The 60,948-nt window shown below is 39.0% G+C and overlaps 3 protein-coding genes across 3 annotated transcripts in view; 2 read left to right on the top strand and 1 right to left on the bottom strand.

Moving 5' to 3' along the window:
- Positions 1 to 2,752: 2,752 nt before the first annotated feature.
- On the bottom strand, positions 2,753 to 26,571 carry LOC139729823 (uncharacterized). Its single transcript, XM_071640749.1, has 6 exons — positions 26,099 to 26,571; positions 16,314 to 16,610; positions 13,168 to 13,230; positions 10,426 to 10,692; positions 6,086 to 6,314; positions 2,753 to 4,674 (listed from the first exon to the last, which is right to left on the bottom strand). The coding sequence occupies exons 1-6, from the start codon at positions 26,172 to 26,174 to the stop codon at positions 4,608 to 4,610; spliced, it is 999 nt and encodes a 332-aa protein (XP_071496850.1). The 5' UTR covers positions 26,175 to 26,571; the 3' UTR covers positions 2,753 to 4,607.
- Positions 26,572 to 38,482: 11,911 nt separating this feature from the next.
- LOC139729817 (S-methyl-5'-thioadenosine phosphorylase-like) lies at positions 38,483 to 49,575 on the top strand. Its single transcript, XM_071640744.1, has 7 exons — positions 38,483 to 38,535; positions 42,319 to 42,405; positions 43,026 to 43,084; positions 43,930 to 44,200; positions 45,344 to 45,583; positions 46,939 to 47,061; positions 47,418 to 49,575. Exons 1-7 carry the CDS (start codon positions 38,521 to 38,523, stop codon positions 47,448 to 47,450), a joined length of 828 nt encoding a protein of 275 aa, XP_071496845.1. The 5' UTR covers positions 38,483 to 38,520; the 3' UTR covers positions 47,451 to 49,575.
- A 5,913-nt stretch (positions 49,576 to 55,488) lies between these two features.
- Positions 55,489 to 60,948, top strand: part of LOC139729816 (uncharacterized) — a 9,870-nt gene continuing 4,410 nt past the window's right edge. Inside the window, exons 1-4 of the mRNA XM_071640743.1 lie at positions 55,489 to 55,758; positions 57,251 to 57,404; positions 58,115 to 58,183; positions 59,252 to 59,314. Of these exons, the coding sequence (XP_071496844.1) occupies positions 55,701 to 55,758; positions 57,251 to 57,404; positions 58,115 to 58,183; positions 59,252 to 59,314 (344 nt within the window). The 5' untranslated portion in view covers positions 55,489 to 55,700. The remainder of the gene's footprint in view (positions 55,759 to 57,250; positions 57,405 to 58,114; positions 58,184 to 59,251; positions 59,315 to 60,948) is intronic.

Here is a 60,948-nt window from a genome sequence, read left to right as displayed (position 1 = left end):
ATATAGATACACTGTACATACTAAATATAAAAAGTGTTGCTGTTAAAAAGAAAAAAAAAAGAAATACATGTATATAGGAGTAACAGGTAATTGAAAAATGGGGTGGGTACAGCTTTTGTTTTTGTTTTTGTTTTTGTTTTTTTTAAATGGGGCATGTATGTGTTATATAAGGGTATCACTGAGTAGAATATGTAGCAATATGGACATGGTTATTGCCACAACAATAGCATCACTGGGCATGTTCATTGAAAAAACAACAACACAAAATTACAACAACAAAAAAAACTTTGCTGTAACAAGAGTTTTGTTATAACTGTGTTCATTATAATGGGAGAGAAGTCATGCACTACATGATATGTAGGGTAGAGGAGGCAGTTTGAGTGAGGTGGCCAGTGTAGAGGATATTGCTATTGTTTTCTGTGGGGCTGCAGGCTGACACTGCTACTGTATAGATACGCTGTGCTGATGACTTTAACATGGAGAATGTCGTGACCTTCAGATCAAGACAGGAACAGACATCTGTACACAAATCAACTTGACAGGTGGCAAAGGGTGTTGATGAGGCCTTGCTCCAGATACTGTAGGTTAGAGGATATCTAAGCACTACCAATTTCACAGTCACAGGGATGGCACATGCTATGGTGCATGAATGTAAAACCATAAAACGTGACAAGCCACTTTTTCTGTTTTAAGTTAAAATAAACAAAGAAAAAAAAACATCAAATTAATCAGGGAGTGTCTGTGTATGTGACTTCTAATGAAACAAATGCAGATCTACAGGAATTTAAATGCAGACACATAAGCGTGTTAAGACTGACATAGTAACTTCAAAAATTAAAAATTATATCATAGACATCAGGTTTTCATATCTTAAAGGACACAGCACGTCAATTTCCACCAGAAAAAAAAAAAAATACAGATGAAACTGAAAGAAAAAGTGCTTATACTACATGGATAATGACAAACATTTCACAAGCCACCCATACAGTGAGGCTCTAGCTGAAGAAAACCTACCAGAGTTCAAGCTCATTACCTTGTTCCTAATTGATTATGGCAAATGATAGCAGACATGATTGTCAAGATTTTCTCTTACTTCGCAATTTCCACCCCTCACCCTGGCCAAGACATTAAATAGACCTTTTTTTTTCGCAAAACACAATGAAACAACCATATTAAAGTTACACATAAACAACAAAGGAACAACCATCATGGAAGACTTTAAATATATTAACCTGACACATTTTGTGGGGCAGTCATGGGCAACTACCTTTAATAGTACTTCAATAGAAAATATGCTCACTTTTCCAAAAAGGATGAATACAGAACAATTGTCCCATGGTTACATTCAATGGCAGATTAAATGCATATACTTGCTACTAATGACAATTATTGTTTCCAATTATTGATGCATATTATAATTCTTTTATATGAGTTTCACTGCATACAAGGTTTGTTCATCATTGAAAGACCAATACCAAACCGTAAATGTTTGATTCATTCTGATGTCCTTTAAAGGACAAGTTCACCTTCATAAACATAAGGATTGAGAGAATGTAGCAATATTAGTAGAACACATCATTGAAAGTTTGAGGAAAATCAGACAATCCGTTCAAAAGTTATGAATTTTTGAAGTTTTTGTGCAGTACCCGCTGGATGAGAAGACTACTGCAGTGTATGAATAACTTAGATGTCACATGCGTACAACAATATAAGGAAAATATAAAGAGAATTTCACAAAATTCCATCTTTTGAAAAAAGTACACATTCCCCTGACTCGTTACCGACAAATGTTATGGGTAATATCATTCCCCCTGCCTTTAGAAAGAGGCAAGTCAAGTGCTCTTTTATTATGCGAAAAAAGTGAAAATATGTTGAATTTTCTTTTACATTTTCTTCATACTGTTGTACGCATATGACTCACAAGCTGTAGTAGTCTCCTCATCCAGCGGTTCCAACACAAAACTTTAAAAAATTCATAACTTTTGCATCGATTGTCCAATTTTCCTCAAACTTTCTCTGATGTGTTCTACTAATATTGTTGCATTTTCTCAATCCTTATGTTTATGAAGGTGAACTTGTCCTTTAAAGGCATCACACTAGTATATGTGATGCAAAATTTGCATTTATGTCAATGTTAAAGGAGTGAATCTGAATATACACTATCTATCTGAATAATACTGATGCGTAATTGGAATATACTCACTATATATGGATTTTTCATGTCGGTAATATGAGAATGCAGTATAATATGTCCTCCTATTTTGCATTTTCATTTCACACGATATGCCCATACCATATACTTTTATATATCTAATAATGGTTCTCTGTAGTTTTCAGAACATGAAACCATGACACCTTTTACATTAGCATGGCATTTCAACAGAGACGACCAGAATCAACTAAAATAAGCTAGTGCAGACAATCTCTCATACATACTTTGCACAGAGTTATCCAAAAGAGAGAGAGAGAGATGATTTCAGTAGATATAGAGACAAAATTGTCAAATAAAAAAATCATTTGGGACTTTGAGCAGAAGCCAAGAACGGACAAGAAAAATATGACCACTTGATAACTGATGCCTCATCCAAATGTAGGGACTTTTCAAAGACATTGCACAAAGCTGTCCTGGTCACATGACTATCTTTTGGGCTAAGATATCATAATTTGCTTTGCACACAAGACAATCCTCCCTCCCCCCCCCCCCCCAAAAAAAAAAGAAAAGAAAAAAATGTATGTATTATATTTTCTCGGTTTTTTTCCCCATGAATATTTACAAACAATGTTTATGGCCTTTCTCTAGAAAGATAAAAGCATCTTTGTCATAGGGTGTGTTCGAGTGCTCTCCTTAAGTGTACCATATCGTACTACATATGATATCTGCACTAGAGGAGCACTTGAACACTTCAGTTCTTCAATTTCTTTCTTGTGGGCACTGGTTCATTTGAAAAAGGAAAGGCAAGTTTCTAAATATCAAACTTTAATCAACCTATATGCAAGGTCAAGTGCTGACTTTTTAAAATATCTTAATAACCCTTATCCCATTCAACAGTAAAGATGCATGTCTAAAGATGGTAACATCATGAATATTGCAAAATCTCATGTATCTACATTCCTACAATCTAAAAGCATGAATGGAATGGATATGCATCAACTACAGTAACTTACATTGTATGCAGGGCTCCACACTAACTTTTTTGTTTGGTGGCCCGATGGGGCCACCAAAATCCTCAATTTCAAATTTTTGGTGGCCCGAGAGAAAAATTTGGTGGCCCCGAAAAAAAACACAGTAAAAAACATTAAAAGTCCTGTTTTTTTAATGAGTCAAATATCTAAGTTTTATCACAGTAAGAATTTGAAGTTGAATGTAGAACCTACTCATAAATAAACCTCAACAAACTCGCAACATTCACTCTCAGGCACTCATTCAGTCCTTATCATCCATCCTTTAAACAAATTTAACTGCTAATTTCCGGCGAAAAAAGTTACGAATAAATTGACACACTTTTCCCAAAATTTAGGTGGCCCGCCTCGGGCCACCAAATATGCCCTTTTTTTTTTAAATTTGATTCACCATTAGTGTCGAGCCCTGTTGTATGTGTAAGTATCATTCTGGGGAAAAACAAACATTGATACCCTGAAACAAAGTACGAAATAATATGTGGCGCTTTTTAATACCTCATTTCTTAATTTGGCTATAAAGCTAAAGACCTGGTAAGGTGGGGTGACTAGGTAATGGAAAGGTTTGTCTGACTTGGATATACTCAGGAATTCCCATAATGAATTGTGTACAGCTTTATATGCAGCACACATGCAGCCAAAGAATCTATTAAAACAAAGAATCTTGTATGCTTTGGTGCATGCATTCCCTGATAAGCAATTCTATTCTAGCAGGCCTGTACTTGTTGTGGTTTTTCAATGTACCCTGTTGGGTGGCGAATGAGGATTGATTCAATCAGGCTATCCTTCCATCACATAGTGTCACCATGATACTGGGTCATTAAAGAAACTTTTTAAGACTATACATCTGAGAGCAAGGACCCTTTCTCTGGAATCATCTATCTGCGCAGAAACTCACTTAATTTTACAACAACGAATTAACAGAGTGGCAGACTCCTCCAAATGGGAAGAAATTCAAGAGCTAAGGCCAAACAGCACACAATAATCAAATCACTGCTTCTCACATGGTCAATAATCATGCCTTCTACTGCCATGAGAGAGGTGATTCTCTTTTTTTCCCCCTACATGAATTAGATCTTTTACGTAAGAACAATATTCATAAAACATTTTAATTACCATCTTCAAGGATATATCCAAACTCTTCAAATCACTGAAAAGCAATTTTCACTTTCAATATTTGTACATAATACAGAAACTAAATAAAAACCGAAGTAAAAAGCAATTTGAAAATTATCACATGATGATGACTGTGACAGTGACCGTTCAAATGACTGTGGTTCATGTTGTTCCCACTGGGCATATATTTCACCATTTAGAAAACAAGAAGGTTTGATATTTCTGTATCAACTCCGTCCACAGTTCCTTTTGACTGACAGTGACTAGGAGTTAACAGATCCCGTTCTTCCTGCAGATGCACATTGACAGTCAGCTCACATCATTTGTTGGAATTCCTCCATTGCACTTTGGTCTGATGCCGGCTCCCCATGCCTCAGCAACCTGCATGCAAAAAGAGATGATTACTGGATGAGCGTATATACAGGAAAGCATGCTTCAAGAGTCTTCCTGCAAGAAAGCTGTTAAAAGCCCTAGCATGGATGCCAACCCTGTAAACAACACTGCAGTACACTGAGGACTGAAGGCATAGTTCATGGTGGAAGAAGAAGAGTATTCCCCCATAAAAACCTGTGGTGGTTTTGGCAAAAATAAAACAAAACATAACAAATCAAAGCAAAACAACATCAAAAGAGTACAAAACACTGCTAAAAGTATCAGTTGGCATCTCTGCTCTGGCAGTCCATCACTTTTTTCCCTTACTGTAACATTCTGTGCTGAATAAAAAACAAACTTAGCATGCTATACAGCTGCATCTGGGGAAATGTTACTTTTGCTATGTCTGTTTGTTCTTTTTTCATATATTGTTCAAAGAAATTCATTGCAGTTTGAAAGTACTACAGAAATCACCTCTTGGATGCAGAGGCACTGAAAGAAATCAATCAAATGCACGAACTACATTTTGCATGTCTGTACCTCTTCAAAGCAAACAAAATGCATTACATCTGTGGTTTCTTTTTGTCTTCAAAACAGAGTTGTGAACAGTGCAGACATTGGCAACATTATACAAATAGTTGATATCTGTTCAAACAAATTAATAACATCACATATTTAAACACAAGGTGAGATGAAAACCAGAATGGTATACACACAAAGTACTGACCCTACCAAGTTGACGCTATTTTCACAAACTCAGCAATCATCTCTTTGGATGAGGGCTTTGTGGTAGCCTGGGACTTGGTATTACACAGACAGGGTGCTACACAAGCACTTGCCCGGGGGCAAGTGAAAATCAAATTTGGGCAAGTGTTTTTGAACAATGAGAACAAATGCTTGCCCGAATTGGGCAAGCAAAAAATTTTGAAGCCACCTTTTTTCCCTTAAATTCCCTCAACAAACTCACAAAGTTAACCACACAGAAGTCTAAAGATAATGGCTGTTAAGTGATGCAACACACTTAATATTTCATTTCAGCAACTTTCCAACACTTTCGTGAAGAAGTCCCAATGCAATGCAAAAGCAACACTTGATCTGACCAAGTTTGTTACTCCATTCTGTTTAAGCTTGCGAATCAATGTGTGCTGTTTATTCAAATGATTGTGTTTTATTAAGCCCTTGACTTACACAAAGTCATGATTTTCTATATTATTTCCTAATATTTTGGGCTTTCTTTTTGGGCAAGTCAAACTGATACTTGGGCGAGTATTTTGCATCAAATTTGAAAATCCGCTTGCCCGATCGGGCAAGTGGTAAAAGAAAGTTATGTAGCACCCTGCATGGAGACAGGACCATCAAGCTATGCACCAGCATGCTAGTGTGGGTGCCCTAGAACTAGATTTTTTTTTTTCCTTCTGACCTTTCTCTCCTCCTCCTCTGTTGCCATCTCAACCAGCGGATGAAGCCTGCACTGAGGATGACACCAGCAATGAGTATCCCGGCAGCCAGGGATAGTCCCATGGCCATATTGCTGATCAGGATATGGCTGTGAGTAGGTATCTTGGTGGGGTTGTCGTCAGAGATGTACGGTGGGGTAGGCGGCAACGGAGACTGGCTGGCCACATGCTCTGAACAGACACTGCTTGCGCCTACAGATGGTTTAAAAAAAAAAAATGAGATGAGCATGGAGGTGGGTATAGAGAGACAGACAGACGGACACAAAGAAGTGATGGTTAATATGCCTGAAACCATAAAGCAAAATGTATGCATGGTACAATTGTGTGTATATGTATGGCTGTATGTATGTTTCTTTGCGCTTGTTTGTTTGTTTGTTTGTTTGTTTGTTTTCTTTCTTCTTTTTTTTTTTTTTTTGGGGGGGGGGGGTCGAACATTCCATTTGTTTCCAATGACAACCTTTATGTGGATTCCAACCACCCATGTGGAGGTAAAGACATGCACAAATAACAGCCAAAGAATCAGTCCTATCCTCCCCTACGCCAATGTACGTAGATTGGTGGATAGTACATTTGCCTACTGCACGATAAAGACATGAAAGTGTTACCTTTCTGCATCACACAATGAGGCAGGACATGCGCCATGCATTTGTGAGCATGTAATGTGTACAAGACATGCACCTTGTGATTCTTCAAGTATGTATTGAGAAATTGCATATCCCCTCCCCCTTTTTCTTTTTTATTTCATTTATTTATCTTTTATTTATTCATTTATTTGTTTGTTTATTTATTGATTTATTCAATTATTATTATTATATATATATATATTTTTTTTTTTTTTTTTTGGGGGGGGGCTTTTTTTATCTTGTTGTAACAAACAATGCAAGTAAGGGAAATAATTATAGTTTCACCTCTCATAATAAGGAAATACAATGTATATATTTCTGAATTAGATTGTTCCCATGAGTGAGTTTGGTCAATGACATACAAGTACAAGCAATGTATACATATCTCAGAATATACACTGCCATATTGGTGTTCATTATCACAGGGTTTGCCTGTACACAATTTATTACCATCACTACCATTATTTCTATTTCATTATGACCATAATTGTGACTATGATCATAATTCTTATCATTGTATTTATAAGAATAACCACACCATTCCTATATCAGTATCATGATAATGTTGTTGTTGCTGTTGTTGTTGTTGCTGCTGCTGCTGCTGCTGTTGCTGTTGCTGTTGTTGTTGTTGCTGTTGATACCATCATTAGGTGATACGCTATCAGCGTATCACCTATTGTGATTGTCAAAATCTCTCTTTATTTCTTTTTATTCTTCTTTCTTTCTGGACAATTTTGTGTCATCAATATCTCAAGAATGACATTACGGAATAACATGACATTTTCAGGGAACATGTCTCATGACAATATCTAGCCACAATAAGGTTTTCATGACAGTAACATATCTATGACGTCGTCTAGGCGCCATTTTGTGATTTTTGGACCATGTTACATGATCGATCATAACTTCATAACTAAAGGTCATTTCTGTATCATTTTTTGTGGACATAAAGTTCAGGTCACGTTCTATCTTACTTCTTTTGATGCTAATTACCTAGGACATCATTAAGTGCGCGTAAGCGCGCGTCAAAATTTTAAAAGGCTCAAAACAACTTTCCAATGGGAAATCTCGAAGTTTCAGACAATTTTATGCGTTTCAAACAATTTTGCGCGTGCGCGTCCGTCCGCGCATTTTCGCGCGCACAGCGCGTCAGCAACATGAAAATACACTTTTTTTGACAGATTTGGATTCCTGATACTTTGAGCAACAATATCCATTGATTTCTAATCGATTCCTACAAATAACAAAGCAATGCACTTGCGTCAAAGTTCAAATTTCGCGTGCGCGTCTATGTGCAAATATAGTGAAAAAACATGTCTTTGTTTATTTCGCCATAGCTCTTTAAAACGTCAGGTGACCCTATGTTTTTATTGCATATTACAAAAGCATATAAATTGGACATGACGTTTCAAGTATCATTATTTCCATAATTACATTATGACGTCATCATATCGTCATCTGAAATCAAAAAAGTGGAATTAATTTTTTTGAGGTACTGTTTCTGACATTCATTTGCTCGTATCTCTGTTGTTTAAGCTCAATATTATCCCAAATTCAGATATGTTGTACTTTGAACATTTGCCTTTCAAGTCCATGTCATGGTTTTGAAATTTGATGACGTCATCATGCTTTAAATTGTGTTTAAAGGTAAAGACGCAAAATCGGACAAGTTTACGTGTTATGTCTATGGGAGGTGATTTTTTTAGAAACCATGCATTGACTTGACAACGTTTAAGCACCTTTATCTCAGCTGATTTTGCTTCATTTCCTCTGAAACTTATTTATGTTGTAGCTGTGACAATAAGCTGCAGTAATCATGCATTTTATTCTTTGAAATCTCCTCATGAGGTTGACAATTTTGCAATTTAAAACTGAAAATGAGAATGGAATGCGGACCAAACGATTCCTGATTCATCTTTCACGTACATAAGCTTACGTTCCTCTAATTTTCTCGTCGAGACGTATGGTCGAGTGGTTAGAGGCGTCGTCTTAGAAACGTGAGGTTGCACACGTACGGGTTCGATCCTCACAAGAGCACGAAAGAAAATAATATATTTTTTTTACTTTTTTTCTTCAATAGAGTACTACACCTTCGTCCATGTAGAAATCACGTTTGCATGTAAACACACCTATACGCACACACTCACACAGTATACCTTTGTTTTGCGTTGGAGACTGCATTACTTCGACTGCTGCAAAATTATAGTTTTGCAGGTTGGGCTTTTCAAACTGATATAGTATACTGTCACAACATGAAATTTGTTCATATTAATTCAGTAACACAATGTAGTCGTGGTTACTTTGTGCTGATTTATACATGTAACAAGCTATACATTGTAAAAAAGGTATTCAGTCTTCTGTATTGATGATTATTTGTCAATTAGTGGTTTTTGTGGAGTTTCAGATAGTGATAAAAAGTATGGATGATAAGTGCAGCGATAATTCCTATAGTTAGTTCAAAGCTGTGTTACAGATGTTTGATACATACATTTAGCATTGTGTGTGTGTATATACGTGTGTATACAGGTTGGCCATATGACACATGCTAGACAATTACTCTTAATTGATTAGCAAACGTGATCAGCTATGGAACTGAATATGGTACTAATGTATGATGTTAATGATTCTGATTAAACTGTGACGAGTTTAAAGGGATAGCATAACTGTGTGTAAAAATAAGGCAATTATAAGGATATTTTAGGGCAATTTGATAACCATGCCTATAATAATTTCATACAGGTACTAATGCCTGCCTCATATTCAAATGATAGATCGTCATGTCAATAGCAAACTGACAACGTACGATGAATGTGTTATATATTGAACAACTGTCTTTCAAGTCCATAACGTTCCCCATATTTTCCCGTCGAGACGTGTCGCCGAGTGGTTAAAGGCGACGTCTCAGAGACGTGAGGTTGCGGGTTCGAACCCCACAAGATCACGAAACAAAATAATTAGCTACTTTACTGTTTTTTTTTCTTCAATTTTGTATTACATATTCGTCCATGTAGAAATCACGTTCGTATATAAACGCACCTATACACACACACAGACACACACACACGCCATATCCCTCTTTTTTGTGTGTTGGAGACCACATTGCTTCGACTGCAGCAACATTTTGCAGGTTGACTTTGTCAAACCGATCATAGTATGTAATGACGACGACTGAGGTGTTGTACTTTGAACAATTTTCTTTCAAGACCATGTCATTGTTTTGTAATTTGATGACGTCATTACACTGAAAATTGTGATTAAAGGCAAGGTATCAAAACCAGCCGATTATAGGTTTTATGTCTGCGGGACGTATTTTTCCCAAGTTGCCAGAAATGGCATAGCGACCTCAGTCGTTACAAGGCCGCTTTTCCGTCTAGCAATGCAATAGATGTTCACACGGCCACGTTAGTTGAGTGGGCATTGACTTTCCCCCCGTTATATCTATACATTGTTGTTGTTTTTTTGTCTTACCATTTCCGTGGATGACCCGTGGTCGAGTGGTTACAGATACGGTTTCGCATGCACGCTCAATATAACTTCAAGGTGCCTATATCACATTCTTTTCTTTGTCGATCACAGATGACTGTCATCTCATGACCACAAGCGTATCACCTAACTCGTCCTCAATGTGACGAGTTTTCATGTCTCGTTGACATTTGATATTGAAAATGTTGGATACATACCATGTGTATATTCAGCCCTTGAAGAATTCCAGGACTGTCCCTGCTGATCCATACACGTCACCCAGGCTGACAAATTGTCCTCATTTAAGGTAATAAACTGCATATCGTCGCTTGGAAGACCTACGGTGTGTTTGAAAACCTGACCTCTGACAGCATAGTGAAGCACGCAATCCATTTTTGATGACATCAATATGGTGGGCTGCCATCGTACTATCACATAATTCTTCTGCGCCTCTGGCCTCCATACGCACAGCACCAGAGGAACATCTGTAGAGAAGAAATATACAACAAACTACACGTGAATGAAATGCCGCAAGCTCTATACAACTGCATATTCTTAGTACAGAGTAGCAGACAAGGGCTATTGGTCAGAACTAACTTCAAAACAAATATTCACCTAATCGCTAATTTCTCTTTCACCAAACATCATCAAATCCATTCATGGTGGCCATATTCTGACAAGTTTCAAGATCGTATCTTAATAACGGACAAGGTATGTAAGTTTTCTACAATTGAATATACACTGCAAGGTGCACAAGAGCACAGGATATGAAATGCTGATAATTACTGACAAGTTTTCACAGATATAACTTTTTGCTATTTTTCCAAGGAAATAACTTTTTGCTTATTTGAAATAATTGATTTCTTTGAATTAAAAAAAAAGTCTGCAAAGTCTTACCACAAGTACACTAGCACACTTTTAAAAAGTCTAAAAGTGAGAATTTCAGCTGTAGTCAGGGAAATTACACTGTGGTAGTACCTTGTACCCAAAGCACAAAAGTTATTTTGTTCAAACCTCCTCGCAGGTCAGTTTTAACATCTGTACAACTTCTGCATTGTAACACCAGAGTAAAAATCCATTTCCTCTTTGGATTCTATTCAAGAGAGTTATACTTTAGGTGTAGGTGTGGCAATCCTTACCAAAAAAAAGAAAAGAAAAGAAGTAACAATCAATAGCTATATATGCATAAAAGCTCTTAACTCTTAACGTGCCATGGTCGCCGAACGGCGACCTTAGTCCTGACGTGCCATGGTCGCCGATCGGCGACTAAGAAGAGCGAGAAAAGCATTGATCATTTAAGTTCTTGTGGTACCTTAATGTGTTACACCAAGAAACTGCAAATGATATGTACTGGTAGCTGATTAGTGTAACCATCGTTTCCACTAAAAATATGACCATGATTACATTGGAAAATTTTGAGTAAATAGATGATTTTCCAGCTAGATGTATTTTTTTTCGCGTCGGGAAAATCTGCAGTGAGCGCACCCTCAGCGAGATGTGTATGGACCAAAAGTCTCATTGGTAAACCATGTGTGTGTATGCTATTGAATCTGCGTGTATTGTCTAAGCGGTTCCACTCGCATTGTTCCGCTTGGATACTGTCCTGCAGGAAGCTGCTTTGATTTTGTCCCTCAAAGAGGGTCAGCTTTCGTTCGTCGGTCAAGTCTTTCATCCTTTTGTTTTGGTAAATGTCACTAATCGTCCCCACGCTAGCATAGGAATTGCGTGCGGACAAAGGCCAGCTGATTTCAATAGAGTACCCCCCCCCCCCCCCCCCCCCCCCCCCCGCAGTCCGCTTAGACAAAAGGAGGATTAGTAGGTTTTTCCTTCTTAAGTGGACAAAAGATACTCTTCCAGGGACAATTACTTTAGTTGCAAATACAGGATCTGGGACTAAAGGACTCGCATTTGGGAATGAATTACTGAGGCAGAAACAGAAATTGCTAAGACAAACCAAACTGCTAGTATCTTTGGTATCATACAATTCTAGAAGGCAATTTTGTTATCATTTGAAAGAGGAGATATTGCTATAAAACTTTCTCACAGAGTCAAGAGAGCATCCTATTGAAGAAAAACCACGACTGACTCTTTTTTTCAATACTACACAAAAATTTCTAATAATTTTTTTTTATGTATCAATTATTTCTGCAATATTTCAGGTTCAGATAGATATTATGGCAAACTGACTACATGACATGAAAGAACAAACATTTCTTGATGTATGTTGTGTAGAACTCAATTCAAAACAGTCAATACTTTCAGAGATATGGCGGTTTTAAATTTCATTGTCAGTCCAGTTTCGAAACGTTCTGGCATTAGGTAAAAACCTCTGGCACGTTAGGGGTTTTGGGCCTGGCACATTAAGAGTTAAGGTTAAGAGAAAATAATTAAAGGACTCATGATCTCCCAGAATATGCGGTACTGCATTGACACACCTTGGCAGAAGAGCACTGCATCAGCTATCAATATACACAAATACATTTTTTTTTTTTTTTTCAGTTAAAGGGATGGAATAGTTTTGGTTAAGATGGGATTTAAGTTTTTCAACTTTTTTGTGAGGTATAATGAGAAACCTCTTATGAAATATTAAAGATCATAAAATTCTAAGAGGAATTCAAAGTTTATTTGATGAAAATTGGTTTTGAAAAGGTTGAGATATCCAAAACAAAGCAATTCAAATAAAATGTGGGACCCACCTCTTATTAGGATCACTTTGTTTTACTTTGTTAATGGATATATCAACCATTTTAACACTGATTTTCATTGAATAAACTGTGAATTGTATGTTCTTTAATATTTCATACGCGGTTTCTAGTTATTTCTCAAAAAGTGAAAAGCTTAACAATCCCCATCTCAACCAAAACTACACTATTCCTTTAAAATCAACAAAATTACAGTTTACACCCAACCCTGTCCTCCTGCAGATTATGGAAAAAAAAGTTTTGTTCTGAGCATCTCACCACTGTCTGATACCAATGAACGGAGGCCGCTGTCTGTGCAGACATGCCGAGAACTGGAGTTTCCTGTAAACAAACAGCAATAATACTCATATTAAGCTAGAGTATAATGAAATATGTCAAGCATACTACATCTCACACATTGCGCTGAGAAGGAATACCATTACCATGGGTAATAACAAAGCAATCTTCAGACAAAAAATAAGTGCTACTGATCACTGACTTTATGGTGCTTTGTGTCATTTGTTATTTTGTCAACTCTTAAATTTGACTTTTGACACAAACTATCATTTAAAGGGACTGTACAGTACTGGTTGAGGTAGGGATTCATGTTTTGAACATTCCTAAGTGAGATAATGAAAAGCCTCTTATGAAATATGAAAGAGCATGTAATTTTAAGAAGGATTCAACGTTTATTTGATGAAAATTGGTTTTCAAATGGCTGAGATATCCCAAAAAGTGCTAATAATAAAAGGCGACATGCCACAACTTTATTAGGATCTCTTTGTTTCACCTTGTTTTTGGATATCTCAGCCACTTCAAAACCGATTTTCATCGAATAAACTTCAGATACCCCTTAGATCTGCATGTTCTTTGACATCTCATAGAGTGGTTTCTGAATATCTCGCAAAACGTTAAAAGCTAAATTTACACCTCGACCAGAACTATACACACCCTTTAAGCTAAGTACATTGTAGTAATTGACGATAATGCATATTTCTCAAGTAGATATTACCACTGGACATTTCTTGCTGAAGTCATGGTTGGAAAATTGAATATATGTCCGAATCAAAGCACAATGGCATGTCACCACTTTGTTCTTTGTACTTTGTTCAAGCCATTACTTGTCTTTTTATTTCCATCCTTGCCCCTAAACAAACATCTACACTAGATGTTCCTAGTAAATTGATGGATTAAAATCAATGATAATGTATATGTACAGTATCCTTTCACCTTGACCTTTGAAATTAAACTGTGACCTTTAGAGAGCACAGGCACACAAATGCCTTGATACATCATCACCTGAAGGTTACCATACAGCTGTAATTGTGTCAGGGTTGTGGATGATTTTGCTCATTATGAAATCAAGAGGGCATGAAGTGTAATTTTAGGAAATCAATAATTGCATTTTCTCAAGCTACTTAAATGTATCCTAAATTTGACCTGATGCATACAGAAAGCACACATTTATGTAAACTCATGCCCCCCCCCCTTATTTTTTTTTTTTTAATGCTCACTCGGAAGAATACAAATAACAAGAGACCCACGGGTCTAGCGCTCACCTGAGTATCGCAAGTTCACCTTTCACACAGTCACTAATCTAAATTATTCACAGCTCTACCAAAATTTGACCAGGCATTCTCAAGTAGACGATGAAAATGTACAATAAGGGCCCAATTTTTTTAAGATTCCTTAATTTGGGGGGATTGGGGCCCCCTGGGGCCCTCTGGGTGGGGCATGGTGCCCATTTTGATAAATTGAGATCCTGACCCCCTAGGGATGCTACCTGCCAAGTTTGACAAAAATCCATCATGAGGTTTTCAGGAAGAAGATGAAAATGTACAATTCAGGCCCCCATTTGGACCCTTCCAACCACCCCCCCCCCCCCTACCCAAGAGGGGCACCCCTGGATCTCCTATGAACAAACTTGAAACTGCAGTCATTAATGTACTCACTCATAGTATTATCTCAGCTCTATAACTTCTGATTCTAGAGAAGATTTATAAAGATTCCTTCATTTGGGGGGGGGGGGGGGGGGGGGTTGGGACCTCTGGGGGCCCCCTGGGTGGGGCATGGCGCCCATTTTAACAAATTGAGATCCTAACCCCCTAGGGATGCTACCTGCCAAGTTTGGTGAAAATGGGTCATGGGGTTCTCAAGAAGAAGATAAAAATGTACAATTTAGGCCCCATTAGGACCCCTCCTCACCCCCTCCCCTGGGTCCCAAGGGGGGCACCCCTGATTCTGCCATGAACAAACTTGAAACTACAGTCATCAATGTACTAACTCATAGTATTAACTTAGCTCTATCACTTCTGGTTCTAGAGAAGAAGATTTTCGCGGATTCCTTAATTTTGGGGGGTTTGGGCCCCCTGGGGGCCCCCTGGGTGGGGCATGGTGCCCATTTTAACAAATTGAGTTCTTAACCCCCTAGGGATGCTACCTGCCAAGTTTGGTGAAAATGGGTCATGGGGTTCTCAAGAAGAAGATGAAAATGTACAATTTAGGCCCCATTAGAACCCTTCCCCACCCCCCTCCCCTGGGTCCCAAGGGGGGCACCCCTGATTCTGCCATGAACAAACTTGAAACTACAGTCATCAATGTACTAACTCATAGTATTAACTTAGCTCTATCACTTCTGGTTCTAGAGAAGAAGATTTTTACAGATTCCTTAATTTTGGGGGGTTTGGGCCCCCCTGGGGGCCCCCTGGGTGGGGCATGGTGCCCATTTTAACAAATTGAGTTCCTAACCCCCTAGGGATGCTACCTGCCAAGTTTGATGAAAATCGGTCTTGGGGTTTTCAAGAAGAAGATGAAAATGTAAAAAGTTTACGCACGACGCACGACGCACGACGCACGACGCACGACGGACGACGGACGACGGACGACGGACGACGGACGACGGACGACGGACGACGGACGCCGGACGAAGGGCGATCGCAATAGCTCACTTGAGCCTTTGGCTCAGGTGAGCTAAAAATTGAACATTAGTGTGTCTCTCGGGCAATGTGATACAAAAAACAAACAAACAACACTCTGCAGAGTAGACATTTCTGAAATCACCCATTCCTCAGGAGTATCCAAAGGCCATACACAGTATGCATCTGACAGCATTATGACAATGACAATTATTTCATCATTTATGGCAGAAACAGAATGGTCACGACACTGCAAAGAAGCTGACTCATATGAAAAGATGATTTCTAAACTCATTTACCTGTCACTTACATGTAAGGTCATCATTGTGCATAATCCCTAAGACCCTGGGATTATGACATACATTTGTACATAATTGACATGCTGTACATTGCAGCAGATCAACATTATCTATTCTACAGTGACACCATACACAAAGTGCTATGCAACTTGTATACACATCTATGTACATCTGCAATGCTCATATTTACTAAAGACAAACTCTCACCCACCTGGAATAAATGGCAGTTCAGGAGAGGAAGGTGTTTTAGACTGTCCATTATTCCTTGAAGTATCACATCTTACGCTGATGAGCCATGTTGATGACATGCTTATATCACTGACCAATGAAAGACCATGTGATGTGGGCAGGCCATTGAAGTGGACTTCAGAGAGCCTGTATATCAATCTGTATAACAGTTCACAGTTGGACACATCGACTGGAGTGGGTGAGGAGACTCCCCACTTCACACTGGTCTTGTTGGTAATGGAATCGAAGTCAACACAGATGTGGGTTGCTGTTTCACTACCTGCAAGGCAAAAACAGTCAATGTAATGTCTGAAAGACTGTGCACAGCAGATTAGTACAGTGTGCATGCAATACGATGCAACACTCACAACATAAAAGCATTGGGACAAAATTAATGAGGTCATTTTACTTTCCTTACAAAAAGTATATGCCAACATAAAATCCCATTGCCATGCACAGGATATAGGCACAACATATCAGCATGTCCTCTATTATAGTCTTGGCATCTTGCAATAATGCTCTTGTTTCTAGATTTAATACCAACATAAACATACTATGCACACACATAATCAACACACAAGCACTAGGGCTGCATTTTTAAAAATGTGTGTGTGTGTGTGGGGGGGGGGGGGGGGGTTATACGACATATTCCTAGTGCCAGGGGGAGAAAAAGATAAATAAAAAGGCCTTTTATAGCATTTTCTCATGCCACTTCAACAACAAGGGCCCAAGTGGTTAGACCCTATGTATACGGTACTTAAATAAATGAATAATGCAAAAAGTGCCCCGCCCAAAAAAAACAACAAAACAAAACAAAACTGGGTTGCGCCGGCTCTGCACACACACACACACACACACACACACACAGACAAAGATGACAGGAGCTGACCCTACAACATCCACTGGCAGTTGTCTGCTTTCACCTGTTCTTCTTCTTTTCAATCCTTTATTCAATTATTTTTTTGTTTTTTTTTCTGCTTTATTCAATTTCTTTGGATTGGTCTACTTGAAGGAGAATGCACCCAAAACAGATTCAGTAGGCGTGTCTTCATCAGCCCGAAGTTTCAAAATAGCGCGCTATCTTGCGGTTAGCAAACTAGTCCGATGCCAAAATAGCGCGCTATCTGTGTAGTGAAGACGCAAATAGCGCGCTATTTGATTGGGAAAATTTCTCCCAAAATCTTGGTCTAGTTCGTGAACTAGAACGCTAATTCGTGAAATACTGTAAAAGCGGAAATTTTCGCGGTGTTGAAATTTTTGCGCATTTCGCGCAACCAGAAACCAGCGCGAAAATAAAAGCACGCGAATATTTTTGCTTGCCGTGTGTTCGTGTACTTGGTGTCTTGAATCCGCGGAATTAAAAACACGCGAAACTCTTCTCACCCGGCAAACCGCAAAAAATTAGTCGCGCGAAAATATCCACTTTTACAGTAGCGCGCTATTTTGGGTGCGTCTCCATCAGCCCGAAATTTTCTAGATTCCTCCGCGCTTCTGGTTCGCCGGCTGGCTGTGGAAAGTGCGTGTACAAGCTAGTGACTGTGTATAGTAGGCCAGGGAGGTGGGAATTCCCACCTCTCTGAGTAGGCCCTACATACACGCACACGGTGTATTCAAGGATCACATGTGTGTACTATAGGCGTACTGTTATTGACATCTTTAAAACCAGGGAGGTGATTCTCAAGTGCCGTGCATGCTAGCTGTTTTTTGTAAACTTCTTCTTCAGGTCCACTCTACCTTAGCTGAAGATTCTTGCAGATTATGTGTATTTTGGATTTTTTTAAACATTGCAAATCGTTTATTTCACTGTAAGATGCCTCACTGGAGAGAAGAAAGAGTAGCATTATTAATATCCCTTTGGAGAGAATTTGCTGTACTGCTCACCTCCCTGATTGTAGTACGAGTATCTGACATACGGTGATATAGGAGATTTTGAGCGGGGAAATCCACTTTCGAACCGCAAGCTAAGCAGAGCAATGATGCAAAGTGCGCATGCGTCAATTTTCGGGCAAATTTCCCCAAGCGGGCTGTTCGAGCTGATGAAGACGCACATTCGCTGTATCGGGCTATTTTCTAAGACCGCAAAATATCCCGCTAGTTTGAACTTCGGGTTGATGAAGACACGCCTAGTGAATGCAGGCATTTAGCGGCACACATTGGTAAAGTTTAAGGAAAACCAGACAATCTGTTCGGTTATGAATTGTTCAAAGTTTTTGTTTTAAAGTCTACTGCATAAACGTGTACACACAACATATTACATGTATCACATTGTATGTGTTGCCATCATGGCATAAAAGGACATTAACAATTCCTGTCAATGTCACAGCAGGACAACAACAAAGAGAAAGAGAATTCAACAACAAAATGTACATTTTCTACATTTCTAGCAAAATGAAAGTGCATCTGACTTGAAGTGTACCTCCTTGAGAAGGAAAGGGCATTAATATTGTGCTTGTCGAGAACAAGTCAAATGAAATCTGCACTTTTTATTAAAAATGAATTTTGCAGAATTTTCTTTATATTTTCTTTACATCATTATCCTACTGTGACTTCACATTTGCTACAATCCTCTTATCACATAACGGCTGCAATGAATTTGACAGATTCAGAACTTTTGAACGGATTATTTGAGTTACCCGTACCTCATTTAGAACTTTACTGATGAGTTTTTCACAAATTTGGTGCTGAATTCACTAAATGCACATGCAGGCAAATGTGGATGTATTTGGTAAGTTGCAACAATTTCCCTTTAAAGTGTTGTCTCCTTGGAAGCCAGCTTACTAATTATGTGACATGTACAGTGTACACACTGCCGAGTTGCAAATGCTTTGCCTTGGCTTTTAATTTTGGCCCTTTACAAATGCCAGTCCATATCTTTTTCTTATCTATCACTCATTGTTATCATTTTCCTTGAACATTTTGTAGTCCTTCACTGAATTATCTCAATGTTAGTGGAGTATCTCACAAATGCAGTGATCATGGAATTGCCCTTCTCTTTGACTGAAGGTTCATTTGTTTTCAAAGCAGTTGATATCATTGTACATCCTTAGAACCAAGTTGGCATGCCCTCAGACACAGAGTCATGGAAATACACTTTATACCCATGTTTTAAAAAAAAAGGAAAAAAATCACTGTATCGAATACTAGAATCTGAGGGGCATACCTCACATCTATAAAATAGTAATTGCAAAGTTCTAGAAGTTTGCATATCATTTTGCCATGTTGAAGATAGAAGAGCAGTAGGTATCAGCACAATTACATGGTATGTGTTTTGTAAGTCAGTGACATACTGTACACATCACAGTGACATACATGACACTTTGTGAAGTCACTCTGTTGCCCAATCTGTTGCACAGATACTGGAAGGGCCTCTTTCAGTCACATACAATGTACACTGACATACAAACCCCATCCTTGCTGGTGAGATTGACTGTTCAAAATCTTGCGATCGTACACTGTATCATTAGCAGTGTAGCATTTACATTATCTGTCATACAGAGTAGATTTGACTATTGTAGCATTATTGGGGGAAATGCTGGGAAAGGAAGACTGGATAAATTACAGAATTGCAAAATAGAGCTCTCAGGATTATATTGAAGAAGGAATGGAGTTTTCCCAGCCAGGATTTGTTTGATATTGTGAAAATTGATAATCTTTCTCATAAAAGAAATAAGCAAATTTTGTATATGAAGTATAAGATTGCATATGATACAGGGAGAATTTTTAAAGCATATTATTATGGTTTAAGAAATGTGTATAAATACTTCGAGTTATTTAAACCACTAACCAATATTAAGAAACGGAGTTTTTCATTTCGAGGAATTAAAGAATGAAATTGATTGCCTCTAGAGGAATCTGAAAGAAATGTCCTTTACTAGATTTACATTGAATTTAGTTTTTTCATTAATGAGACTGTTTTCAGTGATGGAGTCATGTGTTTTGTGTATAGCTCATTCTGTAATAGATTTTGTGTAGACTTACAATTGTATTTGTGTCAGCGGGGGGGGGGGGGGGGGGGGGGGGGGGGGAGGGGATAGAGAATGTGATATCTAGCCTGTACGCTCAAGTGTTTTCTTCTACTTCCTCCTTTTCTTCTTCTTCTTCCTCTTTTTCAGTATGATTTTGTGTATCATTATGTTTTTGTATTATGTGATGTAACTGTTTTTAAGATGCACAGACTTGTTGAAGAACAGCCTGTGGCTGAAACAAGTGACCGTGTGGAAATAAAATAAATGAATACATAAATGAATAAATGAATGAATGAATCCATGTATCTACGTATGTAACTGTAAGTCATGTTGGTGACAGAGGTATTGTTGACATCCTTAAACCATTTCAGTGCTATTCAGTCTTGCTCTCAGCCTGACTCTTTAATATCTTAAATTTCATCACTCTCTGGTTTAATATCGTCTAAATTTCAGAAGCATCAAACACTTGCAGGTTCACTACATGTAAGTAGAAGTTCTAACGTCAGGTTGGTAATAAAATTCAGTAATGACAATAAACAATTTTGTATTGTTAATGGTGGTATGTTTCAAATCATCAATTCTTATTGACTTAAGAAAGTATTTTAATATGGTGCTCAGTGCAGTACCAGCACGTGAAGAGGGGGGGGGGGGGGATTGTACTTCTGTGCAGTCTGAAATTGGAACAGTAACAGTCAATGCAGCGCAGTGGTGGTGACACCTATTAGGCCAAGTAAAAAAAGAAAGTAGTTTCTCGTCCGGGTTTTTTGAGCAAGGCGATGAGGGAGGTCCTTACTATTTGATATCTTGCTATTTTTTCAAGGATCGTCAAAATGAAAGTAATATGTGTTTATCGTCCGGTAGTTCTGAGAAAGGTAATGAGAGAGGGCTTTACAATTATTGTCTATATTCAATTTATGAAATGAAATATCACTCTGGTAGCTGTGTTATGAGACCAGGTCCCAAGTGTGCGTCTTGCCTGCACTCTGTGCATTTTCAAACAAATAGATATATGTGCCATACTTGAAATGAAACTTCATGCATGCAGAAATACATTTGCTTTTTCTTTCCACTACAGATGTCAAGGGAAAATGACCATCTTAATTCTGGTATTTAGTGTTGTAATGGCTTTTCTGATACCAGTGTACTTGCAATTCTGATGTATTGTGCTATTGATTGAAACAGGTATAAAACATGTCTTTCAACAAATGTACGACTGAAATAAATTCCATGATATTCAAAACACTGCTTTATTTATTGGTGTTTGTGACTTTTTGTGTCCACACAGCTGGTATGTATATCTGCAGTTCTTCACAGTACAATTGTAGCACATTCAACTGGAAACTGGCTAGTACAATTGCAGATGGATGTCAAAATGATACTGATATGGCATTCTAGCATTAAACGTTTAAAGATGTTTCTTCATGTTCTAAAAAGACATTTGATAATCACTCATTATTTGGATGATGAATTATTGTATAACAGTACACACTACAGATGATACCACTCACGGCTGTGTCCGTGAATTTACATCGTGAAGAAAAGTATCCCGCAGAAATACGAGACAAACCAGAATCCGTGGAAAAGTTATTTATTTTGTAGATACACCCATTTAATAATTCTACATTTGCTGGAAAAGCGCATTCATTTTCTCTTCAAAATAGAATGTATCGCCGTGACAGACCAGGGGATGGGGACCCTGGACAGCTACAAAACACGCACACTTTGCCGATATACGGTGCGGCACGGCCACTGCACTGGCACCAGGGAGGTGTGGACCTCCCTGCTGGCACCGTACCTTCCGACACTGCACACACATGCACATAGTCACAATGACATGAAAATGTATACAAACTCGATACCGTACAATCTTCACAAGCATTTGTACAGTACAATTCATCCGCTTAAAATATCAGAAACGGGGAAAACTACGAACAACGCGCGAAATATGCGTGGAATATCAGCGATTGTTCGCAAAAATGTTGCCGCTATCGCGTTCACGACGTATCGAGTGCGCTGTACATCACAGCCCAGTAGGCCGGCCCGCCGCGCCGCCCATCCAACTACAGTGCAGTTCGACTGCTTTGTGGGTCATTCCTTCTTGCCGATCGGCCGAGCTCGCAGTGTGAAATGCATGCGTTATTACATACGCACTACACACAGAAGCTACAGCTGTACTATAGTCTACAGCTAAGTAGAGGACGCAAGGCGTAAAAATTAGAAATGAGACGTCACGATTGGTAGGTGAATAAAATTGTTGATCTTTTCTTTTTTTTCGGCGGCCGAAAAAATAGTAAATATCAAAAGAGTCGATGCGGCAACTGAAAATCGATGCAGGCGGGGAGCGGGCTGGGACGAGAATTATGAATTTCTTGGTATTTTCAGCGCCATTTTGAAAATAGTAAATAGTAAAAAATTCGATGCGGCGGCCAAAATCGATGCGCGCGAGGACGAGAAACTGGTTTCTTTTTTTACTTGGCCTTAAACCACACCAGCGACCCCAACCCGTACCAAGTCGGGGTCGCATGGCAGCCCTATGGCTATAGAAGAAACGCCTGATATGGCTTAGCATTTTGGTGACCAGAGACCAAAATACAGGGTTTTATACTGAAAATCATGGCTGTACTTTTAGATAAGATACTTACAATCAGAGCCACCGAATTTACAATACGATCTGTTTTCAGAGCCCTGTGAAAGATTTTATCTGAGGTTTTAGTCCTTCCACACTTCATATCGTAGTACAGCTTACACAGCGCAGGCGCCAACAGCCTTGCTGTCAATCAGGTATGGATAAAACGTAGCACATATTATAATTGTGCAATGTATGCGTGTGGAAAAAAAAAAAAAACCCAGGACGGCTTGCTGAGAACTGAAATGAATATTCATTCGCACATGCGCAGATCATTTTATTTACGTTGTAGCGGTTTGAAATACCCATGTCTTATATTGTCTGGTATTCTGGCTGCTGTAAATTACGCTGTCTGGCAACCCCAGCATTTTGTCAACATCCACGCGAACTTTCTTTGTGCGCCGACACATGACAGGTGCGCACTACATTCTTCGCCTTTGTCATCGTGCCGAGGTACGCGTAACTCACATTCCAACAGTAGTCGGATTTCCATAAACACACCTCTTGTTTTGCTGTCATGGACACAAACTACCAATTAGTGGTGAGCTGTGCATTTTCACCAGCCAATTACAACCCTCCAAGCTCCTTTCCGTGACGATTTCTCTGCGACCACGCTGTTTCATTTTCCACGCTTCCTCACTTCACAATTAGCTTTCATCCTGTTAAGAGCACGTCCTAATCGTTGGAGTCACGCCGTCCGTATAGTACAGTTAAACTCGCCTAAGTCGACATCGCATATGTCGAATAATCGCACAAGTCGATGATTTAAAAAAGTCCTGATTTTTCCCCATTGACTTACGTGTATTAATTCACTCACAAGTCGAATTTTGTAAGTCGAATACTCGCCTAAGTCGATGAAATTCCAAGAACACTTTCACGGAAAAACCATTAAATTCACTGTGCCTAAGTCGAATAAGATTTTATTGTGCAATAAATCACTGTCAAAATCACGAGACGCCAGTTTTTGTTTACATGAGAACTAGCCCGACCAGACAGGTGACAAAAAATGATCTAAAGTACCGGTATCAAAATTCAAAGCGATCGCATGCGATTGTTGAACTCTCTTCGTGTTTGGAGGTCCGCTGGTACTACCCTGTCGCGCTAGCACTACGTACGTACAGCTACTGGGCTGTGTAGTTGTGCGTACAGCGACTGGGCTGTGTATAGTCTGTGTATGTTTGCAGTCTGCGCTGTGCAGTGGATGGATGAAGCTGCTGAGTTTTCAAAGCGGAAAGTAGGGGGAAAGTTACGGGCACAGGTAAATCAGAATTACACCTCTACACGCATTTCAAGCCACGGTATGGTAAACTGGAATCAATCACTGCTCAAACATCGTTCATATTCACTTCCTCAAGGTTTAACAAGGGTGTAAAGTAATCGGACCTGTGCCAATACTAATGCACTGTCCATGCAAAGTTCGCCGCGGCCCTGCCGGGCGACCCGTGCTGCGGCACACCTCTCCAGCTCTCCGCTCCAGAGTAGACTTGACATACATGTACATTTTATACATAATGTAAGTGTGGTGTAACTGTTGTTAAGTCGATTTTTTTTCGACTTACGCACAAGTCGAAAATCGCCTAAGTCGATGTGTTTTGCTCAGTCCCGAGAAGATCGACTTATGCGAGTTTAACTGTATTACATTTCTCCCACGTCTTTTCTCGTGGACGACACCTCGCACCGTGGACTGTCATTACATACGGATAATTATACGCCTTCGGATTATATTCATACGGATTATACGCTTTCATATTTCTCCGTTTTCGGACTTCTACTTCGCGATCTGCGCTGCATCTTTAACGCATCCTACATCGCAATTTACATTACACTGTGTCTCTACTCGAGCTCGGATTTTATACTTTGCGATATTCGCTACGTTTTACATCGTGACTCGCACCTTCTTCAGGTTCTACGCTCCAATCTGAGGGACTTTCTCGTCGCTACGTTTACCACGATCTACGTCGCGTTACGTCACTGTTTTGGTCCTGATAGCGTGCTGTTAGTGGTGTGGCAGACTCTACCAGGGACCTCGCAGTTCTCTACCCAGCGCTCCAGCGGTGGACATGATACTCTCGCTTGTGCTAGCCGCGACACTCGGAGGCTATTCCACGCTGTCGTGTCATGCGCATCTGTCGTGTGTCGGCGCACAAAGAAAGTTCGCGTGGATGTTGACAAAATGCTGGGGTTACCAGACAGCGTAATTTACAGCAGCCAGAATACCAGACAACATAATACATGGATATTTCAAACCGCTACAACGTGATATGTTCAAATGGCGATTCACATCTCACGGAGATGGTCTCAAAGACGATGACGATTAATCTTGTTTTTGGAGGTAATGGTGAGTGATACATAGTTGCACTATCAAATATTCAACAATATGGTTGGTATTACAACATGTGGCTTTTCGTTGCGAATCCAAAGTGTCATTTTGAACGATGAGTTGTTTACTGAATTGCAAGCATCGCAGTGGACTTGATTACTTCACTAAATTGCATATACCGTAAGTCTTCGGGGCGCTGTTTAACTGGTTACAGCGCCCCGCGCCGGGGTTAGCTAGGTGAGACCCAAGTCCTACTCCTCTACTAGCTATGCCTATGTACAGTAAATAATTAGGCACCGTTTCATGAAAGTTGTCAGCCCAGTCAAGTTGTCAAATGTCAGTCTCTAACATCAGAACAGCAGTAGATTTTAAGGATTTCAAGGATTTTACTGAAACTGTCAGCAAGCTTGTCAGGGCTGACAACTTAATCTTTAATATTCTTAATCTTCTTAACCTTTTACTACCTTCATGGTTTTCGACCTTGTTATTAATGTTAAAATAGTCAATTTATATCTTGCTACATGATATAGGGTCTAGATTACAAATGCAATTACTTATCAATGTAAAATAGATCACATTCCTACTGCTTTTTTATAGCTCATGATGTCGAGTGGGTCGATAATATCATGATCAGCTCAGGAAACATTTGGTTAACACATCTCCATTATGGCAAAGCAAGGACAAAAGTAGACAGAAAGATCCGTCTGTCCGGAGGACTCTTTTATATTTTGCCATTAACGCTGTCCTCCGTTACGGAGGGGATCCGTGAAGCCAGACGAAGTCTCCGCGGAACATTCCCCGACGGACAGATACAGACCGATCTTTCGGTCAAGGACAAAAGGTAATAAATTACTCACCTGTTGTGGAAGCAGATGAACTCAAAATGTTTGGTCCCAAGTAGAGAAGACTTGCAAATATCAACATCATAGGCATTGCTGCTGGTTGTTTGACATGACACTATTGACAAACATAGTCGACGTACATTTGTCTCCATCGAACGCACTACAACACTACGTGTACGTAAAGACGTAGTTTGCGTTGTTTATAAATGCTCCGTCCTCTCCGCTATCCCTAGCTACTGGGAAACTTATCAGCTGGTACAAGTGGACGTGGTGATGGATAGAGCAGGAGGCCTGAACCGCAGTAATTGATGACATTCACATTTACAGAAGTGTTTCGCTCGAACCTGCTACACCTGTAAAGTGAACGGCAACAAATAAAGAACATTTATCCATATCCCAGTCGCCTAACCGAAGTATTTGTACGCGGATAAAGGGCTCTTCAGGATGGATTTAGAGGAGGCGGGACACAGCCTTCGGTACACCACAGATCACAGTGGCTACATGGGCAGCGCACGCAGTCAGTGTGTATGTGCCAAAGAGATTATAACACAAGAGGGCGTAGTCCAGTGGGGAGGCAGCCGCGCGAGGCCAGGTAGCTGCCAATTCCCGTTGTGGGAGCCACCATTGCACGGATCTGTGGTGTACCGAAAATGACTGGTTTTCGTGATTTGGTCACAACTTTTGTGTACTTGGATGCTTCCATTGCAAATCGCTTCATGGTGTTTTTGTTATCTCTGTTGAGTGCTTTTTCCACTGCAAAAGAAATTATAGTCATTTATACTCTTCAGCTAGATAGAGTCATATGGGGTGGGGGGGGGGGGGGGGGCTATTCTTAAACTGTGTAGGCCTAGGGTCCCTATCTGACTTGATAGGCCTATATTTTGGGTATATCTCAGTTGTTGTGCAGGACCTTCTAATTCCATTGCAATTAGTCATGACTCTTTTCGGCTCTTAAAAAAAAAAAATCATACGAGATGGCATTTCAGGCTACTGTAGCCTACAGGGCCCCGTACCGTGATAAGTCTAGTTCGGACTGGCTTCGGTGTTTGGGACATCTCTGAAATCTCTGAATTGTCAAGACCCTTTTCTATGCAGCTGATATTACGTATGGTTGAGGCACTTTGGGGCTACTGTCTGGGGCCCCGTACAGGATAAAAAACTGGTGTTGGTGTTTTGGATATCTCTGATGTGACGTGCACTACCAGGGGCGGATTCAAGATTTTTTTTTTTCCAATTTCTTGTGTTAAAAAAATAATAAATGGTCATGACACTGCAAAGAAGCTGACACATATGAAAAGATGATTTCTAAACTCATTTACCTGTCACTTACTTGTACAAATGTACATGTAAGGATCATTGTGCATAGTCCCTAAGACCCTGGGATTATGACATACATTTCTACATAATTGACATACATTGCAGCAGATCAACATTATCTATTCTACAGTGACACCATACACAAAGTGCTATGCAACTTGTATGTATACACATGTACATCTGCAATGCTCATAGAAAGACAAACTCTAACCCACCTGGAATAAATGGCAGTTCAGGAGAGGAAGGTGTATTAGACTGTCCATTATTCTTTGAAGTATCACATCTTACGCTGATGAGCCATGTTGATGACATGCTTATATCACTGACCAATGAAAGACCATGTGATGTGGGCAGGCCATTGAAGTGGACTTCAGAGCTGTATATTACTAGTAATCTGTATAACAGTTCACAGTTGGACACATCGACTGGAGTGGGTGAGGAAACTGTGTTCCAATCTCAAACCTAGAATCATTGTTTTCATGGAAACACTGTATTTTCATCATTATAGGAGCTAATTTGCACATTATGCAAATGAGGTTCAGACTATGTACATGGTGAAATGTTTACATCGCACTTTTAAACTGACATTGTAAACATAGGTTTCAACACTTTCGGTGTTCCAATCTGAAACCTAAAAGCCTAGTTTTCATGGAAACACTGTATTTTTATCATAATGGGAGCTAATTTGCATATCATGGAAATTTAGTCACTTTGCCCAACTGGATTTCTTGGGACTTTTAGTACCGGTATGGTGTTTAGGAGCCCATAACAAGTAGCACTGCAGTGGAATTCCTACTGTTGCAATTTTTGGTGGGTGAAACCCTATTTTGACTGGACTAATGTGATCTATGACAAAATGTGTATCCAGTTTCTATTAACAGTGCTTCATTTCTTTCAGAAGTACAGTATATGTAGTAGTCTATCGAGTATAATGAGCTTGCTTTGGTATCGTACAGAAGTTCATGCAAGACCCGTTTCACCAACATTGATTTCAGTGAGATCAGTGCCACTTAGTGTTTTCAGTTTCACTTAGCAAGTCCTCGTGAATGAAACATACCAATCAGAAAAGTGAGATAGCGAGACTGAAACCAGTGAAGTGAAACTGAAACCAATGAAAAGTTTGGTGAAACACCCTACATAGTCCAGGCTAGAAGGCACCCAACCTTGTTTTTTGATATATACAATGTTTTTTGGTGGTTTCTTGTCAATTCGAGGGTGCTGATTCCAAATCCGATTGATGCCACTCGCGTAACCTTGAGCATTTTCGGCAAAATGCAAAAATCCAAAATGGCCGCCAGATATGCTAATTCGGCCGTGATAAACACAATAATGTGCATTATATGACCAATTATTCCACCAAACCTTGTACATTTCTGTTCCTAGAGTTACTCCATCTGCATTTGCAAGCGAATTTTCATTTCATAGAGGTTCATTTAGCATTTAAAACTCATTTTGTTATTCAAAATGGCCGCCATTCCTATGCTTATGTACTATATGAATGGCAAAACATATGCATGGAAATATAGAACAAATTTACTGTATTTCCAGTCCCATACCTATACGCTATCACAAAGTGTTGCATGTGCAATATGTTGGGTGTCACTTACAATATATAGGGGGCCTACATATGAGCATTTAATATTCATAAACCTTACGATGTTGAACACAATTTCTTATATATTTCATTTTGTCTCAACAAAAGTCTCAACAATATAAGTTTACTAAACGTCTCGCAAGGAATCAATATACCATCATATTCTACACGCCGGTTGAATATAAAAATGTAATACTAACACAATATATTAAGGAGCCTACTCGATACATGGTATTTATCAAATAATGTTGAAAATGGAGAGGAAGCTAGAAAGCAAAGCTTGTAATATGCATTCCCCTAAAACCATATTAACAAAGTACAGAAAAATCCTATACAGTAAGTGCAGAGATACATGGTTGCAGAAAAAAACACATCGGACATTAATGACACAACTAAAAACCCTTTACACTGTAGATTTTTTTTTCCGTCAAGGAGTGGGGGGGGGGGGGGGGGGGGAGCAGTCCTGAGGCGACTTCGAAATGGATCATAACCTCCATCACTTTGATATGATTTAATTTAGGAGTGCCGCCTTGATATTATCGAGCAAACCTGATTTTCTTCCTGAATTAAAACAACAACAAAAACTGTTGAAGGCATGAACGAAACTGTCCTAATGCAATACCGTACAAACTGTTCATTAAACATCAACCAAGGAGCAATGTGAGATACCTCTTTCAGTTCTCTCACAGTTCCCAGGTGTTGATAACATACACTTTGACATCATGATCTCATTCAGTCTTGTCTTAAAACTAAAACTGTCATTTTTATTGTCTTTAAAGAACCCTTTAATTGTATGTTTAGCAGCAGGCGACATCAGCCCCAAATTTGCAGAATTCTCAGGCTAAAGATGCATATTAGTCCTGCAATTGTTTTAATTGCAACCACATCTGGTGATGTTCAGCACTTCCTCAGGGGTCAGAGGGCGATTACTTGCCATAGAAACAGGATGAAGACATGAAGACTTGCTTGATCACCACCCGTTGAAGCCCTGTGGCTTGTTGCCAGGCCAGAGACAGTGTGGTAGGTAACTTGGGTGGTATCAGAGATGACATCAGACCAGCATCTGGAACTTGTTTTGGGGTCAATGTTTTCAAGTTACAGTATATAGGGAAATCTAGGCTTGTGGGATTTCAGGCGCATTGATGGCAGGTTGTTCAAGGGGGCATTTCATGAAGTGTTTTGTCAGATCTTTTCTTTTTGACAAACTGTTATAAGCTATTAAATCCTTGCATCTGATTGGCTGAGAGCAAATTTGTCAGACAAATTTGTCAGACAAAACGCTTCATGAAATGCCCCCCCCCCCCCATGCTATCGTGTTTGCAATGTCAGGGTATGCGTTGACGGCACTTGTGACACTGGCCATCCTTTCCTTCCAGTGTGAGGGAGAGTGATCGAGTGCCAGTGAAGGAGGGTGGACTTCCTTAGCCTAGGCTTGGAAGGCTTGCCACAGAGAGCTACCTTGAACATAGCGTTGGCAAGATGGTTACTAAGATGGAAGGCATGGGTCTGATGATAATCTAATAAAGGTTGGGGCAAAGTCTCCAGAAGATGAAGTACTCCACTATTGTCTTGAGATGGGTCAGTACTCGGCTCATGTCATCCAAGGACTTTCTATGAGACGTAAAGGCAAGATCATCTGCAAACTTCCTACGTGAAGTGAATGTAATGTCACCACATGTTAAAAAGACCTCTAGTGATGTTAGTTTACAGCCATCATTAAGGAGGCCATCATTCCGAGTCCTAACACAGCTGGTCTGGTTACCGAGAGCAATCCTATATCTGCAAATGCTGAAGATTAAAGACAAGCAGTGTGAAGTTGTTATAACACTGCTTTCGGAATGAGGCAGCACTGTACAGATCTCAGAGTCTCCCTCGACATCATAGGCCTATACTCAAACACATTCACTCCGGAAAAAAAAAACGGTGGTAAAATTCATCTACCATATATAATTCATCTGGTTTAACATTAAAAACTTCGGGGCATTGTTTTCATATCAGAGATTTGACAACAGGAAGTGAGATGGTCCCTTTTTCCACTTTCCCCTGCCTCATGTTCTTTCTCGGATGAGGGGACTGAAAAGTTTGTATAATATCGCTTTTAGATAATGTAGAACAGGACAGTTAATTGGAAATTTCATTTGTGTCATCGTCTAGGATTCAGCCTTTTAATTCAGTAAATCAGAATGAATATTTTGATGTTGAACATCTCAAGGCAAGTAAGTATCAAATGTTCATATCTAATAATTCCTGATAAACGATATTGGTGTTGGCGTCAATTCAAGTTTTGGTGGATTTTTTCAGATTCAGATTGAGGTAGCAAATTTGGATGTTTGCATCAAAAAATAAAACAGCCTTTGTTAGTAACAACCTTCTGATTTATAATCAGCACACAAATTGAAAAACAGTGTACCTGAGTGACAGAAAAAAAAAAGATATATATTTTTTTAATTTCACACGCTCTGCCGTTCATATTGTGCAGGGGTATATGAGTGGCATCCATTTCAAAGTTTTGTATTAAGAAGAATATAATAAGCCTAAAAACAATAAACTTTCTGTTTGTTTGCTTGTTTGTTTGCTTGTTTTGCTAGTAGCACTCATCAGATTTGCATTGCACATGCAAAACTTGATAAAAGCGTAGGTATGTGACTGAAAATTCGTCTTCTATCTCTATGCATATTTTTTGCCATTCATATAGTACATGAGTATAGGAGTGGCGGCCATTTTGAATTGAAAATAAGCTTAAAATACTAAATGTGCCTCTTCAAATGAAAAATTTCTTGCATGTGCAAGTAGAATTACTCAAGGTACAAAAATTTAAAAAATTTTGATGGAATAATTTGTCATAAAATTGACATAAATGGGATTATCTTGGCCAAATTAGCATATCTGGCGGCCATTTTGGATTTTTGCGTTTTGCCGAAAATGCTCAAGGTTGCGCGAGTGGCATCAATCGGATTTGGAATCAGCACCCTCGAATTAAAAAGAAACCATCAAAAAACATTGTATATATCAAAAAACAAGGTTAGGTGCACTTTCTATGGAGCCTAGCCTGGACTAACAGGACTGCAAGAAAGGAACAGCCATGAACCAACCATTTTTATTGGGAGTGGGGGCGGAGGTGGAGGAGGGTCTCATTTTATGAGAAATTGACTTAATCTATGTTCTATGCCTAACTGACTTGAACGAAATGTCAGCTTGTCTTATGATTGTGCCAAATGCAAAACAAAAAACAACAAAAAAATCCAGCTACTGAGATGGAAGATACATAATACACCACTAATAATGAAAATTGTGATTTCTGGACAGCTGTGTTATAATGGCTACATACAGGCAAGTTTGAGTGTAACCATGGTAGCTAACGGTCTCTCACAGGTTAGGTCTCAACTCCAGTCAATTAAATTTACATACTTATATAAATCTAAAATGGTGTTTATCGTTGAGAAGGTGTTGCATTTTTTGTTTGAGAAAAACATTGTTTTCAGCACAAAGTTGCCATAGAAATGACCTAATTTGGGCTGATTTTTTGAAAAAGAGGTCACAAATGGGCCCAATTTTGCTTGAAGAAAGGCAGGAAATAAGACATACATACACTAGCAACTTATCTCACGATTAATGTCAGTTGTATAAATATAGGATACATAAAAAAGAAATTACAAAAATGAATGAGGAATGAAATAAAAAACAAATAATGTAATAGGACGTATTGATGAGTGAAAGGGGTAACAAATGACGTCACTAATTTTGATATTCATAATGACGTCAGGAGCTTCACTCATTTCACATAAATGACGTCATAGGTTGCATTAATGTAATATCGGGGCGGAGCACACTCTAGCTCTGCACCCCACTCCCTGGGTCCTTCGCAAGTGCAAGAAAAAGTGCCCCCCCCCAAAAAAAAAAAAAAATAAATAAATAAATAAAAAAAATAATAATAATAAAATAAAAATTGGACCTCTCTGAACCCCACCCCCCTGGGTCTGTGTACGGTACTCTTGCTCTGAACCCCACCCTCCTGGGTCTGTGTACCCTTGCTCTGAACCCCACCCCCCCCCCCCCTGGGTCTGTGTATACTCTTGCTCTGAACCCCACCCCCCTGGGTCTGTGTACTCTTGCGACTGATTGTCACTGGCCAATCAAAATCAGTGTTGCATGCATGTCTTCTTAATAGGGCAGACCCTGAGCCAATCAGAATGGTTGTTTCAAAATTAACAATTATTTGCAATTGATTGCAACTTTCTGTCAACGCCAACGGCGTGTTTTCTTTAGACGGCACAGATTGGGGACCCTATCCCTAAACCTAACCCTAATCCTAATCCTAACCCTAACCATCAAACCCTAACCCTGACCCCAACCCTAACCCTAACCATAAACCCTAACCCAACGTTTTTCCCATAGGTTTAACACGCGCCTTGCCCCAATCTGTGCCGTCTTTTAAAAAAACGCCAACGGGGCCTTAGGAGTTCTGTGAATAAGATGGCCAACTCTTGGTCGAAAAGTGAAACGCTGGCGAGGAGTGCGCCAACTTGCGTTCAGCGGGGATAGATTTCAGCGGGTGAAGTTTCCAGGCATTGTACTGTGGTGTCTGAGCATGCACTTTCGCGATATGTTTGTGTGAGACCAAGACAAGCTATAAAGACAAGAAAGAAGGAATTTTCTGTATAGATCTAGAGAATCATGAGTATATATAGGAATTGGTGCAGTGCATTAATCTGCACCAATAGCTACACCAAACCATCAACAGGTTCGTCCTTATTTCGATTTCCAAGTTTCCAAGTTGGGTTGTATGTATAGGTTCCTATACTCTTATTATTGATAGACGTACTGTCCCCCCACACACCGAAAACTTTTGCACTTCGATGTTGTAAACGGTGCAATTTGATGCATTTTTGCGTGTTTTATCAACTTACAACGGTCCCACTGGTTTAAGTAAGGTAGCAGTATTTTGATATAGATTATTATTAAACAATTTGCCCCAAAAAGTTATCATTTAAATAAATTTCTTATATGACGATGAATATCATGAACGCTGTCTGTTCAGCAAAAAAAAAAAAGAAAAAAAAAGAAAAAAAAAAAGAGCATATAACCGAGGGTGTAGGAGAGGGTATATCTCCTCCAACATGAGGATGATTTTATATTTTCAGACCTGAAATTCAGCGATCTGTTGCAAAACTTTTGGTGAAATACTTATAAATTGTTTTCCCGCAAAAAAAAAAAAATAAATAAATACCGGTAGATGATGAAAGTAAATAGGGCATTTTTTTTTCAGGGAAGTGTTAAAAGCTAAAACACGAAATTTGGCTCTTATTCCGCATGTGTATCGTTACTGTGTATGTACAAGGTCTATCCGCGGGGGAGGGTGTGGGAAGGGGTGCCCCCTCCCACATCCGACGGAGATTTTGCGTTTTAAGAATTGAAATAAAGCGATCTGAGGCACGCTTTTTTATGAAAAATTCGGAAATTGCCATGGGGAACCAAGCAATGGGAAGGTGGCAAGATACGTCTCCCATATTCGAGGGAGCTTTTTCATTTTTAGAACAGAAATTCAACGATCTGGCGCACATTTTGCTGGAATATTTGGAATTGTCAATCAGAGAAGTGTAGCAAGTATGTGGAAGGAGACAAAGAAGGAGGATGTGGGAAGGGATAAGCCCTATTCCCCCTCATATCATCACGAGGGAGACTAATTTGCATGCAGTTTTATGGTGCACACATTTTGTTGCATATTTGGACAAAACTCTCGATGTTCAAAGTGTGGCCATAGTCTACATATGCACCGGTGGAAATCCGTACCGATGAGTGCGGGGGGGGGGGGAGGGGGGGGGGGGGAGGGTGATTGATGATAGTCACCATCACATACAATTCCGATTACTAGCCCTTAACCGGACTGGCGCAACATGGGGGGGGGGGGGGGGGGGGGCTTGTGGAGCTTGGTGGGGAGCTTTGTGGGGAGCTTGGTGGGGGGCTGCCCCCCCCCCCCCCACCCCTTGTTTTTTCAGAAGACAAAGGAATTGAAGTTTGCATCCCCGACATTTTTTGCATGAAATAAAAGATGGGAGGGAAGTGGCAGCAAAGCAATGTGAAGACTCTTTGTTCTTTTTTGTTGTTGTTGTTGCTTGTCAGCCGACTTTCGGCCGAAAATTGCACGTCAAAAATATAAAGACCTTTTTGTTGCTGTTTCGCTTTTCTTTTGTTTTCTTTTTGAAAAACGATTTTGACACCCTCACTTTTAAAAACATAGCCTCGCCCTGCATAATGCAAAAAAATGAAATCAATTAAATAGTAATATTCATTTCTTTGTATGTAATAATGTAGTAGATATTTCCATATACGAGTATACTGCGTTTCTAAATTTTCTTGATTTAGGTCAATTAAAGCAATCATCCCCGGGGGCATCGTTCAGTTTAATCGATGGGGGTGGGCCAAGAGCGGAGAGACCGAGAGGACGAAGGGAATGGAAGGGACAGGGGCGTCGATCCGTTTTCACGATTAGGGGAGGGGAACGTGGATTTGAAATACCTGTGCGAGGGTGTGGGAGGGTGGCGTTCCACGCGAGGAATATTTTGCATTTTTAGACCTGAAATTCAGCGATCTGGTGTACACTTTTGGTGAAAAGTTGGATTTTTTTTCTATTAAAGAAATAGAAAAAGAAGCATTCACAGATAATTGAATGATTTAATTGTGGTATCTCGTTCCGAGTGTGCGACATCACCGTGTGATATATAGGCCTACTAAAATTAATGATACGTGGAAGTTGTCAGGGGAAGGGGGACGGTGTGTAAAGGGTAAGCGGTAGCCCCCTCCCTAACGGAACGTTTGCATTTTACGATTGACATATGATGCGCACTTTTGTGGAATCCGGCATTCGGAAAATAACTGTCAATCCCCAAAGTACTCATAGAGTCTAAATCAATGGATAGAACCGACAGCGACCGAGCGAGATAAAGGCAAATTAAACGAGGATTAGGGAACTTGTACATTTAATAGAATTGAAGTCATGGATCTGATGCAAACTTAGATAAAACATTTTGGAATCTGTCAATCTAAATGTGCCAGTAAAAGAACCGAAGTGTGGTGGGAAGGGCCCATGTGGGAGGGGGATACCCCTTCCCACGCGGGAGAGATTTTGCTATTTTAGAATTGAAATTCAACGATCTGGTGCACACTTGAGTAAAACATTGAAAAATTATAATCTTAATGAAAGGGTGAAAGGGACCAGCTTCATGCACGTGCTTACAGTGTTTATACAAGCAATATTTCATCCCCCACCATCCAAATCTCCGGTCCACTTGAGGGGGGGGGGGGGCGACTGCCCACATCGCCGCCTCCCCCCCCCCCCCCTTCCCCCCTTGGCTATGCCGGTGCCTAGTAGTCAAATAATTCACTCTTATACTTGTCAAGTATTCATTTGAATAAAAAACCTAAACCTAATGTATAACTCTGAATTGATATTGTGTATTGCCGTAATTTTATTGTGGTTGTTTCAATCATGAAAATCCAAATTTTTAAGCAGAAGTCCAGTTTATATCTAAGCCATCTATATATTCTGTAAATGCAGTTTTGAATAACAGTCCCTGTTGTGCATGTGTAGCCTGAATGATCCGGGAAAGTTGTGAAAGCTATCTAGAGAACTTTTGATTGAATTGAATAAACCGCCGAGTAAATTACAGAAACTATTTTCATTTAATGAGATACCAAAAACTGAACCTGAGCCTCACAATAATCCATTTTAATGGCGTAGCCCATATAGACTCACATAACCGAACCGCTCCCATTGAAAATAATAATGATAAATAAATAAAGAGCAGATAAAATTCTCTGATTTAAATTATATCTTGAGAAATGTCACAGAAACGTAAGTTATAGTCATGATGATAAGCTGTGATATTATTAGCTGCTAAAGGTCTGTTTATTTTGTTCCTAAATATAAATATTTTTCTTTTAAAGAAAATGGCAAAAAAAAGTCAACGTGTATTGTCTAAAAACTTATGTAATTAAATATGAAATTTTAACCTACAAGAATTACCCGTAAAAAAAATGTTTTAAACCTTCTTTTTTTTTGTCAGTTCAAACCTTTTTTCAATTGCTCGAATTCAAAATATAATAAGCCTGACAAGAATTGTAGCAAAATTTTCAAGCGAGGTTTAGCATTACTCAGTAAGGCATTACTACAAAATAACATTTCAGCGAAAATGTGAAGTTGACAAAAATTCTTGCCATTTTCTTGAGGAGAAAAAGTACCCTCATGTTTTTAGAGAAAATATGATATAACAGTGGATTCTTTGACTAGTTTTCACTCCAAAAATGTATACTTTCATTCACATAAACATGGCCGGCGCAGCCGTGGGGGCCGTGGGGGCTCGGGCCCCCACACTTTTTGTGCACCATGCAAAAGAATATATGAGGTGTCATCACTTTGGGCCCCCACACTTTTTTCAACCCGGAAGTACGTAAACGGCACTAAAATAGAAATAGATAGAGATCTTGAAGTATGGCGGCGGTAAGGTTATGTTTTTTCTCTGAAGACCTTTTTTTTTTTTTTTTTTTTTTGCTTGTCAGCTGAAGAAACCCGGAAGTGGACGGGTAGAGATGAGCAAGCGAAACCCGGAAGTGGGCCCCCACACTTTAAAAAACGCTGCGCCGGCCCTGATAAAGAAGTGATTATTTGAAAGTAAGAGCGCTGAAAAGGCATATAATAATTATTTGAAAATTCCCAGGGGCGGATCTAGCTTTTTATGAAGGGGGGGGGGGGTTGGGGCGGTATGCGAGGGAGCGTAGCGACCGAGCCCGAGCGAGCGGAGCGAGCGAGGGGGGAGGGTGTGGGAGGGGGGTGTCCCCCTGTCCCACAGTAGGGAGAATTTTTGAAAAATCTGTGTGTGAAAATGGCGTTTTCTTGCATCTAAAACACCACTATTTTTGGTATAGAGGTCATTGCCAAATAATAATGATAATAATGATAATAAAAAATAAAATAAATACATAAATAGAAAAAAATAAAATTACAAGTTAAAAAAAAAGATAAGATTAAAAAAAATGGTCCCCGGATTTTTTTTTTTTTTTTTTTGGGGGGGGGGTTGCAACCAACCCCCCCTCCCCCCTTGCCCCCCCTCCCCCCCCCCCCCCCCAGATCCGCTTCTGATTCCTATAGGTTGACACAAGCCTGCCATCGAAATCTTCTGACCACTGTACGCTATACGTATACGTAGATAGATTTCAGTGCTGCCGACCACAGAACTCTTCTGTGCTGCCGACCCATGGTTCGATTATCCCCGCTGAACGCTAGAGGGCGGGCGCCACCTTGCGTTTCACCAGCGGCCGTGTAAAATCGGGAGAGTTGATCATCTTCCTCCGTGTACGATCTCTACACGAGTGCATACACTCCACAGGCACAGCTTCATCTAAAAGACATAATAACGTGTGTGTACCATTTACCTTAACCTTCTAAAATACAGTTTTTACGAACGACAGTACACGTCACCTCGGCAGTCACCTCCATCGTGCCGCGGCCGGAAGCGCACAATCACTAAGAATGACCGCAATCAAGGTAATGGAAACTGCAACTGTAATCTGTTGAAAAGTAGCCGTGCTCCGTGCAGACACGTGAATGCATGCAATCAGCACGCAGCAACGTTTCCTCAGCGGGTTCAGGCCACGTTTCCGAGCCGGCTGCGCCCGCCTGTGTGGGATGCCACTCGGCTCGGATGATAGCGATTGAGGGAGTCTGCTCGCTCTGCTGTGGCTGTGATGTTGAAACATGGATGTGTCGGCCCAGCTACGCCTCCATGGACCATAGTTGAGCTAACTTCGGCATTGTTCAGAGCCGTGCAGTGATGTAACTGTCAGTGTTAACTTTAGTGATAATCGTGATGGTGTTTTACTATAATATGTTGCATTGCCTTGGATGATGGAATTATGGCAATTATGTCATTCATACGACACGTGTCTTCATACTACTAATAATATACCTAACTAATGCCCAATGGGCCTACTAAAACTTTAAAGGACAAGTTCACCTTCATAAACATAAGGATTGAGAGAATGTAGCAATATTAGTAGAACACATCATTGAAAGTTTGAGGAAAATCAGACAATCCGTTCAAAAGTTATGAATTTTTGTAAGTTTTTGTGCAGTACCCGCTGGATGAGAAGACTACTGCAGTGTATGAATAACTTAGATGTCACATGCGTACAACAATTAAAAGGAAAATATAAAGAGAATTTCACAAAATTCCATCTTTTGAAAAAAGTACACATTCCCCTGACTCGTTACCGACAAATGTTATGGGTAATATTATTCCCCCTGCCTTAAGAAAGAGGCAAGTCAAGTGCTCGTTTATTATGCGAAAAAGGTGAAAATATGTTGAATTTTCTTTTACATTTTCTTTATACTGTTGTACGCATATGACTCACAAGCTGTAGTAGTCTCCTCATCCAGCGGTTCCAACACAAAAATTTAAAAAATTCATAACTTTTGCATCGATTGTCCAATTTTCCTCAAAGTTTCACTGATGTGTTCTAATAATATTGTTGCATTTTCTCAATCCTTATGTTTATGAAGGTGAACTTGTCCTTTAAAAGTAAATTAGGCCTAAGTTTACATAAAAATATAGGCCTACATTAGATCTAATGAGTAACGTTACTTTGTAAATTGTACGTTTGTTTCTACTACACTCCTACAATTGTACAGTCTAATTCAGTTCGGGAAACCCACTCACAAGGGGGGCCCCTCCTTATAAGTAACCCGTCCCCCTTATAAGTAACCCCGTCCCCCTTATAAGTAACCCCCGGGGCACCCCTTATAAGGAGTCTCCACGCTTTTTTGCAATGCAACGCGAAAATGAAAGGACTGCGGCAATTCGCTTGATTATGTCCATAAAGCTTCACAAGTTTCCTAGTTACTCACGAAATTTGAGCAAAATCGGTTTGAGGCATCATATCTAAAATCATGGATTTAAATGCGATGTCAAACGACCCATGCGAATGCTGAAGTGCGAGCGATTACTGGCGTGAGTGTCGCCAGGAGCGGCGGCGCGGTAATGTTTGAGTGCAGACGTGGCGACTGAGTACGGAGACTTTCGTACTCAGTCGCCACGTCTGCACTCAAGCATTGCCGCCCCGCCGCGCCTGGCGACACTCACGCCAGTAATCGCTCGCATTTCAGCATTCGCATGGGTCGTTTGACATCGCATTTAAATCCATGATTTTAGATATGATGCCTCAAACCGATTTTGCTCAAATTTCGTGAGTAACTAGGAAACTTGTGAAGCTTTATGGACATAATCAAGCGAATTGCCGCAGTCCTTTCATTTTCGCGTGGCATTGCAAAAAAGCGTGGAGACTCCTTATAAGGGGTGCCCCGGGGGTTACTTATAAGGGGGACGGGGTTACTTATAAGGGGGACGGGTTACTTATAAGGAGGGGCCCCCCTTGTGAGTGGGTTTCCCGAACTGAATTTACTAAAGTTCACAGATGATTTTCTGAGGAGGTATTGAGGAAAAACATGAAATTTTAGCATTTTCACTTGGCCTTTGTCCTGATCACTTTTGGAGATTGCACTTGAGCACTTTTAAGAAGGCTGTTCAATATCCTTCATTCCTTAGTTCGAGGGGGGAAAAAGAGTTCCTGTAGGCGTAGATGTATCGGAGCGAAGTAATAGTAATACTAGATCTACCTAAGTTTAAACCTGGTTTGACTGTCCCCATCGACTTCTTTCTGATTTAGGACGAATATAGCCTGTGTGTGTGTCAAGTTCTGTTTGTAGCACCTTGACCTTGTGAAAACAGGATAGTCTATTCAGTGTGCTTCCCATTTGTGTTGAAGTGAGGGTTTCCATTTGAGCGAACTAAGGCTAAGGGAGCTGAATGATGCTCGCTTCTCTGTCATTATCATGTGTTTTAACAATGCAAGGTGCTTGTCTCTGAGCTTGTTCGATGGAAGAAATATTCTTCTTTCCGGTATTGATGGGTCCCATGCAGCAATGGCATAATCAAGATTAGGATGAACAAGCATGATAAAAATTCTCCTTCTCAGAGGCTGAACAATAGGGGAAGTTATGTCTGAGTGAATTCAGGACACCGCACCAGGGGGGTGTTTTATCAATTTAGTCAGCGCTGACAAGTTGGCAGTCTCCGACAATTTAAGCAAAATCCTTGGGTTTGATTGGCTGAGATGCTCTCGTCACTGACTCAGACTGTTACCATGGTGATTGTCAGAGACTGACAACTTTCATGAAATGCTACCCAGATACCTGGTACCGGTACTAGTGGTTGTTGCTTGTTGGGTCTGCTGTTCCAGCACAGATTATTTTGGATACAAATTCCAAGGTACTTGATCTGCTTGGACGCTTCAAGAGTAACACCAAGGGTGTTGAATGGTGTGGTTTTTTTTCCAAGTCTCTTTTCCTATTGACTTGCTTTGATTCCCATTCTGAAGGACTGAATTTCACACCTCAGCGCTGTGACCATTCAGCAATTGTATTGATGCCGCCTTGTAAGGAGATTTTTTCGTCACTTATTTTTACTTCGAAGTACAGCAGACAGTCATCAGCAGTGTAACCTAGTGGTGCTTTTGATGTTGTCATGAATGTTGCTGACAAAAAGAAGGAAGAGATGTGATCCGTGGACCTTCTTGCAGAGAACCGCTTCAGAGCAGGGTGCAAATCAGAATACTTCCCATAATAGTGTACATATGCTGGAGATGGTTGATATCCATTGCTTTATGCCATGACAAATGCCATAAACTTCAGCTTATGAAGTAATCTTTGGTGAGGAATATAAACATCAACAGCAACAAGTGCTCATCAAGGAGATGGGGTGATAATTTGCTGGATTGGTGCCACGTTGAACCTTATTTTAAAGGAGTGATGTTAGCTTTCCCCTAGCTAAGCGGAAGGTCACATGTGTCCAGCGATTGTTGGAAGATGAACTGCAGGATTTAAGATAACTCTTCTGCTTTTATTTTGAGGATTTGAATCTGTATCAAGTTAGTCGGGTCCTCTGGGCTTTGCAGTATTGATGTTGAGCAACAATAAATGTTTGAGGCAGATAAATGGCCATATGAGTTGGATACTTTTTGGTACATAAAGAGGGTAGTTGGGCATGGATAGTATAACACTGGGCAAATTGTTCTTATTTTTGTCGTTGTTGTTGTTAACCAAGGGCGTAAGGGCTCATGTTCAAAGCTGTTCTGGGGGTCCTATGAAATACCAGGTAGTCATGAAAATCCGTGTGCCAATGTGCTTAAATACAGTGTTATAAAAGAAATTTGAATGAAATAATCTGTAAGCTATAGAAATGACATTCTAACATTTTTGTCCATTCTACAACAGGTTGGAATTATTGGTGGATCTGGCTTGGATGACCCAGATATTCTGCAGTGCAGACAGGAAAAGTTTGTAGAGACCCCATATGGAAAGGTAAGTCGTGACATGAAGCAAGATATGAATGCTTTGGTGTTTACAGATTATAAATGCTATCATCCCCTTAGTTTTGCAGATATTTTCATGCATGTGAAGCCTTTCTTTTTTCTGTACATTAAGTGTATTATCTGAAAGGGGCCATATGATAGTATATCACAAGATATCATTATCTTTTTTTTGTACAATACTTTGTACATTTCATTCTCTGCCTCACATACATATGGGATGGAATATACAGCTGTATGAGTCTTTCCTCTGTGTCAGAGTATTAATCATGATACATGTACATGCTCCTGTCAAAGTTTGCCAGTAAGAGAAATAATGCTAGTCCATGTAACAGAAAGCTACTTGAGCAAATGAAATGACAGATTTATGGAAGTGTCATTACCAATTCACCGCACATTGGGACCTTTCGCAGCCAGAAATGTAATTGGATTCAGTTTGACATAATCTTTATTGATTTTATACCATAATAATTTCCATACCTTGATTTTCAGCTTCAAAACAAAGAAACAATTCAGAATGAAATTTACCACATAGTTTTGAAATCTGAGTGTTTTTGAATGAAAACCTAACTTCATTTTTTTCTTTGTTTGTTTGTCTCCTGATTTCTGCAGCCCTCTGATGCTCTTATTCTTGGTCAAATTGGTGGAGTAGACTGTGTCTTGCTTGCCAGGTACTAATATGAGACCGACCTGTCTAATGATGTGTGTGGATTCAGATGAGCTGGATTTCAAAGTGTGCAACATACTTTATACTTCTGAGAATTATATTCTATCATGGACACTTGTTACAAATCATTTATTGTAAAAATCAAGGGTTTTGTGAATTGGGACATACAATTTCACGAGTGGTTTAATTTGCAATTGTTGAGGACAGTCATAAACAGAGGAATATATGTATCCACTTTGGTGAGATAATGAGAAACCTCTTATGAAATATGAAAGAGCATGTAATTTTAAGAAGGATTCAATATTTATTGGATGAAAATTAGCCTTGAAATGGCTTAGATATCCAAAAAAAAAGCAATCCTAATAAGATTGGCAGGCCAAGAATTTTATTAGGATCTCTTTGTTTTACCTTGTATTTAGATATCTCAGTCATTTCAAAATCGATTTTCATCAAATAAACTTTTGATTCCTGTTAGAATCATATGCTCTTTAACATTTCACAGAGTGGTTTCTAAATATCTAGCAAAATGTTACAAGCCGAATCCTCACCTCAACCAGTACTGTACAGCCCCTTTAATATCTTCATGTGTTGTTAAATTTGTGAATGGCACCCAACTGGCAAAAATAAAAACTCTGCAATACATATGGCATGAATATACAGCATTAGAAGAAAGCTGCCATTTATTGCAGATCTAATGCAATTCAGAATGATTGAAGGCTGTCAGCCATGCGTTACGAGATACATTTCAGCCGGTAGAGACTTTCCATGGGTCAGGGCTTGTATAAAGGAGAGACATGGGATTGCAGATTGACCAGCCATAATATTTGGGTTTGCCCTCCCACCAAACAGACATGGCAGAAAGCACAACATCATGCCCACCAATGTGAACTACCGTGCCAACATCTATGCCCTGAAGCAGGAGGGCTGCACTCACCTGATTGTGACCACAGCCTGTGGCTCCCTCCAGGAACACATCGCCCCTGGCCACATCGTCATTCCGGACCAGTTCATCGACCGCACCCATCGGCGGGTGCAGACGTTCTACGATGGGTCAGAGGACGGCCCTCAGGGCATATCCCACTTGGCCATGCACTCACCCTTCTGCGAGAAGTCTCGTGAGGTATGTGGTGTCATTGTCCTTGCAAGGTGTGTTTTATGTATTGTAGTGCAGTGCACTTCCATTATATTCAAGTCCTTGGGACCGGCACGTTTCTTTTGTGGTATCAAGATTTCGTTATAACCGAACAGCAAAGTATTGTATAGGTATAGGGAATAACTTCGCGATCTAGTTTTTTACTTTGTTGTAATGAGAATTTCATTATAACCACATTTATTATAATGGGAGTGCACTATAGTATAAACTTGTGTGCAAGTTTTTTCTCATGCTGGCCCAATTTCAGTAAGCGCTCGGATAAAAGTACTTTTGTACTTAGGCCTACACTTTCACATCTCACCAATGTACATGTATATATGCATGTTATATTTATTCCTTCTGGTGCACTCGAGTAAGAATCAGTGAGAGTTTTCAATATTAATGAAATGCTGCATGTTTACTGTCTCTCGGTTATACAGAGTCTGAGTACAAGCAATTGTTTCCGAAATTGTTTTCTTTCCTTTTATTAAATGTCAATGAAACAATAAAGAGATACTGGCTGCAAGAAACATATCATCCCTTACTGTAAGAAACTTTTTGAAAATGTGCTGTAACTCTGTCACATTTCCAACAAAGTACACAAAAACATTAGTTAGGTATGAAATGTCTAGTATGTTGACGAGTACCATTCCCTGTTCAAGAGAAGTACTTGAAAACTACCACTTTCTTGTTGTAAAAACTGCATTGAAATTATGGAATTCGAAGAAAAAATTGTTTTTCACTAGTATCACATAAGGTGATGAATTTTTATAATGTTAGGTGCAGTGTGATGGAGACTAAGCGTATTCTACACTTGCTATGTATATGAACAAGAGATTGATTAATATCTGCACGTTCATCAAAATTGCAGATTGTTTTAAAAGGATAATTGACCATCATCTGCTTTCGAGGAAAAAAGAAAAAAAGAATGACCACCTGCATTTTGAAAGCGTCATTCTTGACAGGCATGAAATAATTTTCTAAAATTATAAGAGCTGACCCCCAGTGTATTTCATCAACTTACCCAAGTCCATTCCATTCTCTATTTCTGTCTTTCTCTGTTTCATTTCATCCTATATGCTGCCTGTTGGCAACACACCGAAAATCTGACACACACACACCACATCACAGTTACTCATCGCATCAACAGAGTCTCTCGGCCTGAAATGCCACACGACGGGCACCGTGGTCACCATCGAGGGTCCCCGTTTCTCCTCGAGAGCAGAGAGCAAGATGTTTCGAATCTTTGGGGGGGACATCATCAACATGACGACAGTGCCTGAGGTGGTGCTTGCTAAGGAGCAGAGCCTCTGTTACGCAGCCATCGCCCTGCCAACAGACTACGACAGCTGGAGGGAGTCTGAGGAACCAGTGAGTAAAGCCAGGGCATGATTCTCACCAAGAAAGTGCGATATCAATGATAGCTTATAAAATATATTTGGTACCAAACCATGAGAGTAGATGGCATGCCAGGAATATTTGTACCCAGACGAGAAGGAAGCTTTGTGTCACATATCACGATGTGTAAACGTACTAAGAGTAGAATAATTTGTATTGTGATGCTCAGAGAAATTTTTTGTTGTTTAAAAAGGAAGAAAGAATGAAGAAATAGGAGGAAAAAGAAGAACTAGAAGAAGGAGGAGAAGAATGTTGTAACTGATTATCTTCGCATTGGAGAAGGTCTGGAATGATGGATGAAGTCGTTTGGTGGCATGTATCCACCAGATTCCTCCTATGCCTATCAATCTGACAGTGTCATACATGAATGTCAGTGTGTTGCAAATCTTCCTCAATATAGTTTTGAATATAGGTTTAAAGCTGAAATACGGCACCAAGAGAGTCAAGCTGCAATCAATAGTGGATAGTCTCTTTGACCACATAAGTAGATTGTGTTTGTGCTATCATGATATACTTTCCCAATCCTCTTCAATAGAGTACACATTTGATGCAATTACAGTTGACCTCACCTAGGTAAAATCCTAAGGGAATACTAATAGAGAAAATCTTTTGAGCAACCTGAAGTTGACTGACACAATAGAATATGCACATGTTTTTATCTATCGAGGTTTAGCATTTTTATTTGACTTTAATCCAGGTCTTGCACTTCTTTTAGGTGAATATATGCAAGGTTGACTGTACTTGATACTTGATTGTTACTTCCGGCATGTGGTTGTGTATTTCATAAACTTAGATTGAATGTGTTGTTTATGTGCAGGTTGGATATGTATTAGAAATCATTCAGTGTATCATGATACAGTTGGTTTCCAAGATGAAGCGGAGTTACCTATTTTTATAATCTGCCCTAGTGAATAGAAATTTAGATATGAATCTGCAATGCGTGATTATGATTAGCCAAATGCTGACTTGTATATTGGCTAACCCATATTACAGAGCTTAATGTAAGGTACGAAGTGTCTTTCAACCTTTAACCCCTGAATGACCCGCAGTCACCCTTGTCTGTGTGTGTTCAAGTGATAATTATGTATGTGTGAATATGTTGGGTGCAGATATACTTGTCTGCACCACTGCCATATCTTCCCTATATCAGTCTACTGTGCAGTATACAGTTGTGCAATAAATTTGTCCAGACCTCTATATGAGTTCTTGCTTCCTTCTGGTAGTATGGGTTGACATAGTAACAAACCTGGAGGTGCTAAGGGGTTTGTACTCTACAATGTCATTTACTATGCTTCTATTGATCACTTTTTCATTCCTATTGTCACAAGGTTTCTGTTGAGGTGGTGATGAAGACCTTTTCCATAAATGCTGCAAATGCCAAGAAAATCCTCCTTGATGTCATTCCAAAACTTGCCCAAGCTGACTGGGAAGATACCATCAAGGCTCATGAGGTAAGTATGGAATGACCAACATGCCTTGCCTGGGTCTATCTCCCATATCACTTTTCAGAGTAAGAGATACCATTGCCCTCAACACAGAATGTTCTCATCTTTTTGTAACATGACATTGAAAAGAATAATGTTGACACTCTTTAGGCTACTCTGCCTCATAACCTACTGATTACTGTGTGCCAAAGTCAGAGATTGGTGGAGTAGTTCTTGTTCATGCCAATATGAGGATGTGCAACTACCTGTGATGTGCATTACTTAAAATCCCTGTGGATATGCTTCTTTCTACTGTGTCCATGCTTCTTTTCCCAGCGCGCACTGAAACCTTTCTATCTTTCTGATTTCTTTTGATTTAACAGGCAACTGCAAAGGAGTCAATAATGGGAGTGTGAACTCTCCTTTTCGAACCTGTAGATCAAGACTCTCTCTTCTTGGAGACTCACTTGCAGTGTATGAAGATCCAACATGGCAACTGGTGCACTCATGCTGGTTCACTGGGAGTGACTGTGGGTCCCTGCAAGGAATAACACAGATCATACACACTATACCGTAAAAAAAACAACAAAAACAAGTGTGTGTGAGACCGAATATTTTTAAATGGCGTTGATTTTGCTGCATAAGGATATTACATGCATCCAACAAATCATTTCCAATTTTACTGCCATTATGATATACCTGTGTATTACTTTATGTTGATCATTTATGTTTTATTAATACGATTAAAGAACTCATATTGATTTGTAGCTTTGTGTATACAAAATGTATTTTTAAGACGTCCATAAAAAGATGTTTTAAAATGTACATATCTTAGAATGCTTTGCCTTTAAAGTGTAACTCATAGATAGCTATTAAGTAGCTGGAGTGATGACGCATTCATGCACTGATAAGAATTTATATAGAATGTACTGATATTGTTTACACCCTTAAGTCTGTTCAGTTACAGAGCAAGTGCCTTTATAGTGAAAACACAGGGGCTCTGAGTGCTTACGTGTGTTGCTAACTTTTCTTCTAAAACAGTTTCATCTTTATTTGGCACTGAGATATCTGACTATGCCCACACTTTCATTACATGACTTGTCAATGACGAAATAATTATAGTGAGGTTCCCTTATGAGCTAAGCCTGGGAATAAAGCCATGCATCACTGCAGCTGAAAGAGGATCAAAGAAAGAGAAAAAGTGTAGCCTTTGTTCCAGATCTGATTACCTTGGAGAAAAAAGGAAACATGGGGCTCTCACGTTAAGCTGAAATATTGAATGTTCATCTTACTTATTGTGAAAGTATTATCATAGCAAAATCCCCAAATCTGTGAAATGTCGATAGAATCATGCAAGGCCCTCAGATTTTGAGAACTGCCCTTTTCACTGCACAAGAAATTGTCTTTGAAACTACATCATGTAAACACAGTACTATAGTATAGTATGATATGTATGCAGGGTGCAATACATATCACATCTGTCAGTGTTGGATAAGACTTGATCATGGACAGGTCTTTCCATCTTTGATGAACATGAATACAGCCAGATTCCATTACTGCAAGACTTTCTTTTTACACCTTTTCATCACACATGCAAATAGAAACTACATTGTAATTTGCAATTGCGAGCTAATTTTCCAGACAGGCTTTTTGTTGGGTTTCATATGTATTCCATTGACGAAGCAAGTATACCCCCCCCCCCCTTTTCCTCCTTTATTTGCTACCTCAAGATGGAAAAAGCATGGGCAACATTATTAACTTCCAAACACACATCAAGTAATCCAAGGCGGGTGCTTCCCATGTACACATTACTCACTCACAAACACTTACAGAGCAGTGTGCATATGTTTTGTATTTGTAGCATGCACCGTGAAGCATACTACAGTGTATCTGCCCTTGATGCACATGGTCATAGGAGAGTGTGTCACTGATTCATGGCTCTGATCAGGGGATGCTTCTTCTCCCATCTGGATGACAGGAATACAGTTCACTCCAGTTATAATGAGCACAGTTATGACAAAAATCTTGTTGCAGTGAAGTAAAAAAAAAAAATGATTCAGTGCATGCCCATTGTAAGGTACACGGTTATAACAAAATTCTGGTTACAACGAAGTAAACATTTAGTCCGCAACATTATCCGCTCTCTGTTTTTCAAATTGTTTTATTTGTTTGGTTATAGCAAAATTTTCATCCATATAATGAAAGAAAACTACCGATCCCCAGGATTTCATTATAACAGGGGTCCACTGTATGAAAAAAATTGATAAAACCACAAAAAAACGTTAGGTCCCAAAGTCTGTGAAGACCTTTGAGGAGTTGCCTGTACGTTGAAAGCTTGTCCATTCATTGCAAGCAAGATGAACGTTATGTTTCCTCTCTCTTCACACAGTGTGCTTACTCTCAAATAAAATGAAGGTTTATGCTAGTTTCAGTGTGACTGTGTGAATAAACAAATATGTGCTCATGAATAATGCTTTTCAAATGACTCGTGCTCTGTATTTATCACAAACATTGTACTGAGAACAAGATTTTTGTGCAACAAGTGGGACAAAATGTGTAGCAGCTGTCTTAAGTCCTTCATGTGTTATGTACAATGTACATGTATGTAGTAAACAATGAGCATATGTTGTAATTCAAAGGGGGGGGGGGGGGAACCTTGTGGTTGTGAGTATTTCCCCAGAGTTGCCAGAGTCTGTGTGTACAAGCAAATTGAAATTGATGGATCACCTTATCGCTGCCTGACATGAAATCTTTTAGATTTGGTTCCAGTGATATTTCGTATTTATTTTATCGCTATTTCATTAATTAACTTTGAATACGGAACAACCTGAACTCTTTATGTTTAACATTTGCACACCAGACTTGCTTTCCAATTTCACAGATTATTTTTCTCAAATGCACAAAAAGCATGCAAGCTGATTGATAAATTGCAATGTTCCGCAGTACATTGAACGCGTCATAGCCATGACCATAGCTTTCTCATAAAGTTTACACCTCAGCAAAGTCTACATTTTTCCCCCTCAACTTTGCTGGAGGGCATTTCTTGCAAGAGGCTTCTCTAAAAAGTTATTGGTTTGAAAAATGGAATGTTTCCAAATGCATTTATATGCTGCAGTCTCAGAAAATCATAACATGCCAAGGTACACTATTAGATTAGGATGTGAAGCTGTAGTTAATGAGCTAATCAAACTTACATGTATTTCCGTTGCCATGATGCTAGAGAGAAAATACGGTGTGTATATACATGTACAGTCCTACCTCAGTTTCTGGACTGGCGAACATCTCAATAAATGATATGGCCAAATGGCAAGACGTATTCAAGCAAGATGATTTCTAGCAAGTCGTGTTTGGAGGAAACACATGCCAGCATCAATCTACTAATACTGAAATATCATCTATATGAAATTTGCATCTTTCGTAACTCATATTGTGGAAATGAAATCAAATACGAGTAAAGTACCCCCTCTTTGTCTTTTTTTTTTTTTTTTTTTTTTGCTCTTGAGTTTGCTGACAAGCAAAGATTTACAATATTTCCCTGTATATCTCTGCAATGCCTTAATGTGTTTCAATGAACCTTAATGTATACATTTACTTCCAGATTAAGATCTCTAGAGAAACTTTTGGGCCATAAGGTTAATAAAGGTCAAAGGTCAAGGGAAAATGCTACAAATGTCACCTGTTTTCCATATTTTGAAAATGGCCCAAAGTTTCTGGAAAATTGGTGTATAATTACCACCTAATGATTATGTGCCACTCTTGAACTTGTTTCACATCAGCTATTGATCTTGCATTTCCAAAATTAATTGTGCAATTTTTTTCTTCTCCTCCATTGGCCTTTAGTGGCTAGTAGGTGCCCATTGTCTGCTAACTGCAGTGCTGTCACAGCACTACTATCAGTGTAAAAAGAGTAATTTTCTGCTGTGGGTTTGCAGATGGATAAGATAATCATGCTTTTTAAGATGGATAAGATCATTGTACTTAAATGCTTCACCTTTGTTTAAGGGTTTGATTGGAGCAAATTATTTTAGGAGAAATAGTTGTGATTTGTTCTGAATGGTTGACAATCTCTTGATTTTCTTTCTTTCCAAAAGAAATTATAGTATTAAACAGTGAATAAAGCCTGTATGTAATCATTGTTATGATACTGTTTTTCTTTCACATTAACTAATTACTGTACTGTACCATGAAGCAAGAATGGCCAACCATTAATTATAGCAAGGCTGGAAATAACCATTGCTCTGTAGCTGAGGCCGATATTTATGTCAGACCACCAGATTTCCACAAACGGTTCTTTGTTTCCATTCATTTTGGGCTGCTGCATTTCTTATTGGACTACCAAATTTCAGATTTAAAGATAGTGGTTCAAATTTGCCACCATAGAAAAAGAAAAGTGTGTCAAGCTGTGGTTACAGTTATTGATGTTACAGAGTAGACCATTCCTGTATTGAATTGTATCTATCACTATGTGTGCATGTGTGCATGCAGAGATGCCAAGTTCAAAACATTTTTATGAGTGAGATTTTCATGAATCGGCGTCTTGCCGCACGTGCATGCTCGTGAGCGAAGGAGAGAGTGTGGGAGAGGGTTGTCGTTCCTCCTACGGCAGGGAGCTTTTTCAGTTTTTGGCTCTTAATGGTGCGATCTGGTGCATACTTCAATTCAATTCAATTCAATTCAATTTGATTTTATTGTCCGTTTCTGGAAATTTGTTTGCATGCATACCCGGTTACATCGATACATTATACGTATACAAAGCACACATTTAACATTAATGCATAGACATGATGATAGACATACAAGAGACATAGAGCAATACAGTATCACTATCATTGTCAAATATACATAACATTATTATATTATTATTAACAGTATTAATCTGTATAATCTGTTTAAGTGACTATTTTTTACTTCAGTATTTTGAAAGACAAAAGGGAAATATACCTTCAAATGCAACTATCGCTTAAATCCTTTGACCTATGGTCCCGATGCGTGAGAAAAATGGGTGCTATGCATGAGATCGTGAGATGGACCCTAAATGCATGTGTCTCACGCAGAATGCGTGAGACTTGGTAGCTCTGGTGCATGTGTGTTCTGTTTGTTTCCTGTACCTGGACGGCCGCCCCAATAAAAAACATAAAAAGTACCGGAATCAAACCAAATCAAACTACAGATCTTCTCAACAGAAGACCCCTATATATTTACAGCAGAAACATAATAAAGTAAAGAGACACACACATGCCATTCCAGTTTCAAACTGCTTTGTGCAGGTATGATATTCTGTAGATTTAAATCTGATTTCAGAATTTTGAATTCCCTCAAGTCTATATACATTATCATGCTTTTTCTATGTATAGAAATCACCTGAAAGTTTTGATTTCTGATTTTTTTCAACAAACTTCAATATCATCCCTGTTTGTGGTTTGAGGTCCTCATCTCTCATCTATAAATTGTGACACCATCAATGTCTTTTAGTATTATTTATGTCATCATCATCACCACATATGTTACCGAATGCTCAAGGCACTAATCCACCTGTGTCTATATGACTCGGTCTGAGTACATATGAAGGGGTCGGTGCAATATAGTGCTAACCCAAACAATAGTCATTTTGAGATAATTGCTGTTGAATCTTTGGAGAGTCCATACATTGTACATTAATAAAACATAAATGCATGCATTTTTTACCATCTTATTGTTGAATTCAAACATGATATTTTCACAGAGGTTAGAGTGAAGGATAAGGGTTATGAAAATGCATGTGACTCGATTTTGACAAAAGTGTGGGTTAGCACTATATTGCACTGACCCCTTCGTATACATTCACTCCAAGTATCTTCCACTCATTCTCTCTAGTCTTCTCTTTGCATCATCCTATATCAAAATCATCTATCCTCCAAACAAGTCCCTGTTCAAAGTACTGGGACAATCTACATGTAGGGTCAAACCCACCCACGTCTTAAAGAAATTAAATAGCAGAACATGATTCTTGCATCTCATCAATTCAGTAGAGAGTGATATTGAAGTTGAAGCAGATTTGCGAGGAAATAAAGCCATAAGAAAGTATTTTTACCTCAGAATAGATATTGATGTGTAAAAAAAAAATAGACAAAGAAATATAAGACAGGTTACAGCCGCACATGTGGCTGAAGCATGAGGTCATTACTGCACAGCCATGACCCTTGGAAAGAATATATCAAATCAGTTACCTACATTATTGTATTTTATGTATGTTTTGAAATAGTTATTTGGAATCAAAAGGGGCGTTAGCTCTCAATCCTAGCAGAATCTTCATCAAAGGCAAAATGACAAACAGGCAGGGAAACCAATCACACAAGGACTATACACACAAGCACAGTCATGGGAGGGCTATAGGGACACAGAACGAAGAAAACAAAAGGGAAGGATTAGAAGTCATTGGTAAGGAGCCCAAGTAGGGAAGGGGATTAAAGCAGGAAGGTGGACAGACAAAAGGCAGAGGAGGGTCAGTGATGATCCCAAGGATCATAATTTAATGGGTGGGGGGGATGGTGCAACATGTCTGGGATAAAGATGGATAGGGAGGCAACATCAAACAAGATCAGGAACAACAGAGGGGTAAAGAAAGGAAAAGAAATAAATAGCAACACCATGGGGGGGGGGGGGGGGGGGGGGTAAACGAGCAGCGAGCCCTAACCTGGTGTACCACAAAGAGACAACAAAAAGAAAGTGAGAGTCAATTCCATCAAATTATATGCAAGTTACCAAACAAATCAAAGTATATGAATAAAAATAGATGTTTATTCAATGACATGTAAATCTGAGTAGAGACCATTATTTTTTTTCTTCTTTTTTTTCCAGTTGGTTACCTTCTGTAAGCCAGCATATATATAGAGGCCAGATTCACTTGCTCCTCTGAATGTTACACGGCTTAAAAATATGCTTTCATAGCTAACTGTTAGATGATTTTGTCATAAAAATAATTTTAGAACATGGCCAAAAATGTGTCTTTTTTCAGTGCTGATGTAATAAATTGGTTGTTGCATATATGACAGCTGTTAAAAAGAAAAATAAAATGATTTAAATCAGACAATAATTAAGTGACCATTTGAGTCATAGATGCCTTCTTATGTATTGTAAGCACCTAACATAATAATTGTTATGTTACAGAACATTTGAGACAGGCAATGGATGGTTACAAACAGCATTCAAAACATCAACAGAGCAATCTTTCTTTCATTGTCTGTGATAAACAATAGAAGAAAATCTTTTGAATTTTTACATCAATAGGCTGCTTATTACACAAGATTTTTATCTAGCACCAGGGTTTTTCCACATAATATGTACTGCCATCATTCCCCTGTAGAGTATATTACTGGTATATATGAAGAGTTTGTTCACAAAAACCGATAAGTCCATATTTACCAAATGGAGATATTTGCGATTAAAGGTCAAGAAGAATAAAGAGAATAATAGGAAATTTTTTACTTCTTTTGATCATAACTTCAAAAATGTACCTTTATATGTAGTGACCAATATATCATTTAAAAGGTACTATTTTGTACTTTATGACAGAGACCGTACTTCAAAATCTTAAAAAATGGACTTATCGTTTTTTGCGAACAAACTCTTCGTATAATGTTTTCACTGATGCCATAGATGGTATACTAGAAGTGATGTAAGAATCGGGTTCTGCAGTCCTTTTGAAATGCAGGAAGAAGAGTCAGCGACCCCTAGGGTCCATTTTAGATGAAGTCATCACATAAAAGTCTCTATGTTATCTCAGAATGGCCAAAACGGCGCTCATTATGACTGCATAGATTTCAACTGTCAATTTTCAACTGTCCATGTACTCTAGCTGTTTAGCACAGAACCTATCACACAAAAATTAATCATCTTTATTGGTGCAGAGGGGGGCAAATAAGTTTGGTATAAGGGCAATTATGTATTTGATATATATACCGGTAACTTCAAGCCCACTTCCAAAGTACTATGGGTTTTGTTATTCATTAAGGTATGAAGTGAATTCCGTTTCATAATCAAGTCTCGCATAAGTGTGTCTTATGGGCCCAAGGTCTCTCATAAGACTTTCATGAAATGTATCCCGTATGTAGCTCTATGAGAGACTTTTAAAGAAAAGTAAAATCCATTTCATGAAGTCTCTCTTAAAGTGAAAAGTTTCTCATAAGAGTAACTTTATGTGAAACGGAGAAACTTCCGGACGCCTTGCAGACCTTAGTGTTATTTTATCAGCGCTAGAGGGCGGGCACAGAGATAAATTGCTCATACTGTGTACTGCATGCATGCATGCAGCCCAACGGAGAACAACGCAGACGCGAAATCATAACAGACTGTACATCACAGTCCCTGTATAAACGTACGGGCTGGAGTACGGTACCGGTACTCGCTGGACGCGACCACCGGACCGGAGCGCCGGCGAAGCGGCTCGGCGGCGAAAAACAAGCGACGCGACATCAGATGGCCCACCACCACTCGACGAAGAGACGTAAAAAACGGTTGCTGACATTTGTTAGCAAGCTCCAGTTCCCGGATCCGCTACAAGACGTTGGAAGTGCTGAACCAAAATTTAAACATTTTACTGGAAAAACATAGCGATTAGAAGTACAGAGAGGGTGCAGACTACTAGTAATTTTCAGACCAGCCTGTGAATCAACCCCACCAAACTTACGATGACGCACAATGAAGAGAGATCTCACTGGCTGAAAGAAGGAGCCATAGGAATAAGTGGTTAGTCTAGCCATCTTCCAAATAGTAGACACCTAGATTCTAGACTAGATGTTCTAGACCTCTAACGTTACATGTTCTTTTTTTTTTCCAGTATCTTTATTCTTTAACTAGACAATAGTTCAGTTTAAAGTCCTGTGAGCAATTGGTGGTGAGACAGCTACAAAGTAGTGCAGTGATGATGATGATGATGACAATGATGGTGATGATGATGTTGACCGAAAGATCGGTCTGTATCTGGTCGTCGGGGAAATGTTCCGCGGAGACTGCGTCTGGCTTCACGGATCCCCTCCTTATACGGAGGAGAGCGATAAAGTAAAAAAAAATAAAAGACTCCTCCGGACAGACGGATCTTTCTGTCTAACGTTAATGATGATGATGGGACAGCGCCACCCATAGGCATATTCAATGCTTCAGTAGAAAATGACATGCAGTAGAACATATATTTATACATGCTTAGACAGTTCGTGCATGTGCATCTGTGTGTATTTTCAAACTAGCATTGCAAGCAAGCGAGGCAAGTGGGTGAAGTAGTTAAAAGTAGAATTATTTGAATATATTTATAGGCATTTCTCTTTTGTAAATATGATTATATATATTCATCATTGGGAACAACGAGCGTAGGACAGCCGATAACTAAAACATTGCTAACAGTTACAGCCCAGTCACTTTAAAAGTGCACGGCGTCTGGTCAGGCTGGAGAGCAGGTTGACCAATGCAATGACCTATGAAACTAAGTAGCCAGGCCGTACCATGGGTACTGTAAAAGCAGAAATTTTAGCTGTGTTGAAATGTTTGCGCATTTCACGCAACCAGAAACAAGCGCGAAAATAAAAACATGCGAATATTTTTGCTTGCCATTCAGTAGTTGATCATGTCTTGATTCCGCGGAATTAAAAGCATGTAAAATGTAAAAGTCTTACCAGGCCGAGCACAAAAAATTAGTCACGCGAAAATATCCACTTTTACAGTACGGGTAGCTACCGGTACCGATACTTGAAGTTACAATGTGAAGTCTCTGTATCTAGCTATATATATGCATCAATAATGGCTACTACTATATAATAAAAAATGATTATAAATGATAATGGCATCTTCTGTCCTTCCTCTTTTTTTTCTTTCCTTTATCTTTCTTTTCTTTCTTTTGTTTATTCTCAGAAAGATTTTCTTTATATGTCCCTTGACTACTTTTACCGTGTAGAATGTCTAGATGCAACCCAACACTACTCTAACAGTATACTGCAACCAGCCCGAACATGAAGCATTCCCACAGTTTAAAACTGTGCAGTGGAGCACCCCAAGGTTAACCCTACCCTACTCTTGCTTGCTACTGCATGGATGCACGTGCCCTGCAGTGGGGCCCATGGGGCCTAGACCTATTTCATGATTTTGATTTTGCCGAAGTTTCTATTGGCCAACAAACTAACAAACCTATGATGTGAAAGTCTCGTGCCAACTTCAAACTTGTATTTCATCACTCTCTCTTATTTTTTAGTGGGAGTCCTCTATGGCACCACCAGTGTTGTAGTTGGTCATCCCTTCGACACCATCAAAACCAAGATGCAAGCACAGTCTGGGTATGAGAAGACAAACATGTTTAGAACTCTCATTAAGACCTTACGGACACAAGGAATCATTGGTCTATACAGGTAAATTTATGAAGTTGTTTATTTGATTGTTTTTTATTTGCTGTATTTTTTCTTCTTTTATTTAATTCATAATATATGTTTCTAGAGATCAGTGCTGGGGTTGGAAATTTGAATTGAAGTCTTTAGCTTTAACCAGTGTTGTGATCTTTTAAGCTAAACCACTTGTGTTTGCAGACATCAGTGGATTTCAAAGCTTGTGCTAAGGCTTAGAAATTGTTTTCACCCATGCAGGAAAACTGCAAGGGAATAAATGTCTTGGCCAACTTCTTTATTGTCAAGATAAAGTCTCAAATGTTGACATTTTTCTAGTTGTTAAATTACAGGAGTACCTGACTGTAGACAGTACATTCATAGTTGATCCAAGATCTGTTCCCTAAGTGCTATATTATTCATATTTCCATGTCTAAATTGACTTAAAGTTTGACTGTTGTGGAGTGACACTGATTTAAAAAAAAAAAAAAATAAGTAGGGATGATCTGCCGTGAACATTTCATTTCTCGCGTTTCATGCAAAGTGTAGGACATGATTAATTTGATGTAGATAGCATTTCTGTAGCAGAGTGAGCGTTTGAAGAAACAGTTCCATTGTACCTCCTTTTTTCCCCTGGCAATGCATCACAACATGAAGATTCCACTCCTCTTCACTTGGGTCTATGCAAGCATATTTTTAAGTATCAACAATGCAATAATCCTGATTGCTGTCTGTTGTAGAGGTTCCATTCCTGTCCTGTGGGGCTCAGGAATCTACAGATCAACACAATTTGGTGTGTTTGAATCAATGTGAGTATGCCTTGTTTAATTCATAATGCTTTGATTTTGTAGTAACTTCTTTGTTGTATTTGGGGATTTTTTTTTCTTTGAGATACACATGTATGTTAAGCATAGGTACCAAAGACTAACTGAAACTTGAAGAAACAAATGTTACTATTAGTGTTACCATAATATGGTCGATACGAGCATTCATCACAAAACCAACAAAAGGTCGGCAGACATGGATTATGAAAGAGCAGACTCCAAGCTTTAAAATGATGTATAACTCAATACAAATTGACTTTCCTAAGCTAATGTACTGAAATAATGGAAGAAAGTGCAGACCATGGAATAGTCTAGTGCTTACTTAGATAGGAGGCTTTGAAGTTTTGGTCTATTCCAAGTGCTATGATAATCTCACCGAGCCATGCTCCTTGTGATGAACGGAACAAAATATAGGATGTAAGACTCCAGGGCAACCACAGTGGAGGAATCTTCAGATTAAGCTGAAATTTTGTGCACGCTATTACCACATTCTAATCATGACCACTTTTAACTTGCAAAGCAGTAGCATTCATCTTCTTAACAATTATGAGAGTTGAAAGTAAAGAGGGTGTGAAGGGTTTCTAAGAAATAGCACTACCGGTAAGTCCCTGAAACATACCTTATCACTCTTCTAACAAAGAATGTGTTCTAGAAAAACTGCCAAAACACAACTTCCCATTCATTTTATGATCCCAAACTTACACATTATATAAAAGAAGGGTTGCTCTTTCCAAAAATACCAAAAACTGAAAACTGACTAGGTTCACCCATTTCACCCATTTTGAGTCCTCATGTAAAATCTTGGCATGCAATTTTTTTTTTGTTGCTTTTGTGATGCACAGTTGCGCATGGTTGCAAAAATTACAATAAGTGATGTATCACAAGACCTCACCATAGAGCCTCTTGAATGTGAAATATCTAAAAATGTGTGGATTTCTAACACATCTAAAACTTTTTATTGTAACCTCTCCATTGGAAATCTGTGAAATGTGAGCAGTGGATTGATTGTTTATTTTGATAGATGTATGTCTGTACTATCTTTTCCTCTTCCAGATATACACTCCTTGACAATCCCCAGTGCAGAACAGAAATTCCATTAACAGGTGGTTTGCAGATGTAAGTAATCATCATCATCTTTCCATGATACATATTTTATGCCACTTCTGTTGGCACACCTATGAAATGGCCTCCAGAGGCAGCAGCTCTGTACTGCAGCATTTCCAGTTTTTGCCAGAAGTTGATTGAAGATATCCAATTTTTTTCAAAGCAGTATGTATTTTATTGGACTTCAAATTACCCTTGCATTCATCATCATCATCAAAATGGAAGGATCAATTTAATTGAAAAATTCTCATTATTTTCTGTCAGTTTTAGCACCCTGTGTCGAACTTAAATTCATGCTATCACTGACATCTTCTGCAGCAATGTAAAATTAAAAGCTTGTTTGCAATCTTTTAATACCGGTAGTTCTTTTATACAGTGTAGGTCAATTTCAGCAAGTTTCTCTTGTGTGCAGTTTAATGAACGGGAGTATTTTTGTTTGTAATTTGTCATTTCTAAAACATTTGTAATTAGTATATATTTTGGTTATAAAACTTACAGTTTGTGGAACAAGAAATAGAAAAAAAAACCCCACTGAAATAATCCATGTCTATCAAACAATAACTTTATATAGTTTTCTATATACAACATTGTATACCAAAAACTTCCATTCTAAATGTATAGAGAATGCAGAACAGTTAAAGCACATTGCTTGCAATCTTGTTTAGTTCTTTTATACAGTGTAAGGTCAATTTCAGCAAGTTTCTCTGCGTGCAGTTTAATGAACAGGAGTATTTTCGTTTGTAATTTGTCATTTCTAAAACATTTGTATTTATTTGGGTTATAAAACTTACAGTATGTGGAACAAGAAATAGAAAAACAAAACACTGAAATAATCCACATCTATCAAACATATAACTTTATATGGTTTGCTGCATGTATAACATTTGTTTAAAAAAAAACTTCCATTCTAAATGTATGGAGAATGCAGAACAATTAGAGAACATAGAACCAGCTTACTTCTTAACTGCATCTGTATTCCCAAAGTGGAATGACTATTTTGATACATACTCAGACAATTATAATAATTACATTTCATTATCAGTGAATAAAGAGGACAACAAGACAAAAAAGTTACCACGTTCAAAATGTGGCAAACCAATACTAAATAGGAAAAAAAGAAAATAGCCACATAATGCCATTTTCATTCATGCATACTCGCTGTACCAGTGCAATTATTACCAGATACTCATTCTGTCTTTTGCTTGTTTCAGTGCTGTATGATTAAGGGGCCACAATTGACCATTTCACTCTTTGCATTATATTCACATACTTAATCACATACATGTTGTACATTGTTCATTGCCAAACGCTTAAGTTTACATGTACAGCACTGTAGGTATACATGTATGCAAATATATACAGTGTACTCCCATTCTTATAAACATGGTTATAACAAAACTTGTTAAACCATGTTTAAAGTAAAAATGTAGGTTCCCAAATTATTGTCTGCTTATCTGTGAATACCTTATTATTTGGCTGCAAAGAAATTTCAATATAGCGAGACAAAACTGATGGTTGTGAGGAATTCTTTATGAAGGGAGTCACCTGGAACACAATAAACGTAATTCAAAGATCTCATTATGTTCCAATTTACCACAGCTTTTATCTGTGTATACCTTATTATTTGGCTGCAAAAAGAAATTTTA

This window comes from Diadema antillarum, unplaced genomic scaffold, assembly GCF_040938485.1.
Source record: "Diadema antillarum isolate AM-2024a unplaced genomic scaffold, OU_Dant_1.0 seq00000264_RagTag, whole genome shotgun sequence".
Taxonomy (NCBI): Eukaryota; Metazoa; Echinodermata; class Echinoidea; order Diadematoida; family Diadematidae; genus Diadema; species Diadema antillarum.
This window is presented reverse-complemented; position numbering and strand designations above follow the sequence as displayed.

Bases quoted from the DNA above. Each gene is read 5' to 3' on its own strand.
- LOC139729823 (XM_071640749.1), bottom strand. From the start codon at position 26,174: ATGCCTATGATGTTGATATTTGCAAGTCTTCTCTACTTGGGACCAAAC. The intron at 6,315-10,425 runs GTATGTATCCAA...AACCATCTGTAG, and splicing joins AAGGGCTGAATATACACATG to GCGCAAGCAGTGTCTGTTCA. The intron at 4,675-6,085 runs GTCAGAAGGAAA...TTTTGCATGCAG, and splicing joins CAGAGGAGGAGGAGAGAAAG to GTTGCTGAGGCATGGGGAGC.
- LOC139729817 (XM_071640744.1), top strand. The intron at 44,201-45,343 runs GTATGTGGTGTC...ACCACATCACAG, and splicing joins TCTGCGAGAAGTCTCGTGAG to TTACTCATCGCATCAACAGA. The intron at 47,062-47,417 runs GTAAGTATGGAA...TTGATTTAACAG, and splicing joins ATACCATCAAGGCTCATGAG to GCAACTGCAAAGGAGTCAAT.